We start from the raw sequence: 72089 nt of genomic DNA on the forward strand, positions 1-72089 counted from the left end.
GGCACAATAAATTACATATGAAAACTGAGCTACAACAGAGCTACAACATAACTCCATTTTATAGAAAGATAATTCAATTAGATAAAAGGGTCTACACCTGGCAATTAATGTACTGTATGTCCATGGCTTGGGTTATGAACTCACAATGACTCAGGTACCAGATACCGTATTTCAGTCAGATAGGGGTGAAAACAGATAATGTATGTCCATGGCTTGGGTTATGAACTCACATACAATGACTCAGGTACCAGATAACGATTTCAGTCAGATAGGGGTGAAAACAGGTTGTCACAGTGACAGGTTGAAGAAACCTTAACGGACCGTATCGGTTTGTCGTGAAGGAAGGGAAGCATGAAGATCTTGAAAAAGCAAAATAAGAGTCTCAAACTCTCCAGAGAGTCAACTCTGATGTCAGAATTCCGGCAGCCACAGTTTGAGCCTGTCATTAGTTAGCAGCAGACCGAGGGGGGAACTCATACAGTAACTGTCCTCTAGCCGTGTGTGTAGAAGTCGATTGGTTTGACAGCTCCCCTGTGCATTGTAAGTGGGTGTGTCATTGCTCAGGGCTATATGGTTCAGAAAGAATAACCTCACATGCCATCTGCAGGTTAAACGCTGAAGCACATAACTTGCGTGTTAAAAAATATTATTTGTCATTCATCTGCGGAGCAACCATCAGTTCTGTTTTGTTTCTGTGGGCCTTGGTGGAATGATTAAAATGATCTTACTTACTTATAGCCTACTTAACTGTAGCTGTATGACTTCAGTTCATGATTTACTGATTCAAAAAATGAACTTCCCATCGGTATTTTTAGGAACGTCAACAGAAAAGTGAGTGTGTGTGTGTGTGTGTGTGTGTGTGTGTGTGAGAGAGAGAGAGAGAGAGAGAGAGAGAGAGACAGAGATTGGTATGAGAAGTGACCACATTTTAACACAGAGGTCAGAGATAACAGAAGAGCACTGCAGCAGCTATTCATAGCACATGGAGCTACTGTATGAAGCACAGCAACACACACCCTTAACCACAAGGGTCTGCACTTCTGTGTTCAAATGCCGTCTCTCAAACTTGACTCAGTGACTTGTGACTCAGACCCACAAAGAAAATCGACACACTATGGAGTGCAGAACTTTGTTTAAGACACATTTCGGCTGTGTTACAAGTCCAAAGCTCAGTTCCCTCCACACACACACACACACACACACAAATACACACAAAAACAAGCAACAGAGAGAGAAAAAAGGGAGAGAGAGAGAGAGAGAGAGAGAGAGAGAAAGGGAGAGGGAGAGAGGAAGATACATCCCACCCCATTCTAGAGGGAAGGAATGGTTTAGCTGCTCCCTGCGCCAACTCAGCAGAAATGCAGGAATGTCACATAAATTATTTGATATTACAACATTTCACTGTGTGTGTGTGTGTGTGTGTGTGTGTGTGTGTGTGTGTGTGTGTGTGTGTGTGTGTGTGTGTGTGTGTGTGTGTCTGTGTGTCTGTGTTCCTGTATGTGTGTGTGTGAGGTTTGTCCTCATAAGGGTGTCGAAATATCAGTGAAATACCAACAACACAATGAGAGTTCATCCCAGTGAAATAATAACACCTTTGCCAAACTAGCAGACAAAGTGTATGAGAGAAAGCACAAAGAGAGAACAGTACAATAGCATTGGAGGCAAGCCGGAACATCACCCTGTTGAGAACTTTCCATTACTCTAAAAAAAAGAGCAGTGATGAGGTTCTCACTTTCAATCCAATACACATTTTATCATTCAGAGAACTGTTTCTTATGCAGATGCTCTAGCTCCCCTAGCTGTTCATGTGTGTGTGTGTGTGTGTGTGTGTGTGTGTGTGCATACAAAACACGGACTGCAAATGGAAAACAAACAAAATAGCTGAAACGAAGTGCGACCAAGCCCTTGCCAAGCGACGCGTCACTTCATGACCACAGAAGGACAATAACACAATGTGCAAGGACAGTGCAATTATAGGATGTGTGCCTCTGTGTGTGTGTGTGTGTGTGTGTGTGTGTGTGTGTGTGTGTGTGTGTGTCTCATTGTCTCTCTCTCTCTCTCTCTCTCTCTGTGTGTGTGAGAGAGAGAGATAGAGGGGGTAAGAGATAGAGAAAGAGAGAGAATGGTGTGTACTGTATGTGTGTTGGGGGGAGGTTTCCTTTTATTTAAGTGCAATTCAGGTCTCCCTGCTCTGACAGAATTATTTTAATACTGGTAGTCAACAACAGCATTCAACGAAAAAGGTCAGATTTCAGTCTGTTCCTTTTGGGAAACTGAGCATGAACTCATTTGGTAGTTCTAGGAGTTCTGTTCTTAAGTTGTGTACACATGAGAGATTTATCTTTTTAGGGCCCTCCACAAACCAGAGCTTTACCAAAAAAATGCATCTTTGCATTCTTTGTCAAAGGATCCCAGCAGTCATGTAGACTCCATCTACCAAACGCCATTGCACACATACTGTACACACATACAGTACACACATAAATACACACAAACTTTCTCTCTCTCTCTTGAATCCCCCCCAACACACACACACACACACACACACACAAACTCTCTGTCTCCCCCTCCCTCTCCTTCTATCTCTCTCTCTCTCTCTCTCTCTCTCTCTCTCTCTCTCTCTCTCTCTCTTTTGCGCCCACACGTACACACATAAATACACGCAAACTTTCTCTCTCTCTCTCTTGAATCCCCCCCAACACACACACACACGCACACACACACACACACACAAACTCTCTGTCTCCCCCTCCCTCTCTCTCTCTCTCTCTTTTGCACACACACACACACACACACACACACACACACACACACACACACACACACACACACACACACACACACCTACACACACACACACAGACGCACACACACACACACACACACACACACACACACACACACACACACACACTTCATATACATATAATTATAGTTCTGAAACAGAGTGATGTCACAAAACGTAAGTTATTTAATAGCGTCCCACTTTCACACACTCCTGCAACATACACACCCAAGGCAGACAAAGGGAGACGAGAGAGTGTGTGTGCGTCACGCTACAGATTTGGGAAAGTTGGCCAATTAGAGACGACAGAACAGAATTCAAGATCGTTGACTTGTGAGTCAGTCATCCCAGTACTCTAACCCACAGACTGACACACACACTCACACACACACACACACACACACACTCATGTTCACATCTGGGTTCATGAGTGACATGTGTCTGAAATGTGTGTATTGTAGGTGTATGTCTTTGTCTTTGTCTGCCTAAGGGAAGACCATAACTACTGTGTGGTGACTATTTGTGATGAGCAAGCAAAGTCTCGACAATGATGTCATGAATGAGTCACACAGTGACATAGACAATGACACACACACACACACACACACACACAAACATGTTTTCTTTCTCTGGGAGTCATGGACAGTTCAGCACTTCCTTTAAAGTTTACAGAGAAAAGATCCATAATGGAGAGCTTTCTCACTCAGGGTTTCGGTAACTCTCTGCAGCCTCCCACCCTATCCACACACACACACACACACACACACACACACACACACACACACACACACACACACACACACACACACACACACACACACATCCCTTCCTCTGTCACTCACTCTTGCTATTCATGACTCTGATATCTTTTCCATTGTTTTCTCATAGTGTGTTTCAAATACTTCACCATTCATTGTCTCTTCCTCTTGGCTATCTTTCCCACATTTTCTTTCTTTCTCTCCCACTCCCCCTATCCTGTGGAATCTCTCTTTCTCCCTCAGTAGTTTTGGTAGAGGGGGCAAAACACACCATTCCTGTGCACAACCATGGCTGTGACTGTGTGTGGTGTGTGTGTAGGGTTGTGTGTGTGTGTGTGTGTGTGTGTGTGTGTGTGTGTGTGTGTGTGTGTGTGTGTGTGTGTGTGTGTGTGTGTGTGTGTGTGTGTGTGTGTGTGTGTGTGTGAGTTTGTGTTTGTTTGGGTGAGAGAGAGCTCAAGTTTCACTCTGACCTGTTGCCATGGTGAGGTTTGGTTTGTTTTTACTTCAATGGTTCACAGACAGATGGCTACAGAAAAAGAGAGAGAGAGAGAAATGGAGAAGGGGAAAGAGAGAGGGAGAGAGAGGAAAGGAGAGAAACAGAAACAAAAGACAGAGGGGGACAGACATTAAATTTGTAAGACGTAAGTCAGACTGACAACAAATGAATGGGACCTATAGAGAGAGAGAAAGTTAAACAGAAAAGCTGAGGAAGAGGAGAAGAGGGAGATGCAGATAAGGGAGAGAAGAATTCAACACACACACAAAGGTAGAAAACAGAGAGGGAGAAGGAGAGAGAGATGGAGAGAGAGAAATGCATGCAGTATTTATTCAATAACAGGGTTTATTAGAGATAAGGAACATGATATAAACTCACAGTCATAAATGGTCACTGACTGACAAACACACTACATTTTGTTTGGTGAAGTACACAGTGTGACCAGTAGATGACGCTACTGATCATTGCTGTAGCGTTCAGGGAGGAAAGTACAAGGGATGTACTGTTCTGTTCTCACATTATTAACCTGATCCTTTCCCTTTTTGTATGTGTGTGAATGTGTGTGTGTGTGTGAGTGTGAGAGACAGAGAGAGAAAGAGAGAGAGAGAGAGAGAGAGAGAGAGAGAGAGAGAGAGAGAGAGAGAGAGACTATTCCCATGACTTCTTTCATTCTATTTTGATCTCTGTGTCTTTGTGTGTACATGTTTAGCCCTACTGTTCTTTTTGAGGTTTACTTTCATTCCACGGCAATTAACAGTGACATGTACATTTGTGAAGTCAAACGTTCTCATTTGGTTGTTTTCCATTAGGTCCTATGTGGAAACCAGCATTGAAGGAAGCAATTAATAAGTACTCAATACTGTGATACTGTGGTTGCAGCAAATGATTACTGTCAGCCAACTGAAACTAAAAACTTAAAAGCGTATGAATCAGAACTCTGTCACCTTGTGTTGACATTGTCACCTCAAACTGGTGAAACCACTCAGGGTCATGGTCGCATGTCCTCTGAGCTTCCGATTGAGCAACCTTCTTCCGACATGTTCCAGCTGCATATTTGCACGCACACTTGAACAATATTACACAAGTGGGAGTGGGGCTGGGTAAGGACATGGCCATGACGTTGAATCGGCCGTAGCTTCACCACTCTGATCTGGGAAGATCTTCATTTAGCTCTTTTATTTATTTTGTTTAGAAAAAAAAGACAAATCACAGATGCCTTGATACTGATTTAATGAACATTTAAGCTTCGTGAAACATGTTGTAATATAGACAATTTATGTTTCTGGTCATGTAATGGACAAACAAATTGCAGTCATAGAATCACAAGCCTAAAAACATCATAATTACTGTACCTCTGTACTCTGTACAGTACTGTACTGTACTGTGCCAAGGAGGTTATGTTTTCATCTGGGTTTGTTTGTTTGTTTCTTTGTCTGTTAATCTGTTTGTCAGCAAGATAACTTAAAAACTTCTGGATGGATTTCAATGACATTTTTAGGGAAGGTCTGAAATAACCCAAGGAAGAAGTGGAGGTTTTGTTTTCGCTTGGTGGAGGTCTGTGCTCTCAGAGTGCTTTTCTAGTTAGTACTTTGTTGTGCCTTCCTTTCCAGGTAGGTGGAAAGTGTGTCCAGGTGGTAGGTGTGGTCCAGAAGTGGGCAGCCGTGGGCAGCCGTGGGCAGCCGTGGGCAGCCGTGGGCAGCCGTGGGCAGCCGTGGGCAGCCGTGGGCAGCCGTGGGCAGCCGTGGGCAGCCGTGGTGTACTGGTTAGCGCATCGGGCTTGTAACCGGAGGGTCGCCGGTTCGATCCCCGACCAATCCACCACGGCTGAAGTGCCCTTGAGCAAGGCACCTACAGTAACCCCTCACTGCTCCCCGAGCGCCGCTGGTTGGGCAGGCAGCTCACTGCTCTGGGTTATGTGATTCACCTCACTGTGTGTGTTCACTGTGTGCTGTGTGTTCACTAATTCGGTTAAATTGGGTTAAATGCAGAGAACTGAATTTCCCTCACGGGATCAAAAAAGTATATATTCTATTCTATTCTATTCTATTCTTCTAGGTCATTGCTGGTTTACATCCTTTCACCCATAGGCTAGATATTAGAAAGCTATAGATACCACATTGTCCATGGAGTTCTATCAAGTGGCATAGGCTTGAACGCAGATATCATATTGCTGAGGGCTAACACCTTACTGTCTATGGGCAATACTGGCCAGCCACCAGAGACACCTGTCTACCAACTTGACACACACCTCATACTGGATCACAGTACCAATCCTCAGTACATTCATGCACATCGTATCCATAGTATTTTACTGCTCCTGTTGATTTGTTGATTTGCTTTGTATTTTCCTGTTTACATTGTATTGTATGTTGTGTGTGGTGTCGTAAGCTGCTGGGACCTTGAATTTCCGCTTGGGGATCAATAAAGTATCTATCTATCTATCTATCTATCTATTTATTTCCAATCACAGACACCTGTGTCTCCATTGGCCTTGTGTGATGGTTGTCCCCACCATGATGGCACTGGCAGTGCTATTTACTTGCCCAATGCACTATCAAGCTTTAGTATCTATTTTTCCCCGCCGCTTCTCATCACCTAATTGACCAGGTCATTATTGTGGTACCTACAGTACCGTACTGCCACCACTCACTGGTATGAAAGAGTATCGTATTTATTTACTTAACAAGTCACAACATTAAGGCACAGGCACAAATGCTCAACAATGGCATAGCGTACTATTTGCAACAAGTAAATATAATGGTTTTGACCAATTAAGTAAAATGAAGTGAAAATATATGATGGTTATGTTATGCACCTCGATATCTGTCAGGGGCCCTTCAGATAACCCAGGTTACGCTATGTGTGATATGTCATAATCAGGCCCCTATTTGCTCAACTTGTTCACATCTGCTGGTGCCTGTATTACTGTATGCATCTGTGCCCAGGGTTACATGTTTCACACACGTATATATATATTTTTATTTTTTATTTTTTTTATTTAATTTTTTTACTATTGCCTGCATTGCAACCCGGCATACTTTTTATAAAGAAAAATAGCCAACAAATGCTCAAAATTCATGGGATTTCCAACAAGATCCATTTCAGGTGACTGTGTCAAGTTGGTTGAGAGACTGAGCAAAAAGTGTCTACTGCTGTATATGTCAATTGAAAGTTAAGGCGAGACACGGCAGTTGAAAACATTGTTTTTGTGACCTCCGGTCAATTTCGAGATTTTGTGCTAGTTTGCTACCTTAGCATGTATTCTACCACCCTACTACAACAACAAAGTCCGATTTGCACATTTAGGTGTTTATTTCACGAACTTTTGTGTGCTCGCGCCTATGTATTTCTCCACATTTTCTCAAAAGTTCCCATTCTAAAATGTCATGTACTCCCGCGAACGTGATCCAAATCATATCGTGTCTCACACCGTTGGAAAGCCCTGCTCCTCCTGCATAACGCCATGCAATCCAAATATGGACATTTCCTTTGTATTGGCAACCAATCGCGAAAGTTCAAAGACGAGTCTAAGCTGAGAACGAATCTCATTGGCTGTGTTTTAAGGCTGTTTTCTCAAAACTAGTTATTTGCGGTTTTGAGTCATTTTCCGGTAGATACTTCTCAGCCTCTGTAGCACCTATCTACACCAAACTTTCCAGTTATACACTTAACAGTATTCTGAAGACATTTACAGAGGGATTTGTTAATACATCATTCCTGGCCTGATTTATGTGACATGTTAATCAAAAAAGCATGGCAAAAATCGTTTTTTTAAGGCTATGGACAGTATATATTTGGATTTCCTAGGCAATGAAAGCAGATATCCTGAAATCCTTCTGTAATTAGTGTGCTTGCAAAAGCACACTATTGTTCTTCCTATTATTAGTGTGCTTGCAAAAGCACACTATTGTTCTTCCTATTATTATTATCAAATTTATTTATCTTGCAGAACATTTTTGTCTCCCTATCTTGTCCTAGGGATTTGGAGCTAGAGATGCCGTTCCACTTCTGACGCGTGCGTCCTGATGCGAGGATGGTGGCTTGTATAAAGCTTTTCGATACGCCTTGTCGTTCTCCCGTTATTCCAGTTTTTCCGGTCGATTTTTCCCCATAGGAATGAATGGAAAAGCGACTTTTGAGCGCTGATGCCCACACATTTTTCCACCTGTAGCCCAAACCGTAAGACATAAAGTCATGAAATTTGGTATGCTGATAGAGGAGACTACCCTGATTGACACCACCAGGTTTCATGCTCGCCACTCTCACGCTCTAGCGCCACCAACTGGTCAAAGATGGAAAACATGTTCATGCCCGTAACTTTTGATCCGTATGGCCGATATTGATAAAACTTATACCATTGGAATCCTCTGACTCAGCTGATTCCAACGCACCATGTGATGTAATTTTCCGCCATGATGGATTTTCCGCCATTTTGAATTTTGTTCAAAGTCAAAGTAAAGCTACCCTGGCCGCATAGTTTATCCGATCGTCATGAAACTTGGCACGCGTGATCTACAGACCAAGGTGGATCAACCGCCTTGATTTCGTCTTCATACGTCCAAGCGTTCGCCTGTGATAACCAATTAAATTCAGCGAGCGAAGCCGCCAAACAGGAAGTGCGCCTATCTTGGATATGCTGTGACGTATGAAAGCCATATTTGGTGGGATGACTTGAGACCCCATTCAAAGCACCCCCAATAAATTTGGTGTTATTTGGTCTGTCGATGGCTCTATAATTAGCAAAAACGTGAGTGTTGGTGAATGTATACTATTAATCGGAATAGCTCATCTTAAATTGCTTTAGGTCATGCCAAAAGGACATTTCAGAGTGATTTAAGATACAATGTTGATATTTTTTAAAAAAAAATCTATCTATTGCCATTCTTGTAAAAGGTACTGGTGTGTACGCCACAGCACAGCATTGTTCCAAGTCTGACGCATACAGTTCATTGGCATCATGATTTCAAACCCGATATTACTCCATCCTCGATTGACTGACATGGGATGGTCCGCAACGGTACACCAATGGTGTAATTCTAGGCTTGTCCGCATCGTTGTCTCACCTTGAGACTGGGTAATTCTTAGAGATGCCATGGTCCCGAGGGACAAGTACGGACTTACTCGCTGTTAAATACAATGTGTGTTCAGTTGTTATATATAGTAGACAATCACACGATGTTTCTCAGTGACGGTGTGTTTTGGATCATTTGTATTGACCTGAGCATTCTGGGTATTTCACTCAGAGGATCATATGACACCCCCACAAAGCAGGCGAAATACCGGAAGTAGAGTGGTGTGCGTGAGGCAACGAGGATTTTAATTAGAATGTAGTCCTATGGAAATCGCAGTTACACTTTCAACAGTAAGTGTGTTTAGACTTCGAATTTCGTCACATAATTTATATCATAGCCACCTAAGAGTTTACCAAAGATAACGTCGTTGTCCATTTCAATTTAATAAATGTTTCTGAATTTGGGGAGGTCTCCTTATGGAGGTTATGGGGTTATGTTTTCCATGTATTCCTGTAGGAAAAGGTTGTGGCTTACACTTTCATAAAGTTTGTATATTTACACTTCAAATTTCGTTACACCATTTATATCATAGCCACCCTAAGGTTTAACAAAACTAACAACGTAGTCCAATGTTATTTTAATGCATTTTTCGGAATTTGAGAGGTCTAGTTATGAGGGTAGGTTAGCTAACTGCAGTTCAAATGCTAATCGCGACTAGCATCGCTAGTTGGTTTTAACTTTACCGAGGCTGTTTATACTGAATTGCAACTGCTGTTATGAAGACAGTTTGGAGCCTGGCAGACGTGAAGGCAGTGAAAGGTAATGAAATGCATGGTCCAAGTAGCCTGGGAAGCCGTCTAGTTATGAGGGTAGGTTACCTAACTGCAGTTCAAATGCTAATCGCGACTAGCATCGCTAGTTGGTTTTAACTTTACCGAGGCTGTTTATACAGAATTGCAACTGCTGTTATGAAGACAGTTTGGAGCCTGGCAGACGTGAAGGCAGTGAAAGGTAATTAAATGCATGGTCCAAGTAGCCTGGAAAGCCAAACTATGTTAACTGTATAGCCTAAGTTTAATATGGAACGAGTACGTGTTGCTGATATCATTTCGCAACTCATCGAGCTAGCAAGTCAAGCTAGTCTACATCAGGCAGTGCATAGATAATATTATTACACTTTTTTACAGTCAATGAAGCACCAAGTGAAAGTCAATGTTTGCTTTATATCCAGTGGCAGTGGTGCTGATGTCGTTTGAATAAGTACAGTAAACTTAGTCAGAAGATCTAAAAATATTTGCATTCATGCTAGCTGTATGGTCTATGTGCCACCTATGAATCCCCCTGTTGCAAGCTGCTGCCAAGTAGGCTGGTCATGTCTAAAGCGTGATTATTTTCAATAACTACTCCTCCTGATTGATTGTCATTGACACCGTCAGGGTATGGCTTACCAAGACAGGGAGAAAGTAAGCTGTGTATGGCAGGTGCGTGTGGTAGGCTAGGCAAGGCAGTGCTATTCCATGTAAACTGCAGTGGTGGACTGCGTGATCGCTGGTCAGGCCACCCCCAACCAGCAAAATGTGACGTGATATATATCTATATGTCTATATACTGTATCTATCTAGGATATCTGTATATATCTATGTATCTATCTATAATCTGCACTTTTTACTGCTGAACCGTGTCTTGCCCGTTTCTCTTTACTCCTCTCTCATGTCAATCTCAAGGGGGCTTGTTCAGTGGTCCCCAATGTGACGCAATAGAGTACATTGAGGGGGAAAGAAGAATCATTGCAAACCTCAAATCATTGCAACATCAAATAGGCCTACAATGGATAACAGTTTAGATGAGTAGTACCTAATGCAAATTTGTTTAATAATGCAAACCTTGCAATACGGCCTTTAACATATGTGATATTTTGGATACCCATTTCATTGCAGAGGATAGGGTAATTGTGTTTGAAGGGGACGTGACTTAACATAGGCTATAATTAACTATTTTTACGACTTGATTCAAAGCAAGGTCGGGGGCATATATTTTTTTTTTACAGTTAAGAGTTTTCCGACACTCAATGTGTCGCTACCATGGCAGGATTTTTCTGCTTGGCTTTCGTTATGAAGCTTGACTTGACCTGTCATCGATGCTGCCCCGTCAGTGCAAACTACGCATATCCCTGCTAACTTAACTGGAAAGCTATACTGGACGCGTAACTGAAGCGTTCCGTTCGCGACGCGTACAATTCATTTTAGATGACTGGTCCATCTCCCACATCTGTTATAGCTACTTTAATAGTGGAAGCTAATTCAACACTTCAGTTCTGCACCGGATGTAGCTCCCCTGTACGCTCATGATTTGTAAAGCAGGCAACAATTCTGTTACCCTGAACATCTCATCTCCGGTAGCATTGTCCAGTTCTTTGCCAAATAAAATGATCTGAAATCTCATCATCCACGTATCTCACGTTAGCGATCAACTGGCAAGGCCAACTGGTCAGTGGAGTTTTTCCATTTCTTATGCAGCATCTGGCCCTAGCATCACTTTAACCATTTGCAGGCTAGAATGAGCGACTCTGTTAAATTGTGTGGCTTTTTTAAATTTAGCAAACAAATCTGAAAAACGAGCCACACGCACGATAGAAAGCATAGCATTCAGTGTCTTTGTTCTGGTGCAGCACATTCCGAGGTTCATGTGGAAGCGAATGCACTCTCTTTAAAAACATATCCATTGCGTGCACCTGCATTCTGCCGTCTGCTGTCAATACAGAACAACAAACAAACAAACTTAATGTTAACGAAGTTGTTAACATTACGCCCTGAAGTAAAGTAAACTGTAGCCTATTGTTGTTTGTGCTGCAAAGAAAACTTGAATTGATATAATTGCAATATAATTATTATGGCCAAATTTCTTTTTATGAAATGATATATCAAAGCAGGTAGAAGTAACTGTAGTCACTTGACATTTCTGAGGATTTACATATTTCCATCAGGGCAGTGGTATAGAAATTCTTCAGTGGAGGGACCACACTAGTTAATCACGCCATCAACACCTTCTTACCTTTTCTTCTGTTATTACTATTCTTTAACTTTATGGTAGAAAGTGAGTCCAGCAAATTGAGAACCTAGGATCCTGTTTATGTTTATGAATGTGACTCCAGTATATGTTGAGACATAAGAGTGGAAAAGGGGGTTACATTTATATAATGCAAATGATTATGTTAACAATGTCATCGAATATGTTGTACAAACAAGAAGAGCGAAATGGTAAACTTTTAAGAAATCATCATCCACATCATAGTATGATGCTGTGTGGGGTTATGGACTTGACAGTTTTGCATGGAATTGCCCATGCAGTATATACATATTTAAGCAATATAGCACGAGTGGGAGTGGGTTGTTGCTAGATATTCCCACGGGTGTTGTTCGGCCGTAGCCTCCGGCCTCGAGGCTACGGCCGAACAACACCCGTGGGAATATCCAACAACAACCCACGATTACGAGTGCTATATTGCTTTTATACAACAATTCTACCACTTCTTTTTTGTGCTAATTTCCCATTATCATGTAAACGTTTAAATCGCTAAAACTGTCTTGTTTGTAGAACTAACTTCTCTCCGCCACAAATTTCTACTTCATGCAGGACAAACTGCCGTTACTAGTTCTAAATGGATGGTTGCTATGGCCAAAGGCCAGTCGTTAGTTCTAAAAGCACGTTGCTATGGCCAAAAGCCAGTCGTTAGTTCTATCTCTCCCGTTGTCAAGCAATGTAGAATCTAACCTAATAAACGTTAGCTCGCATTGCGTCCGGTTAGGACATGCTTTTAGCTTTGAAACATCACTATTTTACTTAGCCTACATGCCATCCAACTAGCTAATATCCACCTCCGTCATATTCTATGTTCTGAGCGTCTGTATTTCAGCTTGGATGCAACGTGACAGTTCGGTTTACACTTGACAATTTGACATTGTATCGCGGAGTGATTTATTATTAGCTGTGAAAAGTCCGAGTGGATTATCGTGGGATATCTCAACTCATGGAACGTCTCTCGGCCAATCAGAAACAAAGAAACCGCTTCATAGAACCCAATTGTTGTATAATAAGATTTGACACATTGCAGTTTTTTAATGGTGGGGTTATTTATAAATCAAAGAATTGTGGGTAGATGTGGGTGAACTGTGCAACATGCAGTTTGTGGACATGAGGCAGACGTAACAGACAGATATTTGTGTTTGAGGGGGTGATGTGTATGTGTGTGTGTAAGTGTGTGTGTGTGTGTGTGTTTATGTGAAAGTCTTCGTTGCTGGTCAACTCAGCGACATGCAGTTTGTGGACAAGAGGCAGATGTAACGGACTGACGTTTCTGTTTGAAAGAGTTGTTTGTGTGTGTGTGTGTGTGTGTGTGTCTTTGTTGCCGGTGTACAGTATTTCTGAATATGAATGCTGTCTGGACAGGAAATGGCACAGCTTTTATCACATGCAACCAATCCAAAATCGATTTCATATTCAGAAACGTTAACCAGTAACAGCCTGGTTGCTTTGACATATCAAAACCAAATTTTATCCTATTACATCATTTGAACAGGTGAGTCGTCCTGTTTATTTTACCATCCATTTGAGGCTATAACACATTGCAACTTATTTAACAGTGAGTAAACTGCGGATGTTCCCGCATAACAGAATAGCTATAACATTAGGCTACTCGTATTTGTTCTAGAAACATGCCTAGTTCCTTAGGCTCCCTCCTTCCTTCAGTGGTTACGTGTTTCATGCTGGCTACACGTGAACAACTCATACTTAATTCAACACAAGGTCTACAGACCTTAGAGGTGTACATTTCATTTTCATACATCAAAGCGTTAGCCCTTGACAGCCAATCAAATTCTATGTTGAAGCGTCCAAACAGGAAGTGAGGTCAAATCTCGGAGACGCTTTGAGGTATTGAGACCATATTTGGCGGCATGATTTTGGACACCATCCAAAGTAGCCTCAGTAAATGTGTTGTAATTTGGCCACTAGGGGGCGCCGCAATTAGCAAAAATGCATTTTGGCTCATATCTCTTTACGTCTTTGGGATGACATCTACATTTTTACATTGGAGGTGCTCTGGGCCATACCACTGATGAATCTAGGCAACTTGTCAGGTCAGTGTAAGAATTCGGCAATCGAGGGCAACGCCGCCAAACTCGAAGCAGCTTCGCGTCTTGGCCAAACTTTGGCGCTTTGACCTGAGGACAAGCGGTCGTGTCTCCTACCGGGCGCTGTCGTGGCGCGTCTGAGCAAGCACACTTCGCACTTTCCCACCGGGAAATGCATTCTAGTTTTATTGTAATCTTGTTTGTAAACAACATGAAAGAATAATTTTGCACCTGGCTTTATCATATGCTCAGATCTATCTACCGGAAATATATGCAAAATCATGCATATTTAATGAGATAATGCCTCATTTGCATAATTAAACATACACATTTCAAAAACTTGTAATACATTTTTTTCTCATACTTGTGTAAGTAATCAACTGAGGAAGTTTCATGGTGATACCTATTATTTAAAAATGTTACCCTATTCAACTGTAGTGTCTCGCCTTAATTTTAAAAATTGCCATTATTGGGGAGCACTGTGGCGCAGCAGGCTACAGCACTCATACTACATACGAGTTCGAGTGCCCATGGGGACCCAGGTTCGAGTCCGGCCTGCGGTCATTTCCCAATCCCGCTCCTTCTCTCTCTCCCACTTACTGTACTTCCTGTCCTATACAAATAAGGGCAAATAATCCAAAAAGAATATATATATTTTTTTAAATGCCATTGTTCTTTTGCTAACTACACCATTCCATACAGTTTGTACTACGTGTGCTACGTATCTTTCTGTATTGTTCTACTCTGTAAAAAGTCAAAGTAAAGTAAAGTAAAAAAAAAAAAGAAACATGAATAAATTGGTGTGTCCAAAATTGTGATTGGTAGAGTATGTTAAATCAGACTGTAGAAGTTGCAACTTCTCTTGATGTTGGTAGCACCACCGTATTATCAATAACAACTGTTTACAGTAACTCAGTTCAGCTGCTGTAAAGGAAGTGGAATTGCCCTGGAATCTCCCCTGTTTCCCTGTGTTTCTTTGCCTCTTAAACTTGTTTGATTACAATTTCCACCATCCATTTATAGTGAACAGGGTATGAGACAACATTTTGTAAAGCTGTAGTAGAAATATTTCATCATCGCTTTAGTCACAACCCCCAGCCTCTGATCACGCCATGCCTTGTCAATCAACTGCCCTTATGACCTTTGGCATGACGACATAATCATGTGATGAAGAGTCCTCTTGACCCAATCAAGAGAGGGTGATGCCTTAAATACAGAGAGAAGACGGACCGCAAGAGGCTCAGTCGGCCATCTCCTTAAGCGGTGAGCTATGCTGGGCCTCCGAGCTTGTAGATTTGACACATTGTTACCTTTAAATGTCTTACCATGTTTTCAGTCTTTAAACCTGCCTCTGTCTACTTGCATTGCATTTTTCAATGTACAATAAAGCTACTACCTATTATTGAATTGAATGCCTTTATTGTAATTGTACTTTACAATAGGGCTCGGGATCATGACGTGAAAACTTCGCGGGCACAGCCATATTGGCAGCCTCAGTCCTTAGTTTACTATGGATTACTATGGATTTAGTCCCGCCTATTAGTGTGTTCCTGTTACTTAGTTTTTGCCTTCTTGGTCGTATGTTGCTGTGTAGTGGGGTGTAACAGCGCAACCCACAATAGCAAGAGGAAAATAATTGCTAATACTATATTTCTGCTTCTTGTCTTCTGCATCTGAATGAATGGATATTACGTTCGGTGCACTACCAACATGTCGGCAATATTCCTAGAATGCAAGGCGTGTGCCCGAGCCCTATACTGTACATCAAAATTAGGAGCGCTACTCCACTGGATGCATGCAATAAATGCAATGAATAATCCTGTCAGGACATATAAAACAGAATAATAACAGTAAAAGACCAATGATCAGATAAGTGCAAGTATCGAAGTGAGGTGACAGTGAGTGATTGATTTTGGCTAACCACATTTGTTTAGGGAAACTATTGCATTTGGGAAGAGGCTATTTTGAAATCTTATATCTTACATCACCTACCAGAGGGTAACAATTGAAACAGGTAGTGGCATGAGTATTGTCCTTGGCTCTTGAGAGAGAGAGAGAGAGAGAGAGAGCTTTTGATTAGCTATGCGGTAAGGGTAGAACAAAGTCATTAGCAAAATTAAATAGTTGTCTGAAGCATGTACTGTGCCTAATGGGATCAAACTTGCTGTGACTGGAGATAGGAGGGTAAAAATGCTTCCATTTGACTGCAGGATATCACTCGGTAGCATAGAAGTGTAACGATAGTTTGAGCCTAGTCACTAGCTTAAAAGTACCAATTTACTTTGATGTAGTGAGATTGCCCTCAACGATATGCTCCATAGACTATTTCTTTGCAAATGCATATTCCAGACCTCCCCCAAACTACACAATGCTATTTTGGACCCCATCAAAAAGTTGCATGCATTATCATCGAAACATACAGTCTACATTAGTTTAATCCTTCGATTTTTTCTGAAATGCAGAGCTTTAAGGTTTTGGAAAACAAGGTCCAGATATTTTATGTTCACAAATGTATGACACTCACATGTAGTATGGCACCAACACTGCTAAAGAGAGCATAGAGAATGACATTTATGAAATGGTTTAGGCCTAGAAGAAGTCATGACAAGCCACGTGAGGAAATGCAAACGCAAATGTTCAAAGGGGGAAACTTGGATATTGGATAATAAGGCATGATTATTTCTCAGCCAATTCTCACTGCATGAATATTTCACACACTGCAGAAACATCAATGCCAGGGAACGGCAGGATGAGTCATACTTGTTATTATCCCTTGGCAACACAGGGTGTGTCTGGGTGTGGTATCCAACACACCTGAAACACCAAAAACATTCACTTGTCTTTGTCTCCAACCTGGTGGGCCTCTCTGACATGACAAGAGAAGCTACGAAGCAGCTCAGTTAGTGTGTCTAGGCCTCCTTCGTGGTTCGCTCAAAAATCCAAAATTGTGGAGAAGACATACTCTCTGTGTGTGTGTGTGTGTGTGTGTGTGTTTATCAGCATGCGCCTGTACTCAGCACAAACCACTCTCAAAATGGTGCAATCTGAATTTAGTCTAAGCTAATTAAAATGACCACGGTCACATTTCTCCTTCGTGCAAAGACTCCTGCATTACCGTAAACATGGCAGGCTTAGTAGAAGTGGACGAGTGTATGACCAAACAGGATTTATACTACAATACCGTTTGTCTTCCACCAGATCAGTTGGCTATCCCAACTCCTCTCTGATCGCCTCAGTTTTTTTTTTTTTTCAGTGAGGAATATTTGAGACATTTATTTGATCTTTGTGAATGTCAGCAATCACTTCACATGTACCCACCCCCTGTACCCACCTTGGTAAATCTAGAATCTAAAAATGAACATTTTTATTTATGTTTATTCAACTCCCTGTTGCCTGACATTTTGTATGCTTCAACACTATAGAACTGACAATAATATCAGAACTACTGGAGCTATCAGGGCAAGTCATTTCAACCATTAGAATTTAAATTCAAAACTTCACCAGCAGAATGATTCTTCTTTTTTTAAGAAAAAAAAAAGACCTGCATGGTTAAATCACATGTTGTTGTGTAAAACGTTTATAACATCCTGTATTTTACCTTCTGGCCATTCATTCCTCAGTTTGTTATCACTTTGTGCTCACCCCACCCTGTGTCTCCTCTCCAAGGACAAGGACAGACATGCGGGCGTGTGGAAAGCAAAGGAGACGGGAAAAGCCTGGGGGGGAGGGGGGGGCGGGGCAGGCGAGGCAGGCGGGGCAGGGAGGGGCAGGCGGGGTGTGACTCATGCTTGCTCTCCACTTTTCTAGCCCGCACTTGCATTCTTTCAGTCTATCCCTCCCCATGCGCTGCACAGCCCTCTCTTTCTCTCTCTCTCTCTCTCTCTCTCTCTCTCTCTCCCTCCCATCACGTTTTCTCTCTTTCTCTCTCTCATGTTCTCACCCTCCCTCGCTCCAGGACACACCTCAGCTCCATGGCACACACCCATGTCTGCGTACAGATGTCCAAAGGCAAAAGAAATTAACGGCAGCCACGGGTTAACATAAACATGTTCACACACAAGTGCACACATATAAATGAAAACCAATGCATGCACAATAACACATTTCACTTTTTAAAATTCAAAACCACGTCAGAGGCCATTTTATTCCGCTCATATATTTATAAGATGCTAATAGTGAGAAGATGCTGTTTTTAATACACAATGGATGATTATCTCTAGTGATTATCTCGTCTGTCTGTCAAACATACCATAACAAGGAAGCAAATCATCTAAAAGAACTTATATAACCGAGCACAAGCCTGCTCCGCCCTTTTTTCAGGCCTAGAGAATGGCGTGTTGATGTTGGCATGCAACAGAAACCAATATGATCTTAAGCACCACTGCTGCATATTGTAGCGTTTAGTCACACAGACAAGGACTTTGTTTTTCACACAACAAAACTTTGACAAGCATCAGAACCCCACAGGTCTCATGAGCACATGACGTGTAATGCTACAGTTGTTCAAAGTCAACTTTATTATCGCAAGAGTGTTGAACTGTATGTTTTCAACTTCAACTTTATTTTGTCTCCCAATGGGGCAATTCATTTGCAGGAGTGAAGAGCACAACACAACATACAACATAAACCACTCACATAACGGGACAGATCACAGATGACAAGGGACAGATCACAGATGACAGCCAAAGACAACATGGTGATAAGATGCATAAAAAAAACAGACTGTGCTGTGCCTAGACCAAGCTGGCCAAAGAGCTATTTAACTAAAGCTACCTCCTTCTCTTGGAGTTGAGGAGAGAGACAGCAGAGGGGATGAAAGATTGTTTATATCTGGTTTTGATTGGTGGAAGTCTGAAAAGGGAACCAGAAGAAAGCAGCTCAAATTGTTGGTATAGTGGGTGGGAGTTATCAGACAGGATAGATTTTGCTTTGTTGTACAACCTTTTATTGCACATGTCCTGCAAGGTTTCCTGTTCCAAACCAATTATTTTGCTGCTGATGTTGACCACTCTGGACAGTAGATTTTAGTTTTTGACATTGAGTGATTGAAACCAACAAATAAAAGAGAAGAGAAGTTTTGAACTGTGCCTCTCATTTAAGATCACTGAGGGGACAGATGATATGCTGAATCTAGTGTTTTTTATCTTTCTTTGGAGCATCCTTCCATTGCCACCACTGGCTTAGGCTTGAAATGTGTTGTGTAGTGGATGAGTTTGATCTCTGAGGTTCCGTTCAGCTTTACTCAATGTTAGATCTTTACACGGCTGAGCAGCCGACATCTCATCACACCCAATGACTCTACTAGCCGTTCTGATCATGCAACTTGACCTGACCTTGCAGCTTGACCTGATCTTGTTACCAAAAACATAAATTAAACCAAAGAAAAGGCAAGATGCTCTGAAAGACAGCTTTATAAAGCAGCTCCAAGATATAACATTCCAACTGAAAACTATTATTAGGACCATTTTTACAGCTAATATCCTCTGAAGGGCAATCAGTGAAGCTATAAACATTTTCAACAAACAAATCAGAAATCAAACGGATCTTGGATCAAATCAGAAAGTCTGAGAAACCAGAGATGCCTGTGCCATTATAGGTTACCTGAGGGAGCTTGTGGTTCTGTGGTTACAGTATATGTGTGGGAAGTTCAAGAATGTGATACCCTTATCTTCCGTTCCAGCCTCTGTGGCAAGCCAAATACACTTAAAAAACCTGCAGAATGAGATTGTGGTTTGCTGATCTCTAAAACCCTGGAGATTTAGTTCTAGAGCTGAAAAGAAAAGCATAGCCTAACTCTGTTGGCGTAATTCTACTGTAAAACAGTCAATGCAATCAGAACTCAAACAAAATCTAGAATAACTATAAAAGCACTACGAGTGGGTCATATCAGACCTTTCCTGAAAATGTCATCGAAATCCATCCAGCTGTTTGAGCTATAGTAGCTTGCTAACAAACAGACGAACAAACAAACAGACAAACAAACCCTGATGAAAACATAACCTCCTTGGCAGAGGTATCAAGCCCTGATCTCTGATCTGCCTGCCTGCAGGACAAAAAGCCTTCAACTTCAACCAGAATGCTACAGCCAGAATCCTAACAAAGGGGGGGGGGGGGACAATCATGTAACCCCTGTTGATTTCACTTTCACTGATTACTAAAACAAGTCAGGGCTGATTTTAAAATTCTGCTTTTAACCTACAGTATATAAGGCCATAAATTATCTTGCACCCCCTTATCTAAGAAAACCTCTTCCCCATACACCTGCATGCCCCCTTCAGTCAATGTATGCCAGTATGGTAACTCTGTGGGTCAATAGGACAACATCAGGTCAGAGAGCTTTCTCTTTTAGAGCAAAACAACAAGAAAGTGCTGCAGTTGAACCATTGACGAAGTTCTGAGGACTGAGGTCACTGGGACACTGGCAGAAGTGCTGATCAATGTGTGTTGTCCTTATGTAATAAACAAATTAACTGAAATGCTTTAGCCTGTTTAATCAAATCTGCTTGACTATTACCATTATTATGCCGTTGACCGTTGTTATGCAACAAAACAAACTGATTAGCTTGCCCTTCAAGTTTTGAGTAAGAGTGTTCCAAGCCACCACACCCTTAAAGGACCCTTAAAGGACAAAAGATGTGAGTATAGCGGTATAAGCACTCGGCCAAAATGAGTGTGAAAATGTCAACATATCGAATGTCGGCAGACACTCTGATTCTCTCAGTCTCACAGTGCTCTGATTATTTGAAACAAACAAATTAACTAGTCTTTCTAGTATTTTTTTTTTCATAATTCTGGGGACATTTAAGGGTCATTTAAATTACAGTGTTGAGGATATGTTGATACAGTTATGAACAAAAGGAAATTAACTCAATCTCATCCACTCATTAGGCTATGTTTATCAGAATCAAGGTATGTGGACATACCAGCTGATGAACCAGCGTGGGAAATACTCAAGTCTGTTTATGGATGATAACAAAATGTAAGGTTGTTTTAACAAGCTTAAGATCTCTGTATCTTTCCTTGCATGGCTGCTGATGGGTCTGGGATGTTCATGATATGGGAATGTCAAGGGGTCAATCCACAAAGGTTAGCCTGGGAATACCCATACAGACTTTAAACATATTTTGTCATAAATCCCTGATAATGTAATAACCCCAATAATGTAATAAAAAAAATGCACTTGAGTCCACTGAAAATGCAATAAAACTTTAGCCTAGAAATCTAGACGCCCCATCTAATTTGCTGCCAGGGTAGTCAACTCTCCATTGACTTGGGAGCTTGCCATTTTCAATGAGGGCTGGGCCAATCACGTTGTGTATAGAGTCGGTAGATAATGACAACTGACCTGGAATCAGAAGTTGTGACCGTTAAGCATCCTGCTACTTGAAACAAGAAGATTATTTGTTTAGCGGCATTCTATTGCGTGTAGAGGGAATTTGAAAGACAACCGTTAATCCCACCCCTCCGATAAAACCCTGCTATGGTGAGTTTATAGACCCTACAACTTGATGTGGGTCTAGCTCATTAGGCTAATAAAACCTGATAATGTAATAACTTCCCGATAATGTAATAAAGTGCATTTCCCAATAATATAATAAACCTTTTACTGATATGTAATAAAGATGTTTCGAATATGGCTGAAAAATACATTAAGGCAGGGATCACATTAGCCGGCGGCAAGCGGCAGCGGCAAGCGTAACGCAACGCTCAGACCATAATAATAATCCAAAACATTCGATCTCGTTACTAAGTTCAATCTTTGTTGCTACGTTCTTAGACGAATCTAATTGGTTAAAATACCTAAACATTCCAAAACTGATTGTGACGAGCCGAGCGTTGCGCTTCAAAGTTGAACCAAGTTCAACTCACAGTTTGCTCAACGCTAGCGTTACGCCAGCGTTGTCACCATTCCGCTGCCGAACCATAGAAAACAATAGGAAACCTGCCGCTTGCCGCTGGCTAATGTGATCCCCACCTAAGGATTCGTTGAACTCGGCTTGACCCAAGGGTTCCAGTGATACATCAATTGTGAAACAAGGTCAAAAGTTAATGAACATTCATGCATGTCCAACTTTGACCTGTTGGTGGCGCTAGAACTCTCCAGCTAGAGTTGACTACACAGTATCACCACTTGAACCCAAGTAACGGTTGGTCTGCTCTTAAATTATTACAATATTGGGGAATTATTAGCCTACATTATCAGGACCTGCGAAATGAAGGCTAACCTGATAATGTATTAACCTATATGTTGTTAATGCAATTCTTGGAAACACTTTATTTATTTTTTTTATAGATTATTTTTTGGGGGTTTTATGCCTTTAATGGACAGGACAGTAGAGAGAATGACAGGAAGTGAGTGGGAGAGAGAGTCGGGGTGGGATCCGGAAAGGACCACGGGGCGGGAATCGAACCCGGGTCGCCGGCGTGCGGTGCAGGTGCCCCAGCCAGTTGCGCCACTGCCGGGGCCGGAAACACTTTATTTTAATGTGTCGCTGTTACAGTGTACCTACTGTACCTAATTAGGTACAGTGGTACAACCTGTGTAACAACATGTACTATGTACTAGTATTGTACTTGCATTATGTATTTCTGGGTACCTACATATACTGTAGTTGTTACATTGTAATACTGAGAGTTTTTACAAAACTGCCAATTTGCCTACATTTTTCATCAGAGGCAAAGGGCTGACCTGAGACCTGCTGGATGGGGTAAATCTGGACAATAATGTTGATACTCTCTTGATTTTGTTTGATTTGGGAACCCCCCACAACACCACCAGTGGAGATCATAGACTTCACATGATCCCCCTACCAGACTCATTGGAAAGATGGCTTCATGTCATGTTTGTATTTCATACATTTTGAAATGCATATTACGTTTATTTTGTTCATTTGTTATACTATTTTATGACATGTAGGCCTACAATTACACACTTAATATGCACAACTTAATATAACACTTAATATGCACAACTTAATATTACACAAGTCATATGCAGCTTTTAGCTGCTACAGTTTATGTGGTTCAACTCTGGAACCAACTTTTGAATGACATCAAAAAGGCCCCAACTGTTGCCAGTTTTAAATCTAGACTTATGACCAAACTGATTTCAGATGCCCTCTGCTAATTGCACTGAGTGACCAGTTCTGAATCTGCCTTTAAATTATTCTTCCTTTTATTTTGTCTTTTTAATTATTCTTTATTTTTAAATGATTTTACTTTGTGCGTTTTATGTTCATTTTTTATAATGATCTTTACCTTTTTAAAAATTCTTCGTCTCGGCTTGTATTAATAAACTTGACTTGACTTGACTTGATACACAAACACATAGGCAAAGGCAAAGGCAGAGGTACACATTACTGTAAAACCTGTTGAGGAGGGAGTTCTTTTCCTGGCTCCTTCTATAATTATGTTGTTTCAGTGTTCTAATCACCTGTATGACCGTACTCCTCAACAGGTTAACACATAACATAATTTCCCAACTATTAGCCGCAGTTTATACATTGATTTTACAAAATTTCTTCAGCTATGAGGTTAATGCAAGGGGGCAGTTACATGTAATATGGTGTTAATATGGTTTTGTTTCTTACATACCTATTAACACTAACCATCATGACTAGTAATACTAAACCACTATATATCTCTTTCCTCCCCCATACCTCACCTGTGAGGTAAACCATTACCAGTCATCAGCCATCCCTGTGCCTGGCCCTCATCACACTTGAAGTCCCATCACTATGACTGCCCTACCATCGCCTGTTGCTGTCCCCTTGCACGGATTCCTGGCCCACGCATGCAACCCAATTCTTCCATAAGACAATTCCTAATCCCTTGGACAATTTTCCCTACACTGGACTATTGGAACTTTCTGACACTAAAAATACCTTACTGTACTGTAACTGACACTAGGCACATGGGGTGGGCCCTTGAGTCGTGGATCTGTTTGAGGTTTCTTCCCATGTTTCCCCAATTCTAGAGAGTTTTTCATCGGCCCTCTCACTCATGGGCTCTCTCTGAATGTTTAACACTCTGTAAAGCGCCATAAGACATGTGTAATGTTTTGGCAATCTATTAGTGAAATTGAAATTAAAAATTAAATTGAAAATGTAATGCATACATTCTATGAATGCTTTATCTTATCAATCTATTTACTTTACCGTTATGTTAAGTAATTAAAAAAATGTGTAGGCTACTGCTCTGTGAGACTGTCAAACATAGGCCTGTAATTTATAGAAATCCTCCAGCTCTTTCCCATTTTTTTGCTCTATGGAATGGCTGTAGGCTACATGTATTATTTGTAACATCAAGTAGATTACAAACTGGCATTTCTGTTTTCAATTTTTAACATACTCTTCACCACTAAGGAGATACCCAAAGCACTGATACCATGGGTCATTGGGTCATGTTGTTGCACAGAATAACAACAGGCTCTCTGAATGTGCATCAGCAACGACACAGTGCATAATCAAACTATGTTTTGAAGGTTTTGAATGGGGGGAAACACATTATGTTGCTTTAAAGTTTGCAGATAGAGTTTTCCATGCCAATCTGATTTGTTGTGCCACACCTTAGTTTGGAATAAAATATGTTTGCACACACACACACACACACACACACACACACACACACACACACACACACATGTCAAGATATACACACAGCAGTAGCCTGTAAAGCAGTTAGGGTGTGTCAAGGTGTTGCTTCCTTCAGTTTCACTCATATGTTACAGAATCATCTGTCTCTCGCTCGTTCGCTCACCTGGCTATCCAACTTTCAGTGACGCAAATTCCGGCAGCTCCTGGTAGGGGTGTGTTGGGTGTGTAGGCTACGCTGTTGGATACGCCTTTGTGCGCAAAACTTTGACAGCATCCTTTAATTCTGTGTGAACGTCTCGTCTCATCAGTTTACATTAAACGGACTAAGAGAGAAGAACAGCGACAGGAACTGGTATATGATTTCAGAAAAGACATTTCCCGCGGCAATGGCACGGGCATCATCACCCGTCACCGTGGTTATTCTATTTTTCACATTGTCGGTAAGTAGCCTATGGGCTGATGTTACTGATATTGCTTTTTAAAATGCCCCTATGTTTCATTGTTCCTGCTTTCGCTGTGTTGTTATGTCAAACTAGCAGTTTTCTTACAGGCGAGTCTAAAGACAGTCTGGAGCCTACAAGTTAAATAGCACTGTGTAGCCTGCGCAGAGGAGACGTGCGTGAAGGCTATCTATCAACGAGGAAACTTTGAAAACTCCCTCTGGGTTTCGGGGAAGCTAATGTTGATGCTACTGTAGGCTACATGATAGGTAACGTGCCATAGCCATCAACGAAATGGCCACCTCAAGGCTTGATCTGGATAGGAGATACAGTAGGCTATGAGCGGAAAAGGTAGGCTATTCTAGTTTGACCCACTAGATTTTGATACAGTGGGCCTAGTGTAATCTGCCAATTGCGGTATGCCTAATAGGTTTTTTTAGTGGAAAAATACAGATTAATCTTTTTTTTCGGTGGGTGCGGGAGAGGTCAGAAGCAGAGCCGGACACGCACCGGTAGGGCCAGTTCCACCCCCGTAGGCGGAGTGTCTCTAATCCAGGTGATCTGACTAGGCTACACAGAGCCTGTTTGTTTTGTGCACTCAGTTGCTATGACAACCAGGTGTAACCTGTCCTACCGTGCCCTGAGTGGAAGAGTGGACCATGAGGGGTGTGTGTGAGATGCCTTTGTTAACTTTGATGGGAAATACTGACTTCTCTGTGGCAATGCTCTCTCTGTATGTGTGTCTGTGTGTATGAGAGAGAGAGTGGATGACAGATAGAGAGCTTGTTTAGAAATTGAAACCATATAGGTAAGGTTTATAACTTAAGTAGGGCCTACTGTGTGTATCTAGATAAAGCTAGTCTCTCAGACACTTATAAAAACAGTTAGGCCTATAGGAGACACTTATATGAGCATAAATTATATTTAGGCTATATATTGTGGGTGGCCGTTCCTCCTCGAAGTTCAGTCCTCTACCAGAGGCCCGGGAGGCTTTGGGACTCAATGCAGTAGTTATTGCTTTGACTGCACTCTTCTGGATCGAGAATTCAGATGTTTTGTCTGAAGACACTCAGTTTGGGGGGTCACAGCCAGCCCGAAGTGTTCCAATCATCACTGTTACCTTCACTTTCCACGTCTTGTCTAGCTCTTATTTCAGTCCTTGGTATTTTCTGTCTGATGGTACTGTCATTTGGTATTGCAAAATCTATCACCACACCCTTCTGCTCTTGTCAGCCTTGCACTATTATGTCCTGCTGGCTTGCCATTACCACTTTGTCAGTCTGTATCTTGAAGTCCCACAGGGTCTTACCTAGGTCATTGTCAACCACTTTCCCATTTTGACCTTGGGACTTAAGCCATATTCGGCACGGATGTTCCTGAACACTATCCCAGTCACTTGATTGTGGCACTACAGTGTGTGTGTGTATATGTGTATAATACACATATACAGTATATATACCTTATACAAGGTGTAATATTGCACATTAATATACAATATATATATATATATATATATATATATATATATATATATATATATATATATATATATATATATATATATATATATATATACATATATATATATTGTATATTAATGTGCAATATTACACCTTGTGTAGCATGGCCTTATACAAAACCCTATCACAGTTTCACAAAGCAATAACAGGTTGTATAATCTTAACAAATGAGGCATTACAGTATGAAGGACAAGTTCTGATGTTTAGTTGTTTTGTTGAACCTACCTGGAATATCTAACAGGTACCAACAGGCATTCTTTCTGGAGTCCGCTCTTATTGTTAGACCCATTCAGAATGAGCAAAGCCTTGAACTTGGTTCTTTGCCCAAGATTTGGTTGAGCAACTCTGTGGACCAAAATGTCAAGTATTCAATCAATGAGTTTTTCGATCACATTCATTTACATTTACCTTTATTCATTTAGGTAAATACTTTTATCCGAAGTAACTTAGTCAAGTCGAGTTTATTTATATAGCGCATTACATACACAGAGGTCATTCAGTGTGCTTTACATACAGTAAGCAAAAGCAAACCGCTATAGCCAATAAAATCATGGAGGGGCAATAGTCAAAGAATAGTTATATTTATAATTACATTTACCTTTATTCATTTAGGTAAACACTTTTATCCAAAGTACCTTAGTCAAGTCAAGTTTATATATATAGCGCATTCCATACACAGAGGTCATTCAGTGTGCTTTATATAAGCAAAAGCAAACCGCTATAGTCAATAAAATCATAGAGTGGCAATAGTCAAAGAATAGTTTAAAAAGTAAACAATACAAAAATAAAACACAAGGTACATTAGTAGTACAATAGTACAATACTTACATATATCAATTATAGTACATAAAGACTTACAGTACATATCAATTATATTACAGAAATCAATTTTATTACAGTAATTTCCTGTGTATTAGCCACATTGTGTATAAGCTACAGGACAGTGTTTTATGCAAGTTGAAAGAGAGAGAAAAAACATTAGTACCATATTAACTGCCCCTGTGTATTAACCTCACAGCTGAAGAAATGTTTGCAAAATCAATGTATTAGCCATGGCTAATAGTGGGGAAATTATGGTACACAGGCCATAACTTTGATTTTGTTGATTTTCTGACTGGTATTGCATTGTGTATCGTTATTGCTGTTAGGAGAATAACCCTTGTTTTGGACCAATTTGTTACCCCCTTGAAATTTTGGAGACTGTTATACTTTAACTAATTTGTTTTTAGAGAAGGAATGTTTGGAATGATTCCAGTTGGTGTGGGCATAGAGTCCACTGTGGAAATGTTAAAATATGTTGTCCAAATATTTAAAAAATGTTGTTTGCCTCAGCACTTGTATTGAATCGTAGTTCTTGTGTGTCACTGCACTTGTGTATGCATGTGCATGTCTATAGTCTATTTATGTGTGTATTTTTGCTTGCTATTCAGGTAGATGTGTTGTGATGTTTAATGAATAATGTGGAATCCTGTACACATGTTTAATCATAGATTTACAATCAGGGACTGAAAACCAAATTATTTTCATTTTGGTTTGTTCGGAGCAAAAGTGTTATTTTTCCAGTCTCATTTCAGTGTTCCAAAGACGCTCCCATAAATGCTCCCTGGATGAAGTACATTTTATCAACTCATAGTAGACCTAGCCTATTAGGCAAGGGACTCCCCGATTCATTAAATATGTCCTGTATTAATCATATAAGGGGTCTGGGGAACGCTGTGTGGGCAGGTGACTTTCCAAGCCTATGGACTTTTGAATAATATTCACAGAAAGGTTCATTGGAACGATTAAAACCGTGATTAACCGGTTATCTAGAATTGAAAATAGCTTTCACAAATTGGGTTTGTTCCGATTTTCAGATACATCCATCCAAACATATTGACTGTTTCCCGTTTTCATTCTTCAAACCATTTATAATCCCTGTTTACAATAAACATGAAACAAAAACTTGAATTATATGTTTACTGTTAGCTTCATTTAGCATTTGTAGCGTGTAGTTTGTCATTGATGTTAGTCAGGTGTGCAATGATATGTTTTATAAAGGCAGTGACTCACTGAGACTGTAGCTGTGAAGTGTGTGTGTGTGTGTGTGTGTGTGTGTGTGTGTGTGTGTGTGTAGTGTACAGTAGTACAGGAACGTCAGTACATTTTCACAGCAAGTACTGTATGTGAATATTCTCTCCACTCTGCCCTTATCAGTATGCCCCTGGATACTGTGAATTGTGCCTGTTTGTAAAGTGCTTGGCTTTATAACAGAATGTGAGAATGTTGTCTTATGTGCAGTATTTAATGTGTGCCTTTGTGTATGTGCTTGTGGTCTGAAACAGGTGGCTGTGGCTGAATGGATTATTCCCCCAAAGGTGCTGATTGAGGGCAAGGACTACACTAAAGAAGACTACATCTCCAAGGTGAGTCTCTCTCTCTCTCTCTCTCTCTCTCTCTCTCTCTCTCTCTCTCTCTCTCTCTCTCTCTCTCTCTCTCTTCTCTCTCTCTCTCTCTCTCTCTCTCTGCACACACACACACACACACACACTGTTTGAATGATTTGCCACCCCACTGAGAAAAAAACCCTGCCAAACAAATAAAATGTGTGCCACAAAGACAGAGGAAAGAATTGATAAAGGTCCGCACACTGATACTGTAGAAGCTCCCAAACATTTATTTAGCACAATGTTTTGGACCAAGGTCCTTCATCAAGGTTGCAGTTGCAGTTGCACCTAGATGCAGGACCTTGGTCCGAAACGTGCTAAATAAACGTTTGGGAGCTTCTGTCAGTGTGCGGACCTTTATAAAATTTCTTTTCACTTCTTCTTTTTGGTCCAGCACCTGTACTACTGAGATGTGCGCGCATTCTCTTGTTATTGCTCTTGTTTTTGGACCACGAAGAAAGAGGTCCCCAGGCAGACCTTTCGCAAAATCCTATTTGGTTTTGTCTTATTTGTTTATTTGTATGTTTGTTTTCCCAATTGATTGTTTGTTTATTTCTTATATCAGATCCGCTCAGATTTAGGTTTAGTTAACAGGCCAGTCATCTATAGCCTGAAGGGCATTGGGGCTGACCAGGACCCCGTCAACGTATTTGTGGTGGATAAGACCTCTGGAAAGGTCAGGGTCACCCGCATACTGGACCGAGAGGACATCCACGAGTACAATGTAAGTGTGTAAAATCGCCTTTGCTCTCCACTGTAATTTAATTTTCTGTAGGGATAATGCTTGTCTCCAGGTGTTGTTATTGTCTCTTCTTCATAAATTTGTGTGAAACCTCTACACTGCCAAAGCGCCACGTACTGGCCGTGCATATGTATTACAGAGTCTTCATGTAAACTTATTCAAAAAAAAAAAAAAAGGGTAACCCTAACCCTAACCCTAACCCATAAAACTTTTTTACATGGCCTAAATGACTAAATCTAAAAAAAAAAATCCCTCTGTGTTGTACTGTGTTATGCAAGGACGGCATGGCATAGTATATAACAATATGCCGTGTTTGTGCATGTCCTTTTACGCGATCAGACAGTAAAAACTGATTATGCTTGTTCCTCTAGCTCACTGGAATAGCTTACTTTACGGATGGCGAAATCGCAGAAAGCAACCTAAAGCTCAAGATTAAGGTGCAGGATATCAATGACAATGGCCCTGTGTTTTCCACCATGCCGCCCGCATCTGTGGAGGAGCTCAGTCCCAGAGGTGAGCAGCACCAGAGAGGGTTAAAGCGGAGCGAGATGCGCAAACGTTCAAACATTTCCGCGTTCTGTTTTTGCAAAGGGGAGGGGGGCGAAATCCCCCTTTAAGCAGACCTAGAAAGATTCGAACTGAGCTGCTTGCCGATCGATATCCCACTATGATGACTTTGCGACACGCCTCTTTAAGCAGACAGGAACTGTTCGAATTTTGCTTCCATAGAGATGCATTATGTTGCTCTATCTTGTCAGTAATGAAGGATCTGTGGCAGCACCCTCCCACCAGAGTTATTCACTATCGTCATTTCCCAACTATTAGCCGCGGCTTATACATTGATTTTGCTGAATTTCTTTGGCTATGAGGTTAATACATGGGGGCAGTTGATATGGTACTATGGTTTGGCTTCTTTTACTGTAACTTGCATAGAACACTGTCCTGCGACTTAGCACAATGCGGCTAATACACAGGAAATGACTGTATGCTATGCTATATGCTGTATATCTATTCAAATATAAACTGGATGCAGCTGCACACATAATATACAGTATATGTATGTATGTATGTACTGCATGTATGTATGTACAGTATGTATGTGTGTGTATATACAGCATATATGCTGATTAATTTAAAGGATTTGTTGAACGAATTGTGATAATTATAGGTCAGTTTACAAAACGCTTTTGCACACCTCTTTTGTGGGGACAGTTGCATCGGAATAGGTTACCCAGCTAAACTTGTAAAAGAGAATCCCGCACACTGTCCATTTACGCATGCATACATTTATTTAGAATTCACAACGTTTCGGTCATGAAGGTAAATTCACCTGAGGAAGGTCCATGACCGAAACGTTGTGAATTCTAACTAAATGTATACGTGCATAATGGACAGTGTGTGGGATAATTGTAGGTCAATGATGGGGAAATGATGGGTCAGTGAGGTCAGTTTGGTTGGTATTGTTTGTGATACCTTGCTCGTCCTGCTCCCGCCACAGGTATGTCCATCATGCAGATTAGGGCCATAGACTCAGACGAGCAGGGGAACCTCAACTCTAAGATCAGGTACACCCTGACCAAGCAGGAGCCTCCAGGGAAAATGATGTTCTCGATCACTTCGGATGGAGAGCTGCGTGTCAAAGAGCCTGATCTGGACAGAGAGGTTGGCCTACTACACCCCTTACACACACACACACACACACACACACACAAGCACAGACACATACACGCAGGAAATATATGGCAAAAGACTAAAGAAAAAATAACTTCACATAGTCACAAATTGGCTCGTGCTGTCATTCAGTACATTGTTAGTGCAGGCGCAAACGGCAAATCCATTGCTTTCTTTCCCTGACGGCACACATGCAAACAGAGAGCATTTGCATAAAAGTATTTGCTCAGTGAGACTGCCCAGTACCAACACTTTCCTCTGTTTCCCCTCTCAGACGACCTCTTCCTACACTCTGACTATAGAGGGCGCTGATCTCTACGGAGCCCCAGGAGGTAACACTGGCACGGGGACGGTCATAGTGAATCTCATCGACGCTAATGACAACGTGCCAACCCTGGTACAAGAAGCGGTAAAGAAAAACAAACCACATGCCAAAATGTAGACACAAGGATTCAGTCATTAAAATAATACCTGCGCTAAGATGTATTGTATAGTTCTTGTTACACTGAAAGTAAGGCTCAAAATGGCATTTGTTATTTTGTTAGAAGCAAGGTAACTGGTTAGATCAGCTGATCTCTTTGGGTTACAGAGTGTCCTATTGCAGTACAGCAGCTTGAGTTTCTGCCATACTTTCACCCTCTAAGCCAATCATGAGCCACTGCGCACTCAACACGTGTTAACATAATTGTGTATACTGTCTCAGGAATTTTCAGTTGTTGAAAAGACAGACAGAGAGAAAGAAAGAGGGACAGCGAGAACATGTTTGCTAGAATAGTTTAAGTATTCATATGATATGCTGGCATAATATGGTTATTTTTAGACCAATATTGAGCTACTCTGTCACTGTTGTTCAAAACAACACATTGCCAAAGCCAACCATATATTTTCATATTTTACTCTCAATATGCATGAGTGTATCTGTGACTTGTCTTGTATACTGTATCGTTTTTCTTTGTGTGTGTCTACATACTGTAAGACCCCCTCAAAAATGAGATGGCCCATCTCAAGGGGTTTATCCCTTAAGCTTAGTTTCACAAAGTAGATTGCATTGTGTTGACCTAAGGTATGCTAGTTAGTAGATAGAAAGGCCTTCCATTTATCTATTCCATAACGTCTATTTGGTAAATATACTGCACTGTATGTGTGTGTGTGTGTGTGTGTGTGTGTGTGTGTGTGTGTGTGTGTGTGTGTGTGTGTGTGTGTGTGTGCGTGTGTGCGTGTGTGCGTATGTGTGTGTGTGTGTGTGTGTGTGTGTGTGTGTGTGTGAAGAGTGTCTATATAGTACTGACCGTGTCTGTGTTCTGCAGTATGAGGGCAATATTGAAGAGAACACCAAGAATGTGGAGGTGATGCGGATTAAGGCTGAGGACCTGGACGTTGACGCTGTGAACCGGGAGGTGGAGTATGTCATTGTCACAGGCAATGAGAAGGGCCTCTTCAGCTTGGTACAGGACCCCAACACCAAGGAGGGCATCCTGATGCTAAATAAAGTGAGTGTTACATCTTGCTTATTCATTTCAGTAATGCTTTTATCCAAAGCCACTTACATGTGTCAATTATAAGTGTCTTGCTCAGGGCGGTATCTAGCCCAGCTCCTTATCCACTACACTAAACTACCCCCAAACCTTACCATAGCACCTAAGCATGCTCTACTTGTTTCTAGCCAGTCATGATGTGAGAACAAACACCTTGCTTGTCTGTTTCCTGTAAATCAAGGGGTAGAGCAGCTTTATGGCTGGGGAAAACTATTCTGATGAAAGTGTCTTGTCTGTGCTGCACTGTTAAAGATAAGCACATACTGTATTCTAAATGAGTACCAAATGTGCTGTAAATATGAACAACTAGCTTATTTCACTATGAGTGTTTGAAGTCATGTTACATAGGCCAGTGTTTTGAACAGAGTTGCCAGTCAAAATCAGGACTTGTTTCCACATCCTATGTTTTGTTAGGATGACTGCAACAAGTTGCCTGCTGAAGATTTCTCCTGTTTTGCAGGGAAACATTGCTCAAAAGGTTGCCTTTACAATAGTGTCTGATAGATTGTCTTCCACCATGTTGTGTGTGTAGGAAGTCGACTATGAGGATGTGAAAGACCTGAAACTAGGAGTCGGGGTGAGGAACAAAGCACCATACCACAAGAGTGTGGATGGAGGAAGTTCAGCAACCATAGACCTCGGAGGAGGTGGAGGAGGAGGAGGAGGAGGAGGTGGAGGCGGCGGTGGAGGTGGAGGTGGAGGCGGCAGTGGAGGCGGCGGTGCAGGTGGAACTGGAGGTGGAACAGGGGGAGGTGGAGGTGGGACTGGAGGTGGAACAGGAGGAGGTGGAACAGGAGGAGGTGGAACAGGAGGAGGTGGAGGTGGGCCCGGAGGTGGAACAGGAGGAGGTGGAGGTGGGCCTGGAACCGGTACTGGTGGTGAAACCACGTGGACTCCAGTGACCTGGACTGGCAAAACATACCCTCTGAAGATCAATGTGCTGAACCAACCCGAGGGGCCGAAGTTTGACCCCAAGATTAAGGCCATTCCCATCTCAGAGGATGGGACAGTCAACATCCAGGATGTAATTGCCACATACCCTGCTGTGGATGAAGACACGGGACTGCCAGCGGAGAATGTCAGGTCAGTGTGTGTGTGTGTGTGTGTGTGTGTGTTTTGTTTATGTGTGTGGTCCCATATAGATCTGCTATCACTAAGCATTGCCTTTGAAGGCCAAATTCCTCATTAAAATACAATCCCCTTAATGATCACCATTAGTGCAAGGGAGAGAGTCTGGTATGTCTGCCTGAAGTCTACTTCTGCCTGTGTATGAGTCCTATGGGAGGAAGGCTATCTTTGCCTTGTGCCATGGGCCTTAAAGGAGACATCCAGCGTGTTTTCACATAGCTTTCTATTCCTCAAGGTCACCGAGTTCTGTTGGTACAAAAGACGAAATCTTGAGTTGCTGCAGCATCAGAGCTATTAGACAGCTACAGTGCTACACTCTGGGGCAGGTTCATGAGCTGGTGGCTACAGCAACTCCAGCTGTAAAAAAACGTTTTTTTTTTTTTTTTACAAACCTTAGTACCTTGAGAAACAGAGTTCAGTATGAAAAATTGCTGGATTTCTCCTTTCAATGATCCAAAATATATCTGTTCCACTAACATCAGCATTTTTGGAAATGCTTTAACATGTTCAAGGGAGTGGACTCTTCATAGCCCTTCTTAATTCTCTCTCCGCATCAGTGTTAAAGGAGAATTCCGGTGTGAAATTGAGCTTAACTGTACCGAAACATGTTAAGGTGTACTCACACGTGTTTTAGACGCACCTTTGGTCACCCCCAGCATTCCGAACTCCTCCGTTTTCAGCCTAGCTTGCAGTAGGCTTGAATCTATTAGATTGGGCATCACATAGCCTATGCAGCTAAATCGCTATTTTTAAACCATTAAAAAGGTTCCAAGTAACTCCACACTGCATTGGTTGACTTCTGAGGGTCCTGACATTTAAAACGAGATACTTAGAACTTTGGAAGTGCACAGGAAGTTTATTAAAAAAGACTGTTTATTCAAGCAGTACTTTCATAGAATCTCTCCGCTGGGCGCCATCTTGTGGTGAAGTCGCGATAAGTCGACTGAGGAGCACAAACGAACAGGAAAGACAGGGGGACATATTGCAAACATTTTGAGCTTTGTTACTCATCATGCTCATGTAGACAGTATAACTATATATTTCCTATGGAATTACTTTAGCAATATGTTCCCCTGTCCTTCCTGTTCATTCGTGCTCGTCAGTCGGCTTATCGCGACTTGATTCCAAGATGGCGCCCAGCGGAGAGATTCTATGAAGGCACTGCTTGTAAACAGTCTTTTTTTTTAATAAACTTCCTGTGCATTTCCAAAGTTCTCAGTATCTCGTTTTAAATGTCAGGACCCTCAGAAGTCTACCAATGCAGTGTGGAGTTACTTGGAACCTTTTTAATGGTTTAAAAATACCGATTTAGCTGCATAGGCTACGTAGTGCCCAATCTAATAGATTCAAGCCTACTGCAAGCTAGGCTGAAAACGGAGGAGTTCGGAATGCTGGGGGTGAGCAAAGGTGCGTCTAAAACATGTGTGAGTACACCTTCACATGTTTCGGTACAGTTAAGCTCAATTTCACACCGGAATTCTCCTTTAAAGGAACACATCACCGTTTTTTCATTTTAAACTGCGTTATTCTCTTAACTAAGACGAGTTGATACATACCTCTCACATTTCAATGCGTGCACTCACTGGCTCTGGCATGCGACGTTACTTTGATAGCACTTAGCTAGCCCAGTTCATTTATTAGGATCCAAACAGAGATGAAGTTAGAGACGACCAAACACCTCCATGTATCAACTCGTCTTAGTTAAGGGAATAACGTAGTTTAATAGGAAAAAAACGGTGAAGTGTTCCTTTAATATCAGCATTTCTTCAATCAGTGGATTAGCTGAGTTTGGTTGTCTGATTGGCATGCTGTCTGTCCACCTTAGGTATTTAAAAGGAAATGACCCCGATAACTGGTTCACCATCGACCCTGACACAGCGGAGATCAAACTCAACAAGCTGCCAGACAGAGAGTCGCCGTACCTGAAGAACGGCACCTACCTGGCAGAAGTCCTCTGTCTGACCCAAGGTATGCTCCTCACATACATACTGTACACACACACACACACTCACACACATGTACATGCTCATGCCCATGTGACATGTTGACACATCAACAGCACACACAGCTATTTAGGGTGTGGCAGAGTGCTTTCTCTCGTTTCACTGTCTTATGTCATAGTCTGTGTGTGTTTGTGTGTGTGTGTGTGTGTCTGTATTGTAAGGTAGCCAACATCACATTGGGTTCATGCTTCAAATATTCAGTGTGCCGTTTTATCAGGGTAAACTAATTGGATATATAAGAGAGTGCAGCCCACATGAACCATGCTCTGAGTCTGGGAGCCAGCCTTAATGACTGAGCTGAGTGTAAACGAGAGATAAGACAGAGCCACAGCTCAGAAATAAAACTGCCAGAATTCCGATAAAGCAGAATCAGGACTCTGCCTGGAATGCTGAACTCAAAATTCCTTGCCGCCTCCACTAGTCCTTGAGCCAGAGAGGTCGGTCGGTACCATCTGAGGGGAATATGTCTCGTAGTGAATTTTGGCAAAGTATTCCACCATAGACTTAATAAGTCTATGGTGGAATAAGTGATATCAATGCATTACTTGTAGCTTGTTGTGTGTTATCAGCATATTTTTGTCTGTTATACACTTATGAGGGGATATAGTATTGAAGGTGAATAGGCTAAAAATATGAACTAATAGATATTTCCACAAAAACAACAGGTGATGATTTACATTATGTCAATATATACAGTATATATATATATATATTTCAGTAGTTTTCTGAAATAGTATGCATAGAGAGTATGCATGTAAATGAACCATTATCTAATGGAACATGCAATAATGTGCATACATTTCAAGTACAGAAATCCTTGGATAAAGCCAAGTTCAAAATTTGTCTTTTTGTTATTCATTTTGGTGTCATGTTTGAGTGAAATGTTATTTCTGAAATTTCTGAAATGCTGAGAATGTGTTCATACATTTGCAAAAAAAAACGCCATGACATACTCCATAACTTTTATTTACTTCACATACTGTAAGGCACAACTCACATATGAACAACCTCTGTAAAATCCTCCAGCATACAGGAGTATATTCTGGAAACTTTTGTGATTGTAAGTACAATTGAAAGGGAGATTTCGTGTTCCGAGTTGTGAATATGGCGATAATAGGTTTTCTCTAATGACTGTTGGTAGTATTTTGATCAATTAGAAATACCCAGATTCAAAACACCCACTATTATATGTCCAAATGAAAAACAAAAAGAAGATTTTTGAGCCTGACCTTATCCAGTGTTCAGGTTTCTGTACTTAAAACGTATGCCAATTATTGCATATTTTATTAGATAATGGATAATTTACATAGGCCTACTAATGCATACAATTTCAGAAAAATTGGCAAACAAAAAAATACTGATTTATTGTACCATACCTAATCAGCAGTGGACGTTTTTTGGGGATACAGTATTACTTAAATGTTTTAGCCCATTAAGCAGTAAGATATTTCTCCATAGACATAAATCGGCTGATAAAACACAAAAAGCTATCCCAAATGCAATGCTATCACATATTTTATAATTCTGTTGAAAATCACTGTGAAACATATTCCCCTTGAATGGTACTGATTGACGATACGATTATATGTTGTAAATAGACTCATTCACAACTGTGTAACACTCATGAAAATGAGTCTTTTTTGCCACTAGAGGGGGCAATAGCAGCATATATTTACCACTGTCAGCTTTTTTACTTACGGTACTTGAGAACAAGCAGTCCAAGCTCAACTACAGAATGTTGGTGGAATTGACTTTTTGTGCCACTAGAGGGAGTAGCATGTTTATGTTTGAGGAAGTGAAGGCAAAAGTACACGTGAACCCAACCTGCAACCAAAGATCCTTAAGAAGCTTTTTCAACCGTCTCTGCTGCAACTAATCCTGGAAACTTTTGTGCCACACACTTCCTGGAAGTGAGCCAGCACCACCAGGGTGCTATGCAGTACCTAGTGAAGAAGTATTTAACAATGCTGAAAGATTTACACATGTGTTGGGTTGAAGAAAGACATGCTGGGTATAAAGAGGATAGTGTAGGAGTGAACATGAAAGTGATACTATGCGTAGTATAGTCCATTCACAGGAGTTTGAACATCTTCACAGGAACTCAAATTAGATGATATTCACTGTCAAATTACAAATCACACTTCTGCATTTCAAGTGTGAACTGTTGTTTAGTAAGGAAGGAACCCATATCAAAAAGTCCAGTATGATTCCAATCGGATTCCAATCGGATTCCAAGTCACATCAGATTTGGGATTTTTGCTGTTGAAATCCTATAGGATTTTGATTCCAGAATCTGATTGGAATCCTATGGGACTTTGATAAGGGAAGTGAAATATATTTCTAATTGTGATGGTAGCGTAGTGGTTGATGAACTGGACTAGCATGCCGTAGCCTGTGAAGCCCGGCCTCCACTCTTGTGCCCTTGAGCATATTCACAGCATACTCCGTGGAATATGTTGTAATGTAAACGGCATGTGTAAGTCACTTTGGAATATAAGTGTCTGTTAAATTAATAAATGTAATCAGATAAAAGCATGTATACACATACATTAAGAAGGAACAGCGAGGGACAAACACATACAGTAACTGTTTAGCTGCGCTAAGCTGTAAACTAAACTCTCCCGCATCCTCCTTCTCTGCAGACATGCCCTCCAAGACGGCCACAGGCACCATTGCCATCCAAGTGGAGGACTTCAATGACCATTGCCCTGAATTGATCTCCCATCTGACCACCATGTGCACAGCGGAGGAAGTGGTCTACGTCACAGCAGTGGACCCTGACGTCAAGCCCAATGGCGCCCCCTTCAGGTTCATCCTCGTCCCTGAGGGCACGGAGGGCAAGTGGAGTGTGGAGCACTTCAACGGTCAGTCGTTTAGCCGCCTCCCTCAGCAGTGCATATTTTAACACAAACACACATTTACATTTGTGGAAATAAAACCATCTCTAAAGGGTTAATATGATTGTCTAAATAACAGCGCATGCCTGGCAGCCTGGCACAGTGTGAAAAAAAAAACACTTCAGCAGGCCAAAATGGTTGGAACATGTTGATGTTGATTAAATGGTTGGAACATGTTGATGTTGATTTATTGCATGCTCTGTCATATAATTCTTGAATACCCCCTTGGGGATCAATATAGTGTCTATCTATCATTCGATCTACCTTAGCCACGCCTTACAGAACATCAAAGCGGAACGTTTGGCTCAGCAGAGAATGTTTGGCTCAGCAGAGCAGACATAATTGTTGTGCAAAAATAATCATCATAATCATCACAATCAATTGTCAGCTGCTTCCACCACCAGTACTGTGTGGAATGTGGCAACTGGAGACACAGTGGTGACACAAAGAATAATGAAGGTGAAAATGGGTGTAACTTGAACCACCGTCATTTTGTGATTAATCCAGTTGCTCAGCTGGCTTATTTACTGTACATGCAGGGTATTGTAGCCTGTCCTCACCAATGACACTACACTGGGAAAACCCAGCCCGATCTGCTGGCGATTTGGATTTCGCCCTGCAGCTCAGGCTGGAAACCTGCACATTAATCTCTCCTCGAGTCTGCTTCCTGCCATGTTTGCTGAAACCAATGACAAACTAACTTATCCACCAGGCACACCCGGACCGTTGGTCTGACTGGTTGAAGGACTATCCAAATGCCTACAGTCGTTTGAACTATGCCCACTGATCTTGCCTCTTGTGCAGTAGAAACACAGCGCAGACTCCCCAGACTAATGTTCAATCTTAAAAGATTTAACTTAGTCTGGTGATAGCCAGGCTACAATGACACGCATATTCTACATTTTCAAACCCATTTTCGTAAAGCGGTCCTTTTCTCGAGAACACATAGGAACAGTTTTGGAGAAATAGTGGTTGTAAATGCCCAGAGACCATATTGGGAAAGTAAAAAAGTCCCTGGGCAGGACAGGTGATGCATAACACAATCCCACACAAGAGATTTAAAGGAACACGTAAACTATTGAAAGAAGCTTATTTGTCCCAAAGTTAGAAAAGAGGATACACACCCTTCTTTTTCTATATTATACAATAACCCAGGCTAGCTATAGGCTTACTGGTCTAAGCCCTACAGTAATTTCCTGGTATAGTTCTATAAGTATTTAGTAAACATTTTGTGAAGCACATAATGTGTTACATCTTTTTTGTTGGTTGCTTTTGTGTACAGACACCACGGCCCTCTTGCGTACCCATGAGCCTCTGTGGCCAGGACGGAACAAGGTGACTTTCGCAATCGAGGACCAGCAGGGCCTGGCCTGCCCAGACCTGCAGGAGCTGGAGGTGTCGGTGTGCACGTGTGATGACACGGGCACCTGCAGTCGACGCGGGTTGGGGCCTGACGGGAAGCCTGGGAGTAGCCTCGGCCCTGCGGCCATTGGCCTGGGCTTCCTGGGCGCACTCCTCCTCCTGCGTGAGTCATTCTTCCTCTTTCACTCTTTTTCTCTCTCTCTCTCTCTCTCTCTCTCACATACACACTATCTCTCTTTCTGCCTGTCTCGCTCACTTTCTGTCCGTGTCTCTCTCTCTCACACACACACACACACACACAGAGACATACACAGACCAACATCTCTCTCTCTGTCTCTCTAACCCACACACACAGACAGACAGACACAGACACACACACACACACACACACACACACACACACACACACACACACTCACAGTCTGTTCACTTCTTCCTTATTCCAACCTATTCTGTCTCATCTCTCGTTTTTCTGGATTCCTCTTACTAAGTGATCCCTTCTACCGTTGGTTGTCAGATTAAAGAGGTAATTAAGTAAAGGTCAACCACCATCAACCACACTGTGCAAGCATTAAGTCATTAAGTCTCTCTCTCTCTCTCTCTCTCTTTCTCAGTAATTCCACTGCTGTTGCTGTTTTGCCAGTGTGGTGCAGCAGGAATGGGTGGAGCAGGTTTCGCAGAAATCCCCTTTGGTGCAAAGGAGCACCTGATCTCTTACCACACGGAAGGTCAGGGGGAGGACAAGGTAACCATTTCAAAGCCCAAGTTTCTGTCTCACACACACCAGTTCATCCCCACAGCAGAGGTGCACTGAAATCCGCAAACATACTGTAGGCGATCGCAAACAGTCTGAGGGTTAGTTCTCTGCGAACATACAGTACAGTTGAACTGGACATGAGTTTGGCGAAAGTACTATGCAATTTAGAGTTAGAATGGAATGTTAGCACCAAATCATTCAAGGTGTACTGGTGTACAACGTTCGTGGCAAGGTGTACTTGCCACGAACGTGCGCCACTGTTTGCCCAATTTGAATGCATCTCGGGCTTCTCTCTCACACACACACCAGTTCATCCCTACATCTAGGTTTCTCCAACACACAACAGTTAAATAGATTGATGAAACAGACAGAAGTTTCAACATCAGCATTCTTATTAGTCACGGCCAGAATAATGGCGCTACTGTCTGTGTTTGGTCTTGTGGAACAGAATCTTCTACTGAAGGGTTAGCACACTGCTGTACAAGACCATACTCCAACAAAGAGATCCATTAGTTTGATTTGACTTTAAATTAATTTAAGAACATAGACTATTTCATTTTCACAAACCTAAACCTTTGGGTCATCAGTTTCACTCTGAATTACTCACTTAGTCATGTGAGAGCTTGACTATTTGTCTCCTTACTCTTAAGTTCACATCTGTTACATAACATTTGATTATGAGTAAGCTTCAGGTAAACAGGTCCTGGGTGTGTCTTCACTAATTGAGATTGAGATTGATAGCTCTGTAAATCAAATCACACCCATACCTTGGTTTATTGTGCCCCCATGGATTATTTGCATAATTGATCCATGCTAATTCATTGAGTCATCAGTGACTAGCTTCACAGGCCTGTTGCTGAGGGTTAGTTCTCTGCGAACATACAGTACAGTTGAACTGGACATGAGTTTGGCGAAAGTACTATGCAATTTAGAGTTAGAATGGAATGTTAGCACCAAATCATTCAAGGTGTACTGGTGTACAACGTTCGTGGCAAGGTGTACTTGCCACGAACGTGCGCCACTGTTTGCCCAATTTGAATGCATCTCGGGCTTCTCTCTCACACACACACCAGTTCATCCCTACATCTAGGTTTCTCCAACACACAACAGTTAAATAGATTGATGAAACAGACAGAAGTTTCAACATTAGCATTCTTATTAGTCACGGCCAGAATAATGGCGCTACTGTCTGTGTTTGGTCTTGTGGAACAGAATCTTCTACTGAAGGGTTAGCACACTGCTGTACAAGACCATACTCCAACAAAGAGATCCATTAGTTTGATTTGACTTTAAATTAATTTAAGAACATAGACTATTTCATTTTCACAAACCTAAACCTTTGGGTCATCAGTTTCACTCTGAATTACTCACTTAGTCATGTGAGAGCTTGACTATTTGTCTCCTTACTCTTAAGTTCACATCTGTTACATAACATTTGATTATGAGTAAGCTTCAGGTAAACAGGTCCTGGGTGTGTCTTCACTAATTGAGATTGAGATTGATAGCTCTGTAAATCAAATCACACCCATACCTTGGTTTATTGTGCCCCCATGGATTATTTGCATAATTGATCCATGCCAATTCATTGAGTCATCAGTGACTAGCTTCACAGGCCTGTTGCCGCTGGTTTTTGCCAGCAAAATTACTGCTACTCTCTTAGCTGGGTTATTGAATACGCTATCTCTCTCTCGCCCTCTACCTCTTTGCTCCTCGTTTCCAGTTCAATTAATTTTAAATACACTTTATTGACACAAATATGGATATATTTGTAAAAAATCACATGGGTAAACATTGTTTACTTTGCTACTCATTGCAGTGTGTGTGCCTGCATGTACAGAGTTAGTTCATAATACCAATATGGCAGTGGTCTACACATATCCAGCTCCTTCCTGTATACTGTACCTCCCCATTCACTTGAATAGGAAGCTAGCTGCCTGATAGCTGGCCAAAGTGCATTACCAAGATGCCCACCAAGTGGGGTCATTTGCCTGACAGTACCTTGTCCTTGTATGTCCTAAAATAATGCTGTTTACCATAATGGTCAATTTGTTTTTGTTGTTTTTTTCCGTTCTTTTCTTTCATTCTGTCTCTTGTATGTCCTAAAATAATGCCATTTACCATGGTCAATTTGTTTTTGTTGTTTTTGTCGTTCTTTTCTCTCATTCTGTCTCTCGCCCATCTCTCTCAGGAGGTTCCCCTCATGGCAGCCGCAGCAGTGGACGCGGGCGGCATGATGCTGGCGGCCAGCAAGGGGGGCGTAGCCATGGCCGGTCCTGCTCTTGGCGGAGCCTCCGCTGCCCTCTTGAACTCCAGGTCCACCATGGGTGGCGGCTTCTACGAGTCCAACATGGAGATGAGCTACATGGACCAGACGATGAGGAGCGCGGCCGGGGGAGGCCGGGCCAGCGGCTTCATGTCCGAGTACCGAGAGGGAGGTGGCGCCTACGACCAGCTGGCACTTCCTGATGCCTTCTTGGCAGACTACTACGCCCAGGTTGGCATGCGATGACAAGCTTCTCTCATTCCTGTGGTGTTTTTTTTTTTTTAACCATCTCACATTCCTGTCTGGTTGTCTGTCTCTTGTTTTGTTTCTCTTGAAATTTGATATATGCACATCCATCATGATTATTCAATCAACCCCTGGCTATGTGGTGGCCCAGCAACATTGCTCAAAAAAGTTAGATTATGCCTGTGCGTAACTTTTTGAGCTAGGTCGTTTTCAGACTTTTGTTTCTCACCTGTTGTTTCTCATTGTTGTCGTCAGTGAGCAATCATGCAGACTATTAAACATCTCTAATGTGTTGGAACTTTGTGTACCTCACTGGATACTAATGCTGTTAATAAATGAATGTCTGCTCATGTGTGTGTATTGCAGAAATCAGACTGTGTGGCACTGGGTGGCGCTCAGAAGGACAATCTGCTGGTGTACGACTACGAGGGGCAGGGATCTCCTGCTGGCTCTGTGGGCTGCTGCAGCCTCCTCGAGTCCGACCTTGACCTCGGCTTCCTTGACGACCTGGGGCCAAAGTTCAACACCCTGGCATCTGTCTGCGGAGGCTCCAAGGCCGACACCGTGGCCACCATCTCCGCTCCTCCACCCCAGTCTGCAGCCGTCTCCTCAGCGGTTGACTTTGGCTCCGTCAACATGGGGGTTACGAACGACATGGCGTCATCCACCCGGGTGGAGAGGACCGTCACCAGTGTTGAGCAGCAGCTTCCCGCCCCACTTCCCAGCATGCACCTGCACGAGACTGTTGCCATGCCGACCCAGACTGTGCTGGTGCAGCAGCAGCCCCTGTACTACGTGGTGGAGCCGCAGCAGGTCCAGAGCACAGTGCTGCTGGCTGAGAGGCCCCAAGTGGGTCTGGGTCAGGGAATGATCCTGGTCAACGGGAGCCAGGCGGCCACAGAGGGGGTGCTGCTGCAGGGGGGAGGCCTGGTGCAGGGGGCCCAGGGGCTGGTGATGGCCCAGGGTGGTCAGGGTTTGGTGTTGCAGCAGGGTGGGCATGTTCAGGGTGGTCAGGGTTTGGTGTTGCAGCAGGGAGGCCATGTTCAGGGTGGTCAGGGTTTGGTGTTGCAGCAGGGTGGGCACGTTCAGGGTGGTCAGGGTTTCGTGCTTCAGCAGGGAGGCCATGTTCAGAGCGGTCAGGGGGTGATCCTCCAGGGCTCAGGCCACGTGCAGACTGACCTGGGACGAGGGGAGAACCTGGTGCTGCTGGAGCGAAGCGGAGGTACAGGGGGCACTGCACTGACCTCTGGCCTCCTGCAAACATCCAGTCTCTCCGGCTCCCAAATGGTGCTGCTGGATGGGGGGCAACAAGGGGGGCAAATCTTACAGGGAGGGCAGATATTACAGGGAGGGCAGATATTACATGGATCAACTCTCTCGAGAGGGAGCATGGGGGGCTCTCAGGTGATGTTCGTTGAACAATCAGGTCAAGGGTCAGGAGTCAGCAAGGGCGTGCGCAATGTCGTGACCACCAGCACAACGTCAGTGAACGAGACCGGAGGGTTGCACGGAGCATCTTCACTGCTGCCTTCGCGCAAAGTTGTCGTCCAGGAGAGGAAATTGGTCACTGATCAGAGTAGCACAAAACAGCAGCTATAAGCTGCAAGAGATTTTTCATAAAAATCTCTGGCAAGATTTGAATTTTTTTAAATTCAACAAGCCAAATTTTGATGCAATAAATCAGTGTGTAACATACATCTTTATACAAAGTAGTTTTATAAATGTAAAACGCACCTTCATGGCAAAATAAATTTAAATGCCAATGGCAATGAAATGAACAAATCATTGCATTGCATAGCCACATCCCTAATTATTATAGAAAATAGGGTTCATAAATAGGACAATAATATCTGAGACCTTACTGTTTTGGTCTGTTTAGACCCAGAGGGCTGCAGAAGCTTCGTGACTCATCCATCTACACACAATAAAACAAACTTACCTTTTTTCTACAGGCCTGAAATGGGCCAAAAATGTCTTTAAACTCGCTCTCACCTTGTTTGGGTGTACAATGGGAGTCAACAGGAATGTGTTTACTTTGCACAGGTCAATATTTTTGTGTATGTTCAATTAAGGGCTTTTGTTGGTTTATGTTCTGCCATACTGTACTGTATGTATGTGGGTTTTCGAAGTTTACTTTGGTTCCGACTTAGTTCCACTGTCACCATAATAATTTTTTCTTTCATTTTTTTTTGTTATGCACTATTAAGTATTTTGATGTACAATGTATTTTTGTCTTTAAAGGTATTGTTTTCATCTGACGACAGTTTTCTTGGTCCTGGAAATTAAAATGACTTATGTAGTCACATCAAATGTCAACCAGTGGATTGGAATAAAATGTTGTTTTTGTTTGGTGTCTAGAGAAATGGTTCTGTGTTTGTTGAAGATATTGAGTGTAACATAGCCTTTAGGGGTAGCTTTGCTACAGTACATCAAAGGAAATTGCTTTTTAAGCCTTTAATTGGGCTCAAAATATGATATATCATGCAGAATGATAGTAGCCTATGTTTGCCTTTGAGGCTTTTCCACAGAACTAGATGAGACATGACACCATGTAATGTTACACCCTCACACATAATGAACCTGTTCCTTCCCCAATCTGACCCCTTTATGCAGTTGAAAGAGCTGCCACGCTAATCTTTCATGCTGCATTGCAATTTAAACAGCTAAAAATGTTTTGTTATTTACTAATGAAGTTCCCATAGGTTCCAGTTATTATGGCTACTACATATACAGTACCTGACAAGATTTCATAAAATAAAGGCACAGCAACGAGACATTTAACAATGTATTTATAGATTATCTTTCTTCCAAGAAACATACTTCTTTTAGAATGGTTGCCAGCAATGGAAGTTACAAGGGCATGCTCATGACCGATTACGAGCCAGTGATAGGAGAGCTTTTGTGTGAACCTCATAGACAAAAGGCAGCAGAGGGCTTTCAGGTTTTGTGTTGTTTCTTCAGAAATGTCAACATGTAAGGCTGTGTGCGTGTTTATGTGTGTGCATGTGTGTGTGTGTGTGTGTGGGTGTGTCTGTGTGTGTGAGTCAACTTTATTTCTGTAGCACATTTGATACACAGAGGTCCTCTACAGTCCAGTAACACCAGGAATGATATTTTGACTGCATTTGTATTGAGGCATATGCTATCTAAAACCTTAATCCAAGTTACTCTTCTTGAGAAGGGACCCAGTGTTGTGTCTGTGTGGGCATAATGGTTGTTTTGTCAATTACATTTAATCCTATTCAAGCTAAAGAATTCAAAGCCTGCTTTACCAAGTTGTGTGTTGTTTCTGTAGTTGTTACCAGTTCAACCATGCCCATTCAGAGGTCAAGTCTGTTGGTTAATCATGTATGCCTATATATATATATATACTGTATATATATATATATATATATATATATATATATATATATATATATATATATATACAGTATATATATATATTTTTTTTTTTTTTTTTTTGGCCCTTTTGCCTTTATTAGTATAGGACAGTGAAGTGGTAGACAGGAAACAAGTGGGAGAGAGAAATGGGGTGGGATCGGGATATGACCGCAGCGCAGGCCGGATTCAAACCTGGGTCCCCGCGGGCACTAGGACCCGAAAATGGTACGGGCACTGTAGCCTGCTGCGCCACAGCGCCCCCAATCATGTAGGCCTATGGATTTTTTTTAGCTAGCAACTGTCAACTTCAGTGATCACTTAGGCAAGTGATTATTTTGGACAGATGAATATATACTTTTTTGATCCCGTGAGGGAAATTCAAGGTGAGTGAGGTGAGGTGATATTGGATATTGAGTGAGGATATTGTAGTGTATGTATCTGTTATGGGGACATTTTGAGCATAGTTGAATATGTGGGAAACATGTCCCCCTCAAAGTACAGTAGGCTATATTATGACTATGACCTTGGTCTAAACACATCTACTGCATCCACTGGTTATGGTCCTTGGATAGTTCAGAAGTTCTCTTTAAAGAATTAACCCTGGGACCCCCTCTGGAACTAAAATAATTAACTCTTAATGTACTATAAGATTTTGTCATTTATAAATGACACTAAAGAACTACTTGGAAAAATATCACAAATCCTTAACCAATGGGCATGAAAGGCTCTCGATGCGACCGCTCCTTATATCTTCACTCCAAGTCTCCAACACGGAATTTAGTTCTAATTAATCTATTAGGTTTTTTTTTTTTTTAGAATTATTTTTATTTGCTTTTCAGAGATTACATTGGATTCCCAGTATATCAAAACAAATGATCAGATCTTAACCAGCATAATCTCCATTCACACACGTTACACAATATAGGCTTACACCCATATACATTACACAACATACATTTACACCCGTATCCCCATCCATATCCCCCCCATACTCCCCACCCACCCACCCTCCTACCCTCATGCATCCCCAGCCCTCACGCACACCCACACACACAACACACAACACACACGTTCACAAACACATAAAAGGTTCCCCATCCAACCCCAGCTCATCAATTTTCCTTACCTGCACTTTTCATAGAGCATTATACACTTCCTGCCATATGTTATTAAACTGTTGCTTTTTATTCCTGTCCTCATGCATTGCTCTTTCTATATTTAAGTAATATCTCATCAGTCCCCTCCATTCTTGTAAGGACGGGGCCTGTGCATCCTTCCAATGTTTTAAAATGAGTTTTTTAAGGACTAAGGAAGAAAACATCACCTGCCATTCAGTTGGATATTTCAGATGATCGGTTTTCTGCAAGAGACATTCTAACGCAGTTAATTTATGGCGCATTCTGCAGTTTATTGTTAACCAATTTTGTATTTCCATCCAAATCTCTTGAAGTTTCACACAGTCCCAGAACGCGTGTATGATGGTATCATCTTGAGAGCAGCACTTAACACATAGTGTGGAGGAAGAGGGATCAAATTTGTGTATTTTGGACTTAGTATAATATATTCTGGTCATAAGCTTATACTGTATAAGACGGAGGTTTTCATTGGTAGTAATAGCATTAGTTACGTTTAAACATTCTTTCCAACTTGTGTCTATATCTGAACAATGGAGGTCCTTGTTCCAACTGTCATATATTTTCTGCAAGGAGTAATTTCCTGTTTGAGCTTTAATCAGTAGGATATAGACTTTACCTATTAACTTATTTTTCTCTGCTCGGTTGAAAAGTATTTTTTCAATAGGTGACACCTGTTTGTCATATTTTAGGACAAAATGTTCTGTTATCAGATTTTTTAACTGTAAATATCTAAATATTTCATTGTCAGTCAGGTTAAAGTTGTTTTTAAGCTGCTTAAATGGAGCAACTTCATTTTGTAAAGTTATATCTGAGATCGTCATTACTCCTCCATTTATCCATGAGATCCAATTTATTTTCATATTTTGAATAGTGATGACCGGGTTATTCCAAAGGTGGGTTGTCCTAGGGACACTGATCACCTCTCCTAAAGTATGTTTTAAATCCCTCCATGCTTTTAATGTGCTGTTTATTACAAAACCTGCATGTTTAGTTTGTTTCTTAGAAAAAAGGGCTAAAAACCAGTTACCTGCCACAAATAGGTGGTTCTCTATGTTTATCCAACTTTCATCTGAGCCATTGATTATTTGCTTGATGTAATATACCTGTGCTGCAAGATAGTATAGCTCCAAATTTGGGAAGTTTAGCCCACCTTCTTTTCTGCTATTCTGGAGAAGTTTCCTGCTTAACCTGGGAGTTTTGCCTGACCAAATGAATGAACTAAATAGGCTATTAATAGTTCTAAAGAAAACTTTTGGAGGAGTCACTGGTATTGTTTGAAAAACAAACAGAAATTTTGGGAGCCATATCATTTTTATTAGATTAATTCTACCGATAAGATTAATTGATAAGCCTACCCACTTGTCTAAGCTTATTTTCAGGTCTTTGATTAGCGAAGTGTAATTATCTTTGTACAATTTAACTTTATCCCTACTAATATAACAGCCTACAGTAAGTACTTAATATTTTCCTTTTTCCATTTAAACCTTAGCAATTCATTGTTATTGGGTTGTGCCCCTAAAATGGGAAAGATTTCTGTTTTATTAACATTCATTTTATACCCCGATAATTTTGAAAACTGCTCTATGATTTCCATTAAATTAGGGATAGATTTTTCAGCATTAGTTAGATACAGTAAAATATCATCTGCATACAAACTAAGTTTATAACACTCTCTACCTACTTTTATGCCACTTACCTTTTCTGATTGGCGGATCTTCTGTGCCAGCGGTTCGATAGCCAGAGCAAACAGTGAAGGGGATAGAGGGCATCCCTGCCTTGTTCCTCTTGTGATTTGGATCTTCTCTGACAAAATCCCATTTGAGTAGACATAGGCTGTGGGTGTCTTGTAAATAGTTTTGATAATTTTTATTATTTCTTTTGGGAAATTGTAGGCTTCCAATACTGCATAGAGGTAGGACCACTCAAGCCGATCAAATGCTTTTTCTGCATCGACTGCCATTAATGTTAGATCAATGTTTTCCTTTTTAGCAAACTGTATTAATGATATGCATGTTCTTACATTACTCTTTAGGTTTCTATTCTGTATAAAACCCGTCTGATTATAGTGAATAATTGAGGGAAGGACTTTAGCTATTCTATTATTTAACACCTTTGTAATTATGTTATTATCTCCGTTGATTAGGCTAATTGGTCTAAAATCAGATGGTGTTTTACATTCTCTTCCTGGTTTAGGGATTACCGTAATAATAGTCTGGTACATGGATGAAGGGAGTGTGTCCTTGGAACTGACATATGATATCACTTCCATAAACAGTGATTTTAGTTGTGTCCAAAATGTTGCATAAAATTCTGCTGGTAGTCCGTCCATACCAGGCGCCTTACCTTTTGGAAAACTATCTATTGCTGCCTTAACTTCAGTTTCAGATATTTCTTTAGCTAATTCTTGCTTGTGCTCCTCTGATAAGTATTTTATATTCACAGTTTCCAAAAAATTATTTTCTTTAACATCTTCTTGTTCCGAAGAATATAATTTTTCATAAAATGAGGCAAATTGTTGATTGATAATTTTGTTATCTCTAATAATACTGGTTGTTTCCAAGTCTTGTAGAACAATATTTTCCTGTCTTGACATATTTTTTACCATAGACGCCAATTGTTTACCCGTTTTGTTAGAAGATGCATAGCTTAGTCTATTCGAATTATATCTGACATCATTAGCCTTTTCCAGTAAAAGTTGATCATACTCTAATTTCAATTTCTGGAGGTTATCTAGGTCCTTTCTAGCTCTTGTACTCTTATGCAGCTGTTCTGCCCGCGTCATTTCCCTCTCTAAGTTTTTCATACTCTTATCCAATTCTGCCTTCTTTGTAGAGGTGTAAGAAATTATAATCCCACGAATATATGCTTTAAAAGCATCCCATATTATATAGATTGGTGGATTGTCAGGGTTAGGCTCTAGATTTGTTAAGATAAATTCATTAATATGTTTAGTTATATATGTAATAAATTCTTCCTCCTTCAAAAATTTCCTATTCATTCGCCAAACTCTTTGTGATATTTTATTTTGTGATGCACTCACACTGCATGTCACTGCAGCATGATCTGAAATCACAATTTCATGAATCTTGGATGTAATCACCTCTTCTAGACTTCTCTTGGAAATAAATATATAATCTAATCTGCTGTAGCTGTTTTGAACATGAGAATAGAATGTATAGTCTTTGCCTTTGGGTTGCTTCAATCTCCAAACATCAATCAGCTCATTTGTGGAAAGAAATCTTTGAAGTTCTTTGGGTACCATAGACTTTCTCTTTGTATTAGAGCTATCCTGTGCCGTAAAAACTTGGTTCAAGTCACCAGCCAATATAATGGTTCCTGTTGTGGTATCATCAAGAGATTTTTGGATATCTTTAAGATATTTCATATTAGATGAGGGTGGATTGTATATATTAATTAATGTATATTTTTCTCCTAGGATTTCACATTTAACTATCAAAAATCTACCCTCTGGATCAGATTCTTTCGTAATTAAAGAAAATGGTACATTTTTACTAATTAAAATTCCCACTCCTCTACTTTTTGATGTGAAAGTTGATTCAAAAATCTCTCCAACCCACTGTTTTTTTAAATAGGCAATCTCTCCTGTTTTTAAATGAAGTTCTTGCAGAAAGGCGATGTCTGAGGATAGTTTTTTCAAATGCTGTAGGACTTTTTGCTGTTTTACCCTACCCTTAATCCCATTTACATTCCATGTTGTTACATTAAATTTGTTAAAAGTTGTTATAATATGTCCTTTATCCATTTTCAAATTTGGTGAAGAAATGGTGAAAGGAGTTTAGCCAAGTTTGCGACTGACAAGCCTGCATTGATAAGGAACCTTTTAATGAGACATACAAAAACGAGTAGCAACCCCACTTCCGACAGACTAAGACGTAACAAATACATTCAACTGCAACCACACCTAGACAAACATATAAACACATCAACATTAACCCATACATTCCTAAAGCTATTTGCTGGTGAAACATGCTTTAACAAGGCCATTGCCCCATATTTGCTGCACTGCGCCTTGATCCACTATATTAATTAATACCCTTCTTCAAACAAAATTCATACTGGTTGGGTTCTCTGATAGCAATGGTAATAGTACATTTGATAAATGTCATGATCAACATCACCCCATTTCATCCTCGATAAATAGGGGAAAAAGAGAATAAAAGAAAAACAAAATCTTCCAATAACCCCAACCCCCCCCCCCCACACACACACACACACTCCCATTCTACACACACACCCACACAATCAACCATTTAGCACTCCACTCAACAGTCACACTCCCAATCCACACACCCGCCAACACGCAAGCACCCCCCTCACCCTCCCTCACACACACACACACACACACACACACACACACTCTAAACACTCAACTTTCACTCAGTTCACACTGTCTACCCCCCAACTCACCATTCACTCCGATACAATTCGTCCTCTCCCACCCAAACACTCACACACACACACACACACACAGTACACACTCACTCTCTCTCTCTCTCTCTCTCTCTCTCAAACACACACACCCAAGGGAGAGAGGATAGAAGGAGGAAAAGTATATAAATGTGTAAAAATAAATAAATAAATAATAATAATAAAATAATAATAATGATAATAATAATAATAATAATAATGAAGTAAATAATGCATCCTTAACACAATGATTGCCCCTTCAAGCACCAGTTAGGTTTAGTCTATACCGAGCCCTAATAGTCACTCGTTTCTTAAACGCTCAACATAATCCACGCAATCGCCAGGTGTCAAACGTTCAGTCCTTCAGCGTTCATCAGTCAACAGTAGAAGCGGCTTTCTGTTCTTGAGCATTACAGTAACAGTGTCCTTATTGATCTAACTCAAATAATTAGGCTATAGCTTCAATATACAGAGGTCATTCAGTCCAAAAATGCAACTTATTATTCACCCATTTAAGTCCAAACGCAAGCACTCGATGTCCTCGATGAGCAATCTTTTTTTTTTTTTTTTTTTAACCAAGCTCGCAGCCTCAAAGCCTAAACGATAACAGTTATGATAATAATACAAGGTAGATATCTATTTATATTCAATTGCTATCCATTAAGGAAAAAATGAAGAAGACGGGAAGGGGAAAAAAAAAAAAAAAAAAGGTATACCAAAACCATCATATGCTTTATATGTCCCATTATAGGCCTATACTCCAGCCGCCTGGCCAAGTGCTGAGAATCGTTGGAATAGTTCCGCTTCTGCTTGTTGAACACTAAAGTAAAGCAGATCTTCCTCGCCATCCTGGACAATCAAAGTTGCTGGATACTTCATTTTGGTTGTGATCTGCAAATTGTGTAAGCGTTCGCGCAGAGGCCAAAACGCGTCCCTTTTCCTCCGCGTTTGCGCTGACATGTCCGGAACAATCCGATACTTACTCTTCTGCCCTTCATCTGGATTTCCTTGAGTTTGTTGTTCTTTGAGAGCTTTCAATATTGTAACCTTTGTCTGAAAATTCAGCACCCGAAGTATTATGCCTCGGGGGCGATTCGCTTTCTCCTTCAATATCCCAAGCCGGTAGGCCTTCTCAATATCAGTTTCTTTAAGTTTCACCCCCCATTCAGTATTAACCAATTTCACCATGAAAGGGATCATTCCGGCTGCTTTTTCGGAATATTCTGGGACATCAAGGATTTTAAGATTGTTCTCCCTTTGACGGTTCTCGAGGAGATCGATGTAATCCAAGGCCTGGTCAAGCTTCTTTTGTGTTTCCCCAGTCGAACTTTTGTGTTTGTCCAACCGGACTTCGTGATCATGCACCTCGCCGGTGAGTACCTCTACCATCTTTTCAATAGAGTCCACTCGTTTTACCAGCGACGAGAGAAGAGTGTTTGTTGCCGCGTGCATATCCAAAAGTTTGTCAAGTTTTTTATCCAGGTCTTCCATCCTGGCTTTGTTCGGCATTACTTCTAAAGCTTTCGATCTGGTGCACTCTAAACCCAGATTTAGTTCTAATTAATCTTTTAGGTTGTCATTACTAATGTTTGTGTGTTTTGCAAAAACTCTCCGTCATAACTAAAACAAATTAGTTGATTGTAATATTTAAGAGAAATATGCAGTGCACTGATCATGTTAAGTGTAGACAACTATAAAGTTTATGTTTTTGCAAGGCGGAGGAGGGGTCTAATCAAAATTTTGCCCACCATGCCACCAACCGTTCTTCCCGACTCTAAACACGTCGTCTGAGTCATCACACTCTGTATCTTCATCTTGCTGTTACAACATTAAATGGTGGGTGAACTTTCTGATTAACTTTGTGACAAATTATGATGGAATTATCCAAAATACTGTTCAGTTGACAGATAGTTACCTAAATGTTCGTTTGTGTAATTAATTTACAAACTGTGAGAAAACTCCAGTAAAGTTGGCTTGGTTGTTAGCATGCTAGGTATTTCGGTTAGATGTTAGCTCATAGCTACCCTAACATTCAAATTGGTGTGTATGGCTATGGCAGATCATAGTTTATAATATTAACACGTGTATTTTTGTGTAAATGTACTTGTCTTGCTGCTTTAGATTTAGCATAACTCAGACTTTATCGTTGAAATTGGTGTTTCTGTCTGTAGACAGTTGCCTAACAATAGCAGCAGCACACGTTGGTTAGCTTTTGGCTAACGTTAGCTGAAGTAGGCTACATTCATGGTGATGATTTAGCTGCTAGCAGACTTGTTTAAACGGAGTAGTAAACAACCATGGACTAACAGTTTGTTTTCTTGTGTTCTTTTGTTTGATAGGTTCTTCATCTGGGAGATACAGTGGATGTGGACTATTTACGAGTTTTGATGCTGGTTGTTAATTTATCAATAATAAAAAACATTCCTACATTGAGATGGATTCTTTCTCTTCAACATTGAATGAAACAATTAATTTAATACAGTAATCTCAACATGAAACAACAATAGGCTACATAACTAAGTTTATAGCCTATTTTAATGAGCCTTTTTAATATTCAACCTTAATATTTATTTATTTATACAACTGCAATTCCTGAAACAGATCATTCAAATGAACTAAAGATTTTAAGTACAGACTACTAATGTAGCTTAATTGGTCTACATCATCCACATAAGATTCTTTGTTGACACAACTTAACATGTTTAGTTTTATGTTTTGCCAAAACTAGAATGGTTTAAGGCAATCGGTTTCCACGCAATGATCTAGTAGTGACAACTAATTTGGGTTTAGAGTGTGGTGGCCAGCTTGTCCGTTGCGTTTTTAAAGTAGGCCTATGTTCTCTTTGATGTTAGTAATCCGATGGCCGGGTATACTTTATAATTATCTCTATCGTTAGTAATTCATGTACATTTCAAGTAAATTTCAAGGATCAATTCACCTGCAGCGTTTGGAGGCCTCAACCTCTCCAGCTTCTCACGCCGCGCATGCTCACTGTCCCCTATTAGGTTGTCATTACTAATGTTTGTGTGTTTTGCGAAAACTCTCGGTCATAACTAAAACAAATTAGTTGATTGTAATATGTAAGAGAAATATGCAGTGCACTTATCATGTTAAGTCTAGACAACTATAAAGTTTATGTTTTTGCAAGGCGGAGGAGGGGTCTAATCAAAATTCTGCCCACCAACCGTTCTTCGACCTCGAACACCTTAAGTGAATCTGAGTCATCACACTCTGTAGGCTATCTTCATTTTGCTGCCGTTACAACATTAAATGGTGGGTGAACTTTATGATTAACTTTGTGACAAATTATGATGAAATTATCCAAAATACTGTTCAGTTGACAGATAGTTACCTAAATGTCTGTTTGTTTATGTGATTAATAACTTACAAACTGTGAGAAAACTCCAGTGAAGTTAGCTTGGTTGTTAGCATGCTGGTGGTATTTCGGTTAGTTAATGTTAGCTTATAGCAAGGTTACTCAAGGAAGGTTGCTACAGGTAAAGGAGGCAATACCACACATTACTGTAAGTCACACTCATGAAAAGCATGATGGGAAGTTCATTTTTGAATCATAAAAACAACTCGACCAAAAAATGACCAGTTAGCCTAAACCATTTTCTTCTAACTATTTTTAATCACCGAACATTAAGATATCCAACACTCTTTCTTTAAAAACTTTAAGGCCATGTCATGTGTAACGGATATAAGAAAACCACAAGGTGTTTATAGGAAAAATGATGATTCTTTGGTTAATGCAGCTTCAATCTTTATTCCAATAATAAGCAATCACAGAAACACAGTAGGCTAATCCTTGGTGAGAGACTTTATGAATCTTGATGAGTCAGTCTAGAGAGCTCTCAAACTCTTGCCATATACTCTATTTCAAAAGTCCATCCTACTCCGACTGAATGCTCGGTATGATAATTGCAGTAGATAGAACCTTGCCTGAGATGGTTATCAGAGGCGTTCCCCCACACGGATTCTAGTGTTTCTCACACCGCAAGTTCTTCCTGGCCGGGTCTGAATGCAAGAGCAGGAACAATAAGAGCACACCATTTGGTATGTGATTGTGCATTATACCACTCTGAGGAATTTCATCAAGCAGCATGAAACATTATGCCGCGTTATACGACCAAATGCCACACAGGTTCGGACCTCTCTGGGACACAGACACCAGACTGAAGTATCATTCACAGATTTGAGGGGTTGACAGTTACAACAAGCACCAGGAGGAACACAAACAGAGCACAGTACCCAACCAGGGCAGGCCCAGCCATTTCCAGTTAACCCACCCCACAATACAGCGTGGCTATAGAATAGATCCCAGATAGCAATTTCCTTTGGGCCGGATCCGCATGAAAGCCTTTAGATCCGTATGTAGCGGACCTACGGTATCTGACTGTGGGCCAGATGTAGCCCACACCCAATAAGCGGACTCGTGTTGCAGATCCGTACAACACAGAATAAGCGGACCCCTATCACACCCAATAAGCGGACCCGTATCGAAGATCCGTAGAACACAGAATAAGCGGACCCCTACCACACCCAATAAGCAGACCCGTATTGCAGATCCGTACCACACACAATAAGCAGACCCGTACCACACACAATAAGCGGACCCGTATTGAAGATCCGTACAACACAAAATAAGCGGACCTGTACCTCACCTAATAAGCGGTCCCGTATTGCAGATCCGTACCACACAGAATAAGTGGACCCGTAGCACACTCAATAAGCGGACCCGTATTGCTGATCCGTACACACAACAAGCAGACCCGTACTACACACACAAGTGGACCCGTATTGCAGATCCGTAACACACACATGAAGCGTACCCGTATTCATGGGTTTCATCAGGTCCCTTTGCACAGGTGTATCAAACACCATGCAGTCTGCATTGATAATTAAGGTGCTTGATTGTATACCTGTGGAAAGGGACCTGATGAAACCCATAGGGCTCGGGATCATGACGTGAAAACTTCACGGGCACAGCCATATTGGCAGCCTCACTCCTTAGTTTACTATGGATTACTATGGATTTACTCCCACCTATTAGTGCGGTCCTGTTACTTTTTGCCTTCTTGGTGCTGTGTAGTGGGGTGTAACAGCGCAACCCACGAACACAAGAGGAAAGAATCGCTATACTATATTTCTGCTTCTTGTCTTCTGCATCTGAATGAATGGATATTACGTTCGGTATGCTACCAACATGGTGGCTATATTCCTAGAATGCAAGGCGTGTGCCCGAGCCCTATTGCAGATCCGTACCACACACAATAAGCGGACCCGTATTGCAGATCTGTAGGCCTACCACACACAATAAGCGGACCCGTATGGCAGATCTGTACCACACAAGCGGACCTGTACGGGTTCGCTTAATGTGTGGTACGGATCTGCAATACGGTTCCGCCTCTTATGTGTGGTACGGGTCCGCTTATTGTGTGTGGTACGGATCTGCAATACGGTTCCGCCTCTTAGAATAGAATATATACTTTTTTTGTGTGTGCACGGCCTCTTAGAATAGAATATATACTTTTTTTGTGTGTGGTACTTTTCTTGTGTGTGGTACGGGTCCACTTGTTGTGTGGTAGGCTACGGATCTGCAATGCGGTTCCGCCTCTTATGTGTGGTACGGGTCCGCTTCTTGTGTGTGGTACGGATCTGCAATACAGGTCCCATATTACATATGACTTTAGGCAGACATTCACAACATCCCCAACTGGTCACCACTATAAAAAACTTTGCAGAAGAATTGAGGATAGGCCTACTGCTTATCACAATTTTATGTCTTTATAAACCTCATGGTTTAGATATAAATTATAACCTAAACATTCTCTGATAACTTTAATTATATTTTGTGTAGGCCTAATTTGTTGAGGTTTGCTTCCCAGCATGCATTGCAAATATTAGTTTTGAATTTTAGAAACAATGTGGTTGGGACTTAGCTTATAGGCTAACCTACTCCACTGATGTTTTGAACAATAACATTACTAGATATGACCATTGACTTAGTAATTTATTAGGGGGAAAATACACCGTAGTCGTGAAAGTATCAGACCTACCCGGGTATAAATGTCCAGCTAACTATAGAATATGTTAATCATCTGGACGTGATCATCGTTCTACAAGCCGCATTCACAGGTAAGACAAACTAGTAATAAGTAATCAAGTAATGTTCGTACTTGCTAACCATTGCCCTAGGCCAAAGTCTGCTTAACAATAATGGCAGGTGTTTCACTCCCATGAATAATCACCGAATGCCATGTAATCCGTGACAGAATTACGTACTTGGAGGGGAAAGCTAAACGGCACAAAAGAAAGTTGCGTGAAAGTCGAGGTTATTAGAATTTTCCTCTTTTTACGTCGCGGTGAGAAATACGTTCTTTCAAATGCTCTGAATCATCGCCGGGACGTTATCTTGTTTGTTGGGAGCAATCTTAGCCCTTATTAGCACCAGATCAGTAAAACGGATCCAACACAATTTTGGACCGATGTGCGTTTGGACGCCGGATCAGGTCCACTATTCAGATCCGTGCCGGATGTCGTGGTAGGTGTGTTTTGCTATCTGGGACGGACCTGAACGAGTGCAAGTTCATATCTGCCGCAGATCCGTCAAACGGATCCAAAACAATGCGTTTGGACGCCGGATCAGGTCCATTATGCAGATCCGTGCCGAATGTTGTGGTAGATGTGGCCCAGTTCCGTCCCAGTGTAGTTTTGCTATCTGGGATACCACGCACACACCCCGGTTAAAGGAACACTTCACCGTTTTTTCATATTGAATTATGTTATTCCCTTAGCTAAGACGAGTTGATACATACCTCTCACGTTTCAATTCGTGCACTCACTGGCTCTGGTGTGCGGCGCTAATTAGATAGCACTTACCCAGTTCATTCATTAGGATCCAAACAGAGATGAACTTATGTAACCGGCAGAGTCACGGTCTGGGTGAAGTTTGTCCCACTGCAGCTACGGTAGCCCGCTGACGTCACTGCACCAGCTAGCCGCTGAGTGGTTCACAATTCATTGGCGGCTAAGTCAGTTTTCATAAAAAGTGTCTACCGTCGGGCTTTGTTATTTTCCCTGTCCAGAGTTCTATAGCCTCGTATGGGTACGTGGTTCCCGTGTGCAACCAAGGTTCAGACTGTTTGCCAGACGCTTCCGGGTAGACGTGTGTTCTACCGAAGGTCTTGGGCCAGGCTCCTGTTGGGTATTTGCACAGCGATAACGCTCCGTCAGAGGATTGCGAAGACTGGTGTATGACCGCTTGCCCACTGTGTGATTTCTTGTGGTTTCCGGGTCCATTGAGGCAGATTGCTCCTGCTGCTTTGCTTTGCCTAATTTTAATATTGATCGTTTTGCCTTTCATTAAGTTCTTTGCTTTCTTTTGTTTGATTACTTTGCCTTGTCCTCTGTCTAGTGCTCCCCCTCCCGACCAACGCGGTATTGGCTGTTCCAATAGAGTACCAAACTATGTCTTGTTTCAATTGTGTATTACTGTTCTGGTGGTAACAACCTCCTCCTCCTTGTCCTCCTCCAGAGCATTAGAGCAGCGGCTCATAAGGGAAGTTCCTGGATCCGTCTTTGTGTACTGCACCGCGTATTGTAGTGGCAACCTGCACCTCACAATATTGATTGAATCACTTGCTTGTAGTGGTCGTGCCTATGTGTGTGCGTGTGTGTGTGTATGCCATTGACTGTAGGCACCAGAGTCCAGAGCACCGGTGGTGATCTTCACGCTTATTCCGGACAGGTAACCTACCTTGATAGCCTAGCATTATTGTTCTGTTGCCTTGCAATTACATTGTCCCTGGTAGCAGCCAATACCGTGTCTTCCCCTTTAGGCCAATCTGTTTCCTGGCACAAATTGTGCCTCCAGTATGACGGAGTGACTTTTTAAACTGTTATTTATTAATAAAGTACTGTTATTTTTTCACTAAAAGCACGTCTCTGTCCAGTTCATACTGTGTATTTGTATGAACCTGTTTGCCTAGATTGGGTATTCAGCAGTTAACGTTTGTATAGTATATCTTGGTGTGTGAGGCACCAGGTGGCGTAGTCAGGTCAAAGTTCACAAGGTCACACTTAGAAGCAACCAAACACCTCCATGTTTTCCATATTAAAATACAGCTACACGAGTAGTCACTCTACCAAGTATGGTGAGACAAAATAAAACGTGGTGCATTTCTAAGCAGGTAAGAGGGATAACTATATTGTGTGGCGGAATAACAATTGGGAGCATTTGGACTTGGCGCAGTAATATCCTCACTCCAAAGTGAAACTGAAAGTGCAAGAGTGACGATATTACTGTGCCACACAATATAGTTAGGGAAAACATGGATGTGTTTGGACGCTTCTAACTTCATCTCTGTTCGGATCCTAATGAATGAACTGGGCTAGCTACTATCAAAGTAGCACCGCGCACCAGAGCCAGTGAGTGCACACATTGAAACGTGAGAGGTATGTATCAACTCGCCTTAAGGGAATAACATAGTTTAATATGAAAAAAAAAACGGTGAAGTGTCTCTTCAACAGATGAGCTCTAAGGGTGAGTCCACAGAATAGGCAGAGCAATAACAATAGGCGCGTTCAAGATAGCTACGCAGCACAAAAACTGCACAGCACAAGATGCACGTGGTTAAAAATCTGTCCACGATGGTCTAGATGGGTGTGTTTTCGACTCGGCAGTCGGTATCACATGGCCTCAACTTATCGCGGGAGCAAGGCGTGGCCAGGCAACTGCTTCGCAGCGGAGCATAGACCCTGCCTTCATGACGTCAGGTCTTTGCCCTAATTGGCTTTTACATCCCTGACGTATGTGCAGGTGTTTAGATGCTGTAACGGTAAGCAGGCTGGAAAAGCAGACCCTTGAGGCACACACACAACACGAGAATACTTTTATAAAAGTCAAGTTTATTTAAGTTACAAGGTTTTTAAAATCACAATCACGTCCAACCAGTATAGCACTAATACAGTCTGACCACCAGAGGCAGAGCGGGGGTAGCTATGCTATAGTCTTTACTAAAAGCAATATATGAGGTCTGTAACCAGTGTGAATCAGCTAGATGCTATAAAGCAATCTAAATTATCTCCAGTATGAATCAGCTAAATGCTATCAAGCAATCTAAGTTATCTCCAGTATGAATCAGCTAAATGCTACAGAGCGATCTTAATTATAACCAGTATGAATCAACTATATTCTGGCGCCCTCTAAAGGAGAGCGGGGTCTCGGGCTGCCAGCACGCTACACAGTGTGAATCCACTAGTTAAGGTGAGGTCACAACACGGCACACAATTTCAAGTCCTCACAGCAAATTACAAAAGGGCATAACAGCAGATAGTAATAAGGTGAATCACAGTTCAAAACATGTCACGGCAAAACACAGCAAATTACTAGTGACATTCAACACGATAGCAGTAGGCTGGACCCATAGCAACCACCAATGATAAATAAGATTTATAACTAGCACCATGGGCAGACAGACCTGATAATTAGGCTAACCAACTGGACACCACAGTTCATACAGAGGGGGCTAACAAAGGCTACGGGGACAGTCCATGCACCACTCACGACCCAGCTGTTCCTCCGGGATTCCGCCCAGTGGCCGCGGTAGTAGTATGCTGGCTGGCCGTCGCAACAGTCCGTCCTGGCCCGACACTCGATAGTCCTCTCGTTATGGCTCGCATCCGCTTCTCTTGGCAGCAAACGCACGCTTCCCCGTACACACAAGGACAGGGCTGTAGGGGAGGAACAGCAATCAGGAACCACACCGAAAACAGAAAGCTAGGCCACCGAACAGTGGTTAGGCTAGGCGTAAGCTACTTCCCTTTAGCGTCAGGTATAGAGTGCGTTAACTCTTTGTTGTCCTCCTCAGCGCGGATCGGCAGTCCTCGGGGCTACGGGGTAGAAGGCAGAAATCAACACACATAAACAGCCGCGATAGCAGCCCACTCACTCATCGGGGAATGGTCGAGTTACTTCCCTCTACGTAGACACTTGAGTGCGTTGTATTCCAGTCTGTATGTCGCTCACGTAGATGAGTAGAGTGCGTTGTATTCCAGTATGTATGTCGCTCACGTAGCCAAGTAGAGTGCGTTGTATTCCAGTCTGTATAAAGCTCACATAGATGAGGGGTGCGTTGTATTCCAGTCTGTGAGTCGTTCACCGGGCCTCCTCTCCTCGAGTGCGCTGTAGTAGTCCTTACACAGCTTGTAGCCCAAGTTTCGTCGGGCCTCTCTCTTGCGGGCGCCAGTTGCCAACAAGAAATCGCACTGTCGAGAGCCGCCATGAAAGTTTTAAATCCTCAAACCCCCAACTGCGCAGGTCCGTCATCAGGGGTTCTTGGATACACCTGTAACAGATTGCACAAACCACATACACGCCACAACGTAATCACAGTCCAGCCCCGCCCCCTACCATCAGTCAATGTTCATAACACAAGCACGTTCCCCCCGTTACAATGCCTCCTCATATCCACAAGGGTCCGTGCGGGTCCGTGCCTCGTGATTCGTCACATGGTCAAGTCTAAACTACGGGAAGTAGAGAGTGTACAACTTCATAGCAGCGTTTGTATCCCCTCCCCTGCTGCCACCGGCAGCTCTCGCTGCTGCAAGAGGTCATTTGGAGTTGAACTTGAACACGCCTAATATCGCAACAATGCAGGAGGCCAAAAGAAAAACAAAGCAATATACAAAAAGGAGCTCAAGGTAACTTAAACACCACCCCATTAATAGCACACTCAATACAAGTGAAGGCGAGCACACACACACACACACACCCGATACATGTAGGCTACATGAGAAATTGACACACTATCGCCTCACTACACAAACACTAGAAGGCAGCTGGTTGACTTAAGCTACTTAGTTCACACCACACATAGTTCACATACAGTACACAACATGCTACGTCTCACACGCATCATAGGCCTATTGTTGTTTACTCTCTCCAGCTTTATGACTCACCACAGGCCTTACCCAGTCTGTGTTGCCTCGCTGTCCCCGATGGCCTGCCCAACCCGTAGAGTTGGAAAGGGATACAAAAACAAGTCGGCGGCTTCCCCACGCCGACCAGAGTAAAACTAGTCCAAAAATCCAGTCTTTGGCCGGGAGGCGGCCCCGCCGTTGCGGCAGCCCAATAGAGGAGTCGCATGTCTGGAGGTATCCAACTGGCAGCTCCGTAGTCTCTCACGCTTTTGCCGTAGCCTACTGCCGTCTTCGTATGGTCTGATAGCTAGGCTAGCTGTGCGTCTTCATTGCCCTGGGACTTCTCTCAGCCGTCTGACTTGAGTGCAGTCGATTGGACTAAGTTGACGTGGACTTTTCTGTTTTTTTTTTTTGTTGTTGTTTGTTTTATTATTTATTTGACATTTGTTTATTTGTTTGTATGTCTTGTATGTCTTGGTGTCACGGGTACGCTGGCGATTACGCCACTCCGTCCAGCATCTTGTCTTGTTATTTTGTGAATTTGTTTTGTTTGTTGTGTTGTCATGGGTACGCTGGCGACTACGCCACTCCGTTTCGGCACTGTCTCTGTGTTCTGTGAAGCGCTTTGGGTTGCACTGCAGTGCACGTTTAAATGCGCTATATAAATAAATAAATAAATAAATTACCTTACTGCAAAGATGAAGCAAGCACACTCAGCGTACAGTCTCATCAGCTGTTAGCCCATTCACACCAGTGGGGTATACTACGAATCTCGTTGAACATAACCAGGTTTTCTTTGGATAACCTGGATTGCTAAATACGAAAGTCGCAATCAGAGTTGAGTGGTACTACGAAACTCACTCAAGGATGAATTTATCAAACTAGGCTTTCAGCTCAGGTCTGTGCGCGTTCTCGTGGTTGGGGTGACTTTGACCAATCGGGAAACGTGGAGACGCACAAGACAGCCTAGGTTAACCAACGATTACTTCCGCATTTATGAGCGGCAGAGAAATCTAGGGTGGTCTTTTTTAGTGTCTAACCCATAACATCAAAAAATCGATGGTCATCAAATATTGCATGGCATGCACGTCCATAGTAGTGACATATTTGCACACGCAACATAGTTAAAAGCGCCTTCGAGATTCAAAATGTTTGCAGAGGCGGGGCTGAACTTGTTCTAAGTATGACAGATTAGCACACGTGAGATAACTTTGTTTTTCAAGATAATGGATTGGTTAGAATTGGTCAGAGGGCGGTGATTTTTCACGATTTGAGCTATAACTAAGCACATAACCTGCTCCCGACCAGGTTTGGTTGCGAGCATAAGATACCATGGTGATACAGCGACGCTAAAACAAATCCACTTTCGTATGACAGCATACCCTGGCTTTGAGCGCAACATACCTCGCTAACCCACTAATCGAGATTCGTAGTATACCCCACAGGTAGCTGGTATTGTTTCCATTCCTTTAGTTAGTAGAGCCTGGCGTTTCACTCTCGTCCTCCTCCCATGGACAGCCCCTTGCGGACATCAGCTCTTCAACACAGAAATATACACACTCACAACACAGGGAGACTTGTCGCTGTCACTTGTCGCCACTCACACCATAAGAAGTGTGAACAAAAAAGCACTTTCCTTTAGACGGCATGTAACATGCATGTCTCCTCCACACACCGGCCGGCCTGCTTGTTGCTTCCTCCAGGACGCAATCGGACGACGTCATCAGGCCAGCTGGGAAGCCAAGTCTCCTTCATGATCGCTGTAGTCCTGTATAAAATGGATGCCTCCCCCAATTATCCAATTCCCCAGTTACCCGTGCGCCCAATCTCTCATCAGTCCACATGATTAAACACGATGTTCCCTTCCCACAGATCTCATCCCCCCAGTCCACCATTGACAAACATGTTAATTACATTCACTTTAGCAAATCACAATAGTCGTATGTGACATTCCCCCCCCACTTTGTCATTGGTCGTCCCGACCACTAGTCGCTGTACCTTGCAGGGGGAACCCCGGAATTAGCTCGCTGGGACTGGTGAGGGCCCAATACATGCCCCACCTCCCCCTCAGCATGTTCTTCCCTAGCATCAGGGGGGACTTCCCCTGAATCACCCAAGGTCCCATCCAGCCCTGGGTGTCTCTGCCAAACAGGCCACCACCCCATGTCTGACCCCCTTACCTCATCTGCCTGTACTGGGACATGCTCACCTCCTGACCAACCCGTGTCTCCATGAGTCCCTGCTTGCCAGTCGTAGGGCTGCAGCTTCAGGTGATTTTGATGGATATTACGCAAGGGTCCCTCGCTCCCTTCTGGCCGTATGGTTTAGACAGGCCGGTCCCTTGCAGGCTGGCCCTGAACCACATACAGCCGGGGGTTCCAACGGTAGCCCAGCTTCCTTCGGGCCTGATGGCGAAAGTGCCTCACCAGGACCCTCCCCCCCCGGCAGCAGCGGTCGAGCGTCAAGGCCCCGATTGCGTTGCCTTTGGTCCTGTTGTTGTCTCTGCAAGCTCCTCTCCTTCACCAGCTGATACGCGGCCTGAAGTCTGTCATTGTGTAGAACTACCCATTCATGAAGCGTGCCCCTGTTGTTCCGGTCTTGCCACCCCTACCATCTGGTCCACCGGGTGATGGGCATGCCGACCAAACACTACCAAGAAGGGGACCAATCCAGTGACACTGCGGGGCGTGTTATTACAGGCATGTACCAGTTCTGGAAGATGCACCCTCCATCGAGGTTGTTCCCTTGGCACCAGGGAGTTGAGCAGACTTAGAATGGTCTGGTTCATCTGCTCACACGCCCCATTGCCCTGAGGGTGGTAGGGAGTGGTCCTCAACAACCGGCACCTACAGTATAGAGGGCACACAGCTGCCGGGTCAGATCCGCCTCAAAAGCTGCCCCCTGGTCTGTCCGGATCCTCTCCGGACAACCGAAGGTTTGAAACACTGTCTCCCATAATACTCTAGCGGACGTGGCTGGATTGTTCTGCTCAAAGACCTGACAAAATTCTTAGTATACCATACCTTTGCCCCGCAAAGATATAATTGTCTGGAATACACTTTATTAAAATTGTATGATATTCCTGAAATTCTATGACCCGCAGGAACCCTGCTTTACTTTGAGGTCGTATATGGCAGCGGCTCTGGCTGCTCTGGTGTGACCAAGGGGGCAGGAATATTCCTGGAAGTAGAAACACGAATTGAGCTAGTGATCAACGCTCTGCTAGCCCCCATGGACGGCCATAGATTGCAGATTTTTTTGCGATCCCATAACTCCCATAACCACTAACTGTGTCGCCCTTATAGCTTCTGTGTATTCTATTCTAGGTATCGAAGGCACAACTAATTCATGTCTTCCTCGTATATAACGTTGGTTTCCCCCAGCAATGTGCTGGATGGCTAACATCACAAAGTGAGTATGAGTCTGCGCAGTACAATGGAAAGTAAACTAACTAAAGGTCTATGGGTGTGACCTCCTTTTAATTATCTTTGTACATGGAGGAGTTTAAGACTCCCAGTTGCCCAGGGCCAGATGTGACACATTTAATCTTAATGGAGACAGAGATAATAAAATAATGTCTTGCAGCTATTATATCTGCGGTGCCAGGCCAAATGGGCAATGTCTTCACAGAATTTTTGGAAGGTTGTGGCCCAAGGACACAAAAAGTGTTGAGCCCTGTATGAACCCGCAATAAGTGGGTAATCATTGCCATTCTATTTAATAGATATAATGTGTCCACTGTGCCTTGCCAAGGTGCAAAGGTGTGTGTTTTGGATGGCAGTAGGCCTAGTACACTAAAGCCACACTAAAGCACCTCTGGCGCACGCACGCTATTTGTTTATCCAGCAAATATTTGTGTCCACAGCCAAGGTAGATGATTTCATGAAAGTATGATGGATTGCAACATTGCAGCAAGTTAAATGTGTTGTTTCTTATGTCTCATTTCATCGAACTACAGGTACGCTACCCGATCTGGTAAAGTTACAAAGTGAGGTTATAACCGATAGAGGACCGCAAAGTGCCATTCATCCTGTTACGAGTTAATTAACCGCTGAAATGAAATGAACATTATTAAGGTACCAAAACTCTTTAGTGTTGCTTTAAGGATGCAGTAGGCTTTCAGGTTGAGTAATGTGGCAGTAATAGTAACCTCTCTCACAGTCTAACTTGATTAGTCCAAAGGATTCCTAGTTTATCATTAATATCAGATAAATTAGTAATGATTGGCAAGATCCTCAGATAAGATCAGCACAGAGATGCAGGCCTGAGTTATGCAGATTCTCCTGAATTCCCCAAATAACTTCTTTCAGGCCCGAGAATACAGTGGGGAGCTTTGAAGTCCTCCTGTTGGGCTTCCACTGTGTAGCCATAATCGTTGGGAGACCTACATGTAAAAGAGGCTTGGTCAGTTCATAAACAACGTACATCTGTTGCTGATGTGCTGTTGCTGGTTTTGAACATTCTAACACAAGATTCTATTCCGCAACAATTCAACGTTCTAAAATTCTATGTAGAATTCAATGAACCCAGGTATTCTTTAGAATGTTAATTTTCCAACATTCCAAACACACCGGTGTGACGGTACACTCTTAGGTGCTGTGTCCACCAAACGCGTTTTTTGCGCCGACGGCGACAGTTTTCAATGTTAAGTCTATGTAGCTCAGCGCTCACAGCGCTGAGCGCCCTCGGCGGAAAAAAACGGTCGGCGCCGACCTTTTTTGTCGCAGCGCTCAGAGCGCTCAAAGTTGAAATCTGTTCAACTTTTAGAACAGCGCCGGGCTCGTCAATGGCACTTCTCGTTATAAACCGTCTCTGGTTTTGGTAACTTAGCAACAATAAACACTTATCGAAGCGCCGAGAGGAGGAGGTTTTGGGCGCTCTGGCTGTAAAAAACGCATTTGGTGGACACAGCACCTTAAGGGTTAACATCCAGTCGATTATCGGTGATGATGCCCTGGCCCATGTAACACCTTACTAGACTGCCTGAGTGCTCCATGAATTTTACTGGAATACTGTAAGTGCTGCTCGAAATTGCAGTAACTGCGGCTCCCATATATCTAGTTTGAATGCCGTCTCCTCACTGTTCAATTAAATAAAATAAAATAAAAAGCTGATTTAGTTATCATTTTCATGTGGCTGTTGAAATTTAGATCACTGTCGATTAATACACCGAGATTTTTAACAGTATCCTTTGCTTTCAATCCTTTTGTTTCAAGGAGAGTGGCAACCTTAATTCTTTCCTCCTTTTTACCAAATATAATTGCTTCAGTTTTTTCTTTGTTCAGCTGAAGAAAATTTTGAGCCATCCAAGTGTTGATTTGTTCTATACACTGACATAGAGATTCAAGGGGACCATAGTCTTTTGGTGACAGAGCTAAGTAAATGAGACTGGGTTGCGCTTTTAGCAAGTATTCCAGTAGTGTGTTCCATGTTGTTATGGCTTTGTGGTGGCAAGGAGTCAACGGAGGTGGGGAGGGGCACTGGTACATGACCCTTCCTTTCTGATAGCCTTCCAACAGCTTTGATAGGTGATATCTTCTCCTGTTCATGACATCCATTTGTTTGCTGAGATTTCGCAGAGTTTGACGCCAGTGATTTACTATGAATCATTATAGCAGCACCCATCTTATCATGTCCAGTGGACGTGGCTGGGCATTGTTGTTCTGGTTGTTTATGTTTCTCTAAGGTCTGCATGTTGATGTCCTCAGCTTGTTCCGTCTGTGTGGCTACTGAGCGCTTATCAGAGGCTTGGCTCAAGGTTGGCAGAGAAAATGTTGGGTGCAAGAGAGAGAGGTGATAGTTCTGAGTTAAGATCTTGGCTCCAGTCCAACTCAGCTCTGTGCTTTTTGGTCTGAAATATTCCCTGCGATTCCAGAAAAGGTTGAAATTGTCAATAAAATTCATCCCAACTGAAAAGCATGTTTTTGCAAGCCAGGTGTTTAAACTAAACAGTCTCGTAAAAACAAAGCTTCCCTCTGCTGGGAGTGGGCCACTGATGAAAGTTTGTAATCCAAGCTCAAATAGAGCAGAGAAAAGTTCCTTGAAATCTTGTTGGACATACAGTTGTTCTTTGTAAATGTCATTTGCTCCAACATGCACAATGATGCGCTTGATAGTTGTATATTTTGACATGGTTTCAGAGTGCAATTTATGAATCATGGAGCTTAGCACACCTTTTTCAAATGAGCAAACGTCAACCCACCCACCCAGCCACACATGCACACATACTGCACACACACACACAGTAAATATTTTGGGTGCATTGCATCGGTCAGCTAAAAAACAGCCTATCTTTACAACATTCACACCTAACAACAACCTACTGTACATTAATTTGGAGAACTTTATTCAGCCCTATAGAGACTAAAGTTAGGCTACCTTTAGTTTTGTAGTAGTTTACTGTGCATTCTGTATGGCTTTAAACAGCATGTGAGCTTTAACATTAGTAAGTAATAATTCAGTAATCCAGTTGTAATGCTAATTACATTACATTTACATTACATTACATTTCATTTGGCTGACGCTTTTTAACCAAAGCGACTTACTAAATGGTAAAAAAAAAAACATTTTTATGCTTTTAAGAGCATACAACACATTTTACAACAACAAACAACAACCACAATAAGTGCATCAATGAGTGTATAAATGCATCAATGAGTGCAATTGGTTTTAGGATTAGCAAGGACTAGTTGCAAGTAGTGCTATGAGAGGAGATGTTCTCTGAAGAGCTGGGTTTTCAGACTTTTTTGAAGATGGAGAGGGATGTCCCTACTCTAGTAGGAACTGGTATTGCCTTCCACCAACGAGGAATGACAGATGAGAAAAGTTTGGATTGGCCTGAGCGTGTTGGTGGAAGAGCTAGACATCACTCGGCTGAGGAGCGCAACGTTGTTTGTTTGTCGTTAATGTTTTGACACCAATCTCACCAATTCGGCATACCTTGTTCTTGCCCATCTGAAATGACTCAACTTTGGTGGCGGCATCCTTTCTGTTTTCGTTGTTTACAAAAAACGTTTCATATCCATGAAGGCCTTGAAGTTTTGAGTTAGTGAATTAGCTTATTATTGTGTGCTGCATTCTCTCTCCTGCTCAAACAAAATGTGTGTGTGTGTGTTCATAGTTCTGCATTAAGTTGATTTTATCATGCAGGTAATGGGATAATGTGCAGAGTTGCAAAGATGGTAGGCCAACAAGGTATGGTACTGTATGGTACGCACAGTGCGTACAACTGCAGCCGCACCTGCCTATCCCCACAACTACAGCATTGGGTGGTGGGTCTAGGAATGTCGTTTGGTGTGGACGGGACGTGGAGAGCGAATCTGAAGAGTGTTGAAGGTCAGGAGCAGATTAAGGGTGCTTTCACACCAACATCGTTTGGTGCGCACCAAACGGTCCATTCGTACCAAAACCTCTTAGTTTGGTTCGTTTTCGTTGGTGTGAAAGCATTAATCGCACTCGGGTGCGCACCAAAACAAGCGGACCGAGACCTCCAAAAAGAGGAGGTCTCGGTCCGCTTGACTCCGCACCAAAAGTAGACCTCTGGTGCGGTCCCTCTGGTGAGAACGCGAACTGGGGTCCAAACCATAGACTGTAGGTCAAAATAGTGAGTCAAAATTGGCGCCGATTTCTACCGGAAGATAAACATTGAGAAAAAAATCAATCAGACTAATTTTGGTTCGTTTTCTGGTGTGAAAGCGGACCTCACTGGAGTCTATATGCTACATAATAACAATTTCACTGCCTGAAGCGGACCAAATAATCGAATTAGTGGTGTGAAAGCGCCCTAAGGCTCCATCCTCTCAGGCTGCACTGACACGATACCTGTTCAAATTAAAAATAGCTGCAAGGATGTTCTGACATTTCAAATGGCGTGACATCAGGCGCGTAGGAACCACGGGGGTCGGGGGGGTCGGGACACCCCCAATGTTGGACCCCCTCCCGAAAGAAAAACGCTGCAAAGTACAGATGTTGTTGATTACTTAGGTCAATTATATCCTCCTGAGTTACGGCCCCATAACTATAGCTATCGGTGCGCATTGGAGGTCTTTCACATTGTGTTTTAAGAATGTTTCCCGAAACGAAGCCCGTCTCAATAATGCAGCATGGAGCACTTCCTCACCTTGAGTGTCTGAAAGCTAATGTAGGCTACTCTCTCAGTCCAAATATTTAGTTTACGGCCTTCTTTCATTCTTTTCGAAATAGTTAAGAGGATAGCCTATTGTGGGTGAATACAGTAGGCCTAGTCTACGATAGCCTAAATAAGTTAGTCACGGCTGTCGCTTTTAAATGTAGGCTTATCGCTTGACGTGGCACATAGCCTAATTATCTGGTTACCTGGATTTAGCAAGTCCATACACTTTGTTCATCCTATTATAGGCTATGCTTTTAAAATTAAATGTGTAACAATTTGCCTCTTATTATAATCTACACACTGTCACGACGTACATAAGGTT

At 42.1% G+C, this 72089-nt stretch overlaps 1 protein-coding gene across 1 annotated transcript; it reads left to right on the plus strand.

Moving 5' to 3' along the window:
• The first annotated feature begins 25021 nt into the window (after positions 1–25021).
• dsg2.1 (desmoglein 2, tandem duplicate 1) lies at positions 25022–46118 on the plus strand. Its single transcript, XM_062555312.1, has 15 exons — positions 25022–25215; positions 29060–29140; positions 29727–29885; positions 30275–30416; positions 31402–31565; positions 31849–31983; positions 32882–33064; positions 33642–33756; positions 33856–34192; positions 36063–36205; positions 38883–39104; positions 40420–40662; positions 41114–41244; positions 43445–43750; positions 44132–46118. Exons 1-15 carry the CDS (start codon positions 25132–25134, stop codon positions 45362–45364), a joined length of 3678 nt encoding a protein of 1225 aa, XP_062411296.1. The 5' UTR covers positions 25022–25131; the 3' UTR covers positions 45365–46118.
• The last annotated feature ends 25971 nt before the right edge of the window (positions 46119–72089 follow it).

Source organism: Sardina pilchardus, chromosome 15 (assembly GCF_963854185.1).
Source record: "Sardina pilchardus chromosome 15, fSarPil1.1, whole genome shotgun sequence".
Classification (NCBI taxonomy): domain Eukaryota; kingdom Metazoa; phylum Chordata; class Actinopteri; order Clupeiformes; family Clupeidae; genus Sardina; species Sardina pilchardus.

Coding starts and splice junctions, on each gene's coding strand:
- dsg2.1 (XM_062555312.1), top strand. CDS start 25,132: ATGATTTCAGAAAAGACATTTCCCGCGGCAATGGCACGGGCATCATCA. Junction 39,105..40,419: donor GAGTGTGGAGCACTTCAACG/GTCAGTCGTTTA, acceptor TTTTGTGTACAG/ACACCACGGCCCTCTTGCGT. Junction 41,245..43,444: donor AAGGTCAGGGGGAGGACAAG/GTAACCATTTCA, acceptor CATCTCTCTCAG/GAGGTTCCCCTCATGGCAGC.